This window comes from Dioscorea cayenensis, chromosome 13 (assembly GCF_009730915.1).
Source record: "Dioscorea cayenensis subsp. rotundata cultivar TDr96_F1 chromosome 13, TDr96_F1_v2_PseudoChromosome.rev07_lg8_w22 25.fasta, whole genome shotgun sequence".
Classification (NCBI taxonomy): domain Eukaryota; kingdom Viridiplantae; phylum Streptophyta; class Magnoliopsida; order Dioscoreales; family Dioscoreaceae; genus Dioscorea; species Dioscorea cayenensis.
The window spans coordinates 3,891,021-3,963,109 of NC_052483.1; the positions used below are offsets into that span (position 1 = coordinate 3,891,021).

At 36.0% G+C, this 72,089-nt stretch overlaps 2 protein-coding genes, 1 long non-coding RNA gene and 1 pseudogene across 5 annotated transcripts; 2 read left to right on the forward strand and 2 right to left on the reverse strand.

Annotated features, from left to right (window-relative positions):
• Positions 1–30,704: 30,704 nt before the first annotated feature.
• On the forward strand, positions 30,705–34,366 carry LOC120274606 (probable disease resistance protein At1g61300). The gene is given in 8 exon segments (XM_039281151.1): positions 30,705–30,808; positions 31,423–31,737; positions 31,813–31,852; positions 31,899–32,115; positions 32,321–32,375; positions 32,493–33,145; positions 33,239–33,949; positions 34,005–34,366. Coding segments are annotated over 8 exon segments (2,457 nt in total).
• A 2,048-nt stretch (positions 34,367–36,414) lies between these two features.
• Positions 36,415–41,637, reverse strand: LOC120274557. Of its 3 annotated transcripts, none has more exons than XR_005540948.1 (6): positions 40,532–41,637; positions 39,478–39,626; positions 38,557–38,644; positions 37,663–37,720; positions 37,396–37,499; positions 36,415–36,746 (listed from the first exon to the last, which is right to left on the reverse strand). It is a non-coding gene; the product is annotated as an uncharacterized LOC120274557 (long non-coding RNA). The 3 variants fall into 3 exon arrangements; XR_005540947.1 differs by having other exon boundaries at positions 36,415–36,730; positions 37,376–37,499; XR_005540946.1 differs by having other exon boundaries at positions 36,415–36,730; positions 40,532–41,636.
• A 14,932-nt stretch (positions 41,638–56,569) lies between these two features.
• On the reverse strand, positions 56,570–58,935 carry LOC120274567 (disease resistance protein UNI-like). Its single transcript, XM_039281110.1, has 2 exons — positions 58,609–58,935; positions 56,570–58,420 (listed from the first exon to the last, which is right to left on the reverse strand). Exons 1-2 carry the CDS (start codon positions 58,828–58,830, stop codon positions 57,992–57,994), a joined length of 651 nt encoding a protein of 216 aa, XP_039137044.1. The 5' UTR covers positions 58,831–58,935; the 3' UTR covers positions 56,570–57,991.
• A 6,588-nt stretch (positions 58,936–65,523) lies between these two features.
• LOC120274607 lies at positions 65,524–69,284 on the forward strand (annotated as a pseudogene).
• The last annotated feature ends 2,805 nt before the right edge of the window (positions 69,285–72,089 follow it).

The following is a 72,089-nucleotide window of genomic DNA, read 5'->3' on the forward strand; positions in this document are numbered from 1 at the left end:
CGATGGTAACATTTGAGGCAGCGATAGCGGCAGCGGCAGCGACCTCTTCTTTGTTCTTCTCTTTTATCGTATGGTTTCATTTTCGCTTCTTTTCTCTCTCCAGTGTGTGATGATGAGGGAGAGCAGGGACAACGACAGTCGGCGATGCGTGGAGGCAGCGACAACATCCTTTCTTCTTTGATATATATATATATATATGTTTAATAGAGGGTGAGAGAATGAGCAGAACTCCTTCTTCTTTACTACGGTCTTACGGTCCATAAATCCTCTGCTTCAATCTTCTCTCTTTTACGTCTTTCTCCTGCTCTCTTTGCCATCTGCCCGGCCGGTCCGTTCTTCATTTTCTCGGTTCGGCTCCTGCGGATCGCTCGCCATCTTGGGACCTCTTCTTCTCCTTCTCAATGAGTCCTCTCTCTGCATGCAGGGACCCCTTTTCTCTCCTCTTGACGCTTATTCTATAACTAAACATCGTGTTTCCATTCCGTCATTTGATCGTGGACGGTTATATGCCAGCGTGACCACGATTACTCGCGACCCCATATCCGTTCTCTCTTTTTTATTTTTATTATTATTATTTTATTATCTTATATTTGTATATATATCTATTATCTTATGTTGATTTTGATTAATTCTATATTCTATATATAATTGAATTTTGTTTATCAGATTATTTTATATTATCGATTTAATTCGGTTTATTTATTTGTTTATTTATCTATTTGTTTATTTTTACTATATTATATATATATATATATATATATATATTTTATCTGATTTTTATAATTAATTCGATTTGTTATTATTATTATTATTTTATTATATATATTTTTATAGTTTATATTATTATTATTATTATTATTATTCTTTGATCTGATTTAATTGATTTTTGATTGATTTTTTTTATTTATTATTATTTTATCTTATCGAGATTTGACTTGATTATATATATTATCGGATTTTATTTATTTTAATTATATATGTATATATTTGATTCTAGATTGATTTTATTTTATTTTTAATTTATCTTATTATATATATATATATATATATATTCATATATTTTATATAGATTTGATTTATTTTTATTTTTATTTTATTTTGTATTTTATCTTATTTAATGTGTTAATCTAAAATTTTTATTATTATTATATATATATATATATATTTGCCTCGTGATTTCGTATTCAGCGGTTGATCTTGGTATTGTGGTCGCATCAAGATCACTGCTATAGACTAGTCTTGAATTTGGACCCTGCCTCGAGATCGGTGCTCTTGGCTTTGATCCGGAGATTTGAATATTTTTAGATCGCCTCGAGATCTGGTGCTCTCACCGATCTGGCATTTTGAATATTTAAGATTGCCTTGAAATATGTTTTCTCGGCTGATCTTGATATTTGTATATTTTGTATATTTTGGATCGCCTCGAGATCTGTGCTCCTGGCTGATTGGAATATATATATATATATTTTAGATCACCTCGAGATCTGTGCTCTCAGCAGATCTTGATATTTGGATATTTTGTATATTTTGGATCGCCTTTGAGATCCGTGCTCTTGGTCGATCCGGATATTTGAATATTTTTTTAGATTACCTCGAGATCCGTGTCTCGGCAAAATCTTGATATTTTGAGTACTTTTGGACTCACCCTCGAGATCGTGCTCTGGCTTATCCGGAGATTTGAATATTTAGATCGCCTCGAGATCGGTGCTCTCGGCGAATCTTGATATTTGAGTATTTTGATCGCCTCGAGATTTGTGCTCTTGGTCGATCTAATTTGAATATTTAGATCGCCTCAAGATATGTATTCTTGGGTGATCTTGAATATATTCCATATATTATAAAATTTATTTATCTTATCCACATGCTACCCTAATTTGATTATGATTGGGTCACATGTGGTTTTAAAATTTTAATTTGATTTGAATTAGGACACGCAAAATTTTTGTATAAACAAATGCCCCCTTCATACTTCTCTCACGAATAATTTTAGTGAGATTGAGTGAGAGAAGTAGGAACTCCAAACCCTTGGTGTTGTCATGGCTAACAATTCACAGAAGGAGCCTTTTTGGAATATTGACCAAAGTTGCAATGAATCCCCACATGTTCAAATTTTTACTCGGCATAGCCCTACTTTTGGTGTGGATCCGAGCCAATCATTAATTATGAGGGAGAAGAATATTCAGAGTGGGTGAAAGGCGCCCGCTGCACTCGCTCGGCTCACCGTCAGACTTACTCCGCATCGCTACTATGAAGATAGTAGAATTGATGCAATCTACTTAAAGCCCGAAGGTAGTGCACAAGATTCGAATGTTTTTCCAACCTCTTGGATATAAAATCATCAATCACCATCTAGGGTGGAAGGGTAAAAATCCCATTAGAAAGTGAGTTGATTGATTCTCAAGATTATGCTAATTGGGCCAAAAGGATATTATTCATGATTATCGCACTGAGTTATCTCATGGAGAAATAGTGGGAGGGATTGTTTCTTCAATCGGACATTATGATATAGATCTTAATTTCTATAAATCATTAATAGAATTGTGGTGTCCGAAACCAACACTTTTCATTTCCTACATGAGAGATAGGAATTTCTTTGTGGGACATCAAACGACTGGAGGACTCTATTTGTGGGGACATGTATGATGAATTTCTCCCCACTAATGACATACTTCGTCAGAGAGAAATTTTCGACTTTTTCCGCTTTGCGTGGTATCTTTGATATTCTATCAATGTCTTGCCGTGACAAGATTTTTTTCTCAACAAGACAAAGGTGTGTCGTTTGATAATTGGATAAATTTTTAGAAAGAGAACATGCTGAGTCAAAAGTCCGACCCTCCTCCAAAACCCTCCCAATATGTTGACTTAGCGGCTTTTTGTAGCCCTTTTGGATCTGTTGTTTTATCATGCCAAGAGGGCGTAATATCGAACGCCACAGCTTTTCATGATGGCTTCTGATATTGTATATGGAAAGAAGGTTGCTTTCGCTCCCGCAGTGTTAGCACGCTTATTTGTGGGATTGAACGCCATGGTTAATAATAAGAAAGGTCCTGGATTTTCCACAGACGATTTTTCCTTCTCACTTTCTATATGCATGGGCCGGATGTCATTTTCCTAGAATATATCTTCGAAGGAGGATTCATGTTGACACACTTTCTATTCCAGGACTTCCGGAGACACCAGAAATGTTATATTATATGAATGCCTCTCCAACCCCGTTTGATTGTCCATTGAATGTGAGAAAGATTTATCAGACATGAAGAAAATTTTATATAGCGTCCGCTTTCCATTTCTGACAACATACAATGGTGAGAGAATACGAGACTCTAGGTATTCTTCGTACGTAAGCTATAGACTCTTCTACCATAGAGTATGTGATTTGTCTTCGCTGTGGAGTTCTTCCATTGCGTTGTGCTTGGGATATTTATGCAGTAACCATACAATCCTCATCGATTTGGGCGTCAATTTGGTTACGACCAATATTTTTCCAAGATATATTAATATCCTAGAAAAGCATCCCTCCTCGGGATTCTTGAGGGCTCATCGGGTTTCGTTTCTCTCGCCAAGGGACTTCGAGTTTATTTTATATTCCTGAGCATGACAGGAGTGGTAAACTCTTGTTGGTCTATGGACAAAAGTGGTTCAAGGATGTCGAAGCTTTTTTCAATCAAAGCATTACATATTTAACTCAAGGAGAACCTACCACAAGTAAGGAAAGAGGTCAGTCATCAAGAAGACCACAATCGCTGATGAGGGTATTTTTATTAGTCTTTCTAGCCCCATGTCCAAGCGAGGTCACTCTACTATCGATCCACCCTCTTCGGTAAAACGCCAACGAACTCAAGGTATGTTAACATACACAATACGGTTTTGTTACTACCAGTTTCCTTTCTACTTTTGTTATTATCTATATATATATATATATGTATATGAATATATACATATACTTATTTGTATATATATATATATTTCCTTTGACACTTACTCGAGACGTGGGTCTCCGCCCCTCACATTCATTCGCGTAAATCATCATGTTTAGGCCCTCCACATTTGTTATATTCATTCGCTCTTTATATATATATATATATATATATTGTTTAGGCCCTCCACTTTTGTTGTAATATATTTATCATCGCGCATGTTGTTGCTTCTTCTGGCTCGCCGTGCCAACTTTCATTTTCATTTTCATTTTCATTTTCATTTTTCATTTTTAATAATTTTAATATTATTTATATTCCCATCACCTTTTTATATATATGTATATATATTTGTATGTCAGTCTTTTCTCGGCCCATTTGTTCACATCATCTATGTATATTTTTATACACCACTTTTCTTAGTAGGTATACAAATTGACGATACACCATCGGAAAATATCATACCCACCCAAGACGAGGAAATCATTCCTGATCAACCACACAGTATGATCAATTTGTTTCATCATTTTCATTTTTAATAGTAATTTTTATATTTTGTCCTTATTTGGTATTTTGACCATGTGTTAGGTGATATCCCAACTGTCTTAGAGACTGAACCACAACATCATTCGCCGTTGGTCCAGAAGGTATCCTTTTGTTTATTTATTCACCTATTCATGCAGTATGGAATTAACATGTCTTTTGAACTTTTAGGTGTTCGAGATGATGAAAACTACGCCATCCTTGGGACGAACTACTTCTGAAGAATTTATCAAAGATTCTCCTTTATCCACAGAAGAATTGAAGGATGATGACACAAATATTGAAGTTATATCATCATTAAAACAAATTGAAGGTAATTTCATTCCAACATGTGACATTATATAGCCCTTCAAGAAAGTGACAACTTTTCATTTTTAGGACAACATGTAGAAGAATTAGAGCATACCACTGCCAACATTGATGCTGCAGTCGGGCCTGTCTACTTCAATTCCCCCAAGGTAAAAATATTTTTCATTATCTTTTTGATTTTACTAATTTATCATTATTTACCATCTTTTCTCTCATAGATTTGAAGAATATTGTATTATTCCTACGGATCAGAGATGGTCGAAAAGTATTAATTCTCTTGATCAATACAACTACCAAAATATTATTGATGAGGTGAAAAGGCATCAAGTACAACTCTTATGTCCTTTCGGCATTGACATGAACAATCTTGAGCGATACTCTAGAAAAAGTGTCTCGATGTGCATTACTTGTTAAAGAGATTTCAGAAAAGCCCAGTGTCCAAGCTCATGTACAGAAGCAACAAGCCAAAGATCGTGTGCTCTGATTACAACATTGTGAGCTCGAAAATCTTAACGAGCATAAAGCGAATTTGATCAATGATACAAATATGAAGAAGGATGAACTTCAGAAGCTTGAAGCAGAACTCCACCAACTTGCAGAATAGGGTTCGTGATTTCGAGACAAGATAAAAATCTTTGCGTGGAAGAAATAACAACCTGAACAATCCTTGGAAATTTACGCCCTCACTCAGCCAACTTGCAAACCACTACTGGATGAGAGTAGAAACACAACTTGCTAAAAGCTCAAGGAAGGTGACTCGGACGATAGCCATATTGCTCTCTTCACATCATTGCTTGGTAGACTAGGGAAAGCAAAGGAGTCTTGTGCTCAAATTTTCAAATATTGAAGAACTCTACCCTTCGTTTATTTGTTTTAGCTAGTTTGCTCTTGTAATTAGTTTTGAGTCTATATTTGCTTTAGTAGTTAGTTTTGAGATATTTGCTATGAACATGAATTTTCTTTATCATGATTTAATTCATGTCCCTTACTTATTATGCTTTGCTAATTGGCTTTTGAAGAGTACTCACTTGATGATGAAATCATAACAATGTGATTACATTACTCCCCTTTATTTTTATTGAATCAAGAAAAATAATTGAGATTTAATGTCTTGATTCATGAAATGAAACTTTGAGATAACATGCCATGTACTTTATCACAAAATACAAAATTTTTGCCTCAAGAAATGCACGTACGATCTCCACTGCTAATGGACCTTCCTTATTTGCTTTTGAACTTGCCCCGGACCGCTTTCGTTGGCAAATCGATAGAGTCTTCCAACTTATCTAGGTGAGATCGAAAATCATATTCATTTGATATGTCATCATAAACTTCATATGGAATGATGCAAACTCTGCTTTTAAGACTTTGGCAGCTTGCCCCCTTTATCTTCTCATTTGGTTGGGAACAAAACCCACTAGTCATGGAAGATGAAGCATTGATAAATATTTCTTTTATTAACATGCTTTTCACACTTATTTTCAAAGATGGGAGGAGAAGTCAAGTCCCCACCGGGCGTGCCAGAATTTGTGGACTCCTTTTTTTCTCACCCGGCCTTTTATTAGGGTTAGACCGGTTCAAATAAATGGATCACAAATCAAATTTAATTTTTATGACTTCAAGAGATTATGGGTTCATGACTTCCATTAGGAGCAAACCCTTAATGTTAATTACCACTGGACATTATCGCGAGGAACCTCCAGATTAAGAAATAAGTGTGAAAAAGGAAAACAATTTGTGACAATTAATTTCATTCATTTCAATAAATATGAATTCATAGATTTCATTGAAAAATACAAGAAATTTTGAAATCATCTTGACTTATGAACTCTATGCTGAACTTGTGTGCTCGACATTTTTGCATTTTGGATTTGATTTGTATTTCAAATTAGGATCCTCTATGTTGATGAATCATAAACTTGATTTTGACTTTCCATAAGCTTTCGCTTTTATGTTTGTGAAACTTTCTTGCAAGTCTTGACTTGGAAACTCTTTCTGGCCTTTCGACTTACTGACGCTCTTAACGACCTGCGAGTTCGATTGTCGATTTATATGATTTTAAATATCGACTTATGAAACTCTTTGGTCTTCGACTTTTTAAGGTCTTGAGACCGCTGAGTCAGGTGTTGATTCATACTGGATTTTAAAGTCTCTGACTCTTCGTATTTTTAGCTCGAGCTTTACCGCTTTAGTGATTTTATATATCCATATACATGTTTTACGGCGATCATCATATAAATTTGAACAAAACTAGTCGTGATGCGCCTCGTCGCCACATCATATGTCTCGTCGTTGTCTTGTATGTCTCAACGCCGTCAGTGCCTCGAGATGAACATGTCTTTTGAATGAATATATATATATATTTACTTTTCTTGCTTTGGGTGTTTTAATATATATATATATATAAATCCATGGTATCATACTCATCCCATGTGCATGGTGGGACCGCCCTTTTAAAAAAAATTCTTCTCTTTGATGAATGATAGCCCCTGAGTATATATGTATGCTTCTCATTTTCTTTGTAGGTGTCTCTTTCATGGTGGGCCATGCTCTTTTTTTTTTATTATTCTTTTTAATATGAGTTATACGGGTGAGGAATGAGGATGCATGCATTTGATCACTTTTAATATGTCATTATGCATCGAAGAAGGGCCCATACCCTTTTGTTTTGCACATCATGAGCATGCATACAGACTATAGCCTGGTTCTTATTTTTGTTTATTTATTTATGCACTTCATTATATTTAAATATCTTTTTGACTCAAGGCTCTACTTGAATTTGCATGCATGCATGACTCAAATGATAGTGACCTCAGATTCTTCAACGGTTTGGGATGCACCATATGAAGTACTGAGTGAAACTAAAGCAGTAAATCCTGGAATCGATTCCACAGTCTTATATATGAGGTTGCCATTTCGACAAGTCAAGGAAGTAAGGTCTCTGATGTTCTTCACGGGAGCGTTAATTATGGATCCACCATATGACTCGAGATATCTGGTCAGTGCATGTATAACACTTTCCAAAGTCTAACATTTTGGATTCCTTGTCGTCATCACCCAAAGTCTGTATTTTGTCATCCCCATTGAGAGATAAAATGGCTATTGCAACCATCCCATGCGAGACTCTTAAGCCCACGATTACACCACTCATGTTATCCCATTAATGAAATCTTACTCATGCCTTGCAACTTGTGCTCTTACATATATATATATATATATATATAACAAATGCTCTGAACTGATACAAGATAAATCTTAAGAATTATGCAAAGGGCAAAATCCTCATTTTTTTTAGCTGATGTTCAATCTCGCCTTAATCAATCAACATTCTTTTTTTATATATTTTAATAAGAACTATCAGTGAATGAAAAGCTTTTAACTTAGGTTGGTCAAATAACATCTTCCTTTCAAAGTAGACTCTTCTCACTAATATTTTGCAAAATGAATCATTTCTTCAAAAAATGCTTCGCTACCGCATCACAGAGTAACCGCTTTCACCGATTCTCAGATTCTTCACGATTTCCGAATCATTGCCACATGGATGGGATTTTTTTTTTTATCCTGATGAGTGCCTCTTGCTCACGCCGTCTGATGATAAGGATGGTCAGAGTGAAGTTTCCTCCATGAATCATTTGTCGACTAAGGCTTATCCTCAAACAAAGCCCCTGAGGCATCTGCCTTCTCAAATGCCATGGCAATCAAGAACTGGGCATAGCAATTGCCGATTTGTCCAGGATGTTCCATGATGATGACTTGGGGCAGTGAAGTTGGTGACTACATGGTGCTGCTGCCAATGAGTTTGAGGTCGACGAACTGGACATCAATTTCCAGGATTTCCGATGAAGAATCTGGCAACGGGTCAGCTTTGGTTTTGGCTGCAGCTTCTGCTTCGCCGTGGTAGCAGCGGTAGCAGGCAACAACAGCAACAACGACATCAGTTGACGGTAACAGCACCGGCAGCAACAGAAGGCCATGGCGACAAGAGACGGCGGTAGCAACCTTCTTTCGATGACCCTTTTTATTTACAATAGAGAAGAGAGGAACCAATGAAATATTTTCTTAATCTTTTTTTTTAATCTTCTATTTTTTTTGGCTGGTTCCTTCATTTCTCCTTCTCTGTCTTCATGAGTTCATCATCAAGAGAGGCCGCAAGCGGTGGGAAAGGATAACAGCGGCGACCACGTCGGTGATGGCGGCAGAGGTTCTTCTATCTTCACTGTTTTTTTTTTATGCTTTGATTCCACCATTCTCACAGCATCTTCTAGTTTCTCAGGGCTGTATGCCTTCATGGGCTTCAAAATGATCAAAGAGTGGCACCAGTTGGCGGGTAACAATGGCAACAACAGTGGCGATTATCTTCTTCTTCTTCCTCTATGGAAAATTTTTCCTTTTGTTCGCTCCTCCGGCCAGTTTCTTTTTTTTAATCTTCTTTTCTTTAGGTTGCGGTTGGCTTCCTCCGGAGGTCTTCCTCTGGCTCTCTTCTTCCTCCGGATCGTCTTCTTCTCTTCTTTCTCTTCTTTGCTTTTTTCCATATGAGCATATGCTTCGCCGAGAGGAAAAACAGAGTCTTCTTCTCTCCCCGTCAACACTACTACATAACTGCACTTATGCAGCGGTTATCTTGCAGCGGTTATAAAATTGCTACAATAGGCTATCTATTGCGACGGTTTTGTGGCGATTTTAAATCGTTGCAGGTAATTTTCCAAGTTAGTATTGCATTTGACTCAATCCGTTGCAAAAACCGCTGCATATTAAGATATATATGCAACGGTTTATACAATTGTTGCAAATGTTAAAAAACGCAGCGGTTCATAACCGCTGCATATGTATTGTATTGCAGCAGTTCTTTATAACCGTTGCATATGTATTGTATTGCAGCGGTTGTTTATAACCGCTGCACAATGATATGCAGCAGTTGTTTATAACCGTTGCGTATATATTATGATATGCAGCGGCTATTTTAAAACTGCTGCATATGAGACCAACATGCATAAGTTTAATAAAATTTATATTATAGATGATAAAATCAATAAATTTAATAAATTGGAAAAAAATATCATTTGTTTAAAATAAATTATATGGATAAATAAATGAGTTTGCTTTCATTATTTATTTAATTTTTTTAATGTATTATTCTTATTTTCAATACATACTTTTAATATATATATATCAAATAAAAATATATTAAATAAAAAATAAATTAAATATTTATAAAAATTTGTACTTTTAATTTTTTTTAAATAGTTAAAATGAGCATTTTAACAACTATTATTGTTGTTATTATTGTTGTTTTTATTTTTGTTATTATTGTTAAGATTGTGTTGTTGGATTAATCCAATTATGTCAGCATTATGAACCCATCTCTTTCTCTCTTTCTCTCTCGCTCTCTCTCTTTCTTTCTTTCTTTCTCTCTCACACAATCTTCGCCGCCTAGCCCCGCCGCAACACCGTCGCAACGATCGCCGCACTGCACCGCATCGCACCGCACCGTACAGCCGCACCACCACCGGTGAGTTCTAACTGCCGCACCGACGATCTCCTCCACCAATATTATCTGATCTTTTTAAGCGGATCGGATTCGATAAGAGGCTTTCAATATATAAACAAGCAATCCGCCCCAAACTCCCGATAATAGAAAAACTCTCGCGAAATGAGTGGGAGTGAAAGGGGGAGGCGAGGAAACCCTAGCGCGCAGGAGCTATGAGAAATCGCGAAGAAGGTCGGTATTTTAGAAATCAGAGGTTGAAACATGGTTAATTGCTCTTAGATCTTGAGATTGTGTTGTTGGATCAATTTTTTTTTTCTGTTCTATAGATTGATTTTTTTATTTTTTTTTTATTTTTTTATGTTTCTCATCTTTTTCCCTTGAATTTTGTGATTTTTGGTGTCGTGGATTGATTGTAGAGGGATGGGATTCGTATGTTGTTCTATGATTGATCTTATTCGGGAGTTATTTGATTTGAGATCTCAATGAATTTCGTTCAAGAATCTGTTGAAATTCTCTCTAATCCGATCGATATTTTAGGTTTAGTTTATGAGTATTCAGGCATCTAATTTGGGTTGTGAATTTGGTGTTAATGTCAGTGATTTCTTGGTTGGATAAAGATTATTCAGGCATCTAATTTGGGTGGAGGTGTTTGTGAGGATGAATATTCAACGACAGGGTGCACAGTGTTAATTTTTTAATATTTCATTATGTTTTTTAAATCTATTTCCTTTTTTTTTCTTGGGAAATTAGTGTTGTCTCTTGCTATTGGTAGAGTGAAAAAAAGAAATAAGCCAACTAACTTTACATTTTATTTTGATTGATCTTTGCTGGGTCTGTTTACTTCCTTATTTCCCAAATCTTTTTCTTATTCATGGATGCCAATAACCTTACACAATCTAGAATGTGAAGAAGATGGTGAGACCAAACACAATGATAGGAAGTTCATTAACTTTGCCATTGTGAAATTTCTATGAAGATAAGGCTCTATTTTACAGGAGGGTACTCTACAATATCCATATTCTTCACTTATGACATGGGCCTTAGGATCATGCAATTTGTTTAAATGTGGATGCCTGATTAGTGACTACTTCTACCCCCCATCTCTTTCCACTATGATTAATAAAAGACTGTGCAATTAGTGGAGGATTTCACGTTTTCGGCTTGCTTGCTACATGTTTTGCAGTTTCAAAAATCTTTTTCAATCTAATATTCTGTGACTGTACTTATGTTTAATGTTTGAACATCAATGCATTTGTTTATGATATTACTATCGATAATTTTGCAAATTGCACTTATTTCTTCAAGGTGAACTTTTTCCTTTTCATGCTTGATTTCTGCACTTTTCCCATCTTGTTTATGCCTTTGAATGTGATAATAATGTGCATCCGTTATTCATTAGTCCATTAATTGTAAATAGTGTATTTCTATCTTCCGCCTCCGTGAATACAACGCTTTTTGATTATAGAGACAGCTTTTGGTTTGGTTTTTATGATGCACTTGTGTTGCCAACTTCGCAAGTGAAGAAAAAGATTCCGTCATTAGTGGCTCTCAAAACATAAATATTGGTTTTGAAGGTATTGTTGTCAATCATGCTATTGATCATGACTTGGTTGAGTTAGAGCAACTAAATGTAGTGTATATTGTTTGACTGCCCTGGTGAGGCTGGGATTTTAGTTCAAAGAATATCTGAACTTATAGTTGGCCATATTGATGGCCCTGTACAGAATGCTAGTATCATGTTACCAAGATGGTTGGAGAATAGTACAGAGTTACGAATGTCACGACAAACAAATGTATTACCTATTGGTTGCATAAAATTAGATTTATCTCGTCATTGTGCTTTGCCTAGAGACTTGGAAAATCAGATTTGGTGATCTTGAATATAGCTTGGAATTAATTCCTATAGTTAGTATTGCTTGGCGTTGGTACCTTTTGTTGTGATTGAAAATTTGTCTCAGTAAACATACGTTTTTCAGATCCACCTGAAGACAACTTTGAGGAACCCCCTTTGAAGCAATAATATTATCATGTTTTAATTGTTTCTGTTTTTGAGTAAATATTTTGCAATAATTTATCATGTTCTTCAATTTCATGATTCATAATATTCTTTGCTGTGCTCATGATATGCTTGCTTTAAATCCCAAGTGTCCGAGGACTCACTGTTTATTAACATCAGGCTTTGCTGCACTCTCTGCGGATTTGGTGGAAGCTGTTGTATCTCACTGCCAGTTAATTATTGTGTCCAAGTAAAAGCTTTCTTCTTCCCCTTATAAGATTCATCAATGACAATTTACCAGTATACAAGTCCATTCTAACCTGTTCTTTGTACCAATATCCATTTTAGGTTTATTGATAAGGTACAAGAAGACATTGAAGGACAGGGAGTTAAAGAACAACACTGACCATTACCTCGGTTCAGTTCTTGGCCGATTGATTGGGAAAAAGTGGTATGTCATTGACTGCCAGTATTTTGAAACACATACAATAAATGCAGCTGTTTTCACCTATATTGAGTTCAGATTCCTTATACTTGGAAAGAAAGGTTACAAAAGTTATTAAGGATGTACCTAGGTTAGCACCTACCCAAAAAACAAGTAGGAAAAATGTCTCAATTTCAGGTATTAGTGATGCATGAACAAGAGTTTTAATCATTGGCGTCAACTCATTCAGACTGATAATCATCTTAGTTAGTGTGTATTAAGATTTTGAGAGTAGTCTACAATTAAAAACTCCACTGGCTAATAATTTTTTTTTTAAAAAAAAAAAGGATAAAGACCAAAGGATTCAGCATGCATATCTTTTCTGAATACATTTGTCAAAACATGTATGAGTAAGGCTGAATCAGATTAATAAAGTATATATATATATATATATTCATTAGTCAAAACTCAAGTTATATGAAAAATTCTCTAGACAATGTCTTATATCACTTGTACAATTTTCTGGTATTCCTATAAATAGCTAAACAACAGACTAATTGAATTCAATATATGGTTATATGGATACCAATTCTTGGGCATGAGATTCTCAGCAAGAAGCCATTGAAGGAGTGAAGCTTATTTTCTTTAGCTATAGGAAATAGTATCATGGACGAACTAATGGCAAAAATGAAATCAAGCAAATGTCCCTTCTGAAATAGATTAAGATTTAATATTAACAATGAAACATAGAATATTACTGCCCATATACTGGAATAGAAGGAACAGGATACTATATTATATTATATTATATATATATATATCTAAACAGTTCTATGTTAATGTATTTTTATATTATCTAAGCAGTTTTTTATTATATATTATATATTATTTATTACATATTATTATTTATTGCTTATTAATTTTATTTTTTTTATTTATTTCTTATTATTTTTATTTTATTTTATTTTTTATTTATTACTTTTTATTTTTATTTTTAATATTTATCATTTTATTATTTTTTACTTTTTTTTATTTTTTTTGCATTCCTTGGTTTTTTTTCCTTTTTTCTTTCTTTTCTTTTTCTTTTTCTTTTTTTTTCCTCTTCTAATTTAGATCTTTATTTTTGCCATTAGTGTTTGTTTACATATTTTTGACATGTTTGTTTTTTGTTTTTTAGGACTTGAGTTCAATGCAATAACTTATCTAATATTTTGTTATTTTCTTATTAAAGACAATCATGCAATTATGATTTATTTGCAATTTTTTATGAATTATGATTTGCTAATTACTATATTCCATAAATATATGTAATGCCCATGAAATTCTTTTTTCTTTCGTATAAACAGTTGAAAGTGATGAGTAATAGAAATAGAGAATGGATGACTCTCCCAAGAGCTAGTGAGGCATATATTAGCGGAGTTGATGGTTTTCTAGATATGGCTTTTCAAAGGACCGCTCAAGGACAAGAAATACTTTGCCCGTGCAAAAAGTGTTTGAACCGTAATTGGTATTATAAAGCAACAGTCAGAGAACACTTGATAGTCTATGGTTTCTTAGAAGGCTATACTGAGTGGGTTTTCCATGGAGAAGGATTGTCAATGTATTCTGAAGGATTACCATCACATAGTAATGAAGGACTTGATCCTCTTGATGACATGGATGATATGTTGCAAGATATGTATAGAGATGTAGCAATTGGAGAGCAAAACCTCCCAAGGATTTCTGAAGGTCCTAATACGGAGGCAAAGAAATTTTACAAATTAATTGAGGAAGGCCGGCAGGAGCTTTATCCAGGGTGTAAGAGTTTCTCAAGGTTTTCTTTCATCGTTCGATTATATCTTTTCAAGTGTCTCCATGGGCTAAGTAATGTGGCATTTGGTGACCTTCTAGATTATTAAAAGAAGCCTTTCCTGATGCAACAATTCCGGGTTCTTTTAATGAAGCTAAGAAGACAGTGAGAGATTTGGGTCTTGATTACAAAAAAATACATGCATGCCCAAATGATTGTATGTTGTTTTGGGATGAGCATGAAGAAGCAAATAATTGTCATGTATGTGGTGCTTCAAGGTGGAAATTGGAGGACAAATTTGCAAATGATAATGCTAAATCCTCCACTATACCTGCTAAGGTTTTATGATACTTTTCTCTTACTCGAGGCTGCGAGGTTATTCATGTGTGAAGAGACGACTCATCGCAATGAGATGGCATGCAATAGATCATCCGAATGATGGAAATTTGAGGCATCCGGCTGATACCAAAGCTTGGAAAGATTTTGATAATTTGCATCCTGAGTTTGCTCAAGACCCTCGTAATGTAAGGTTGGGACTTGCAAGTGATGGGTTCAATCGATTTTCAACGATGAGCATTTCACATAGCACATGGCCCGTTGTGTTAATCAATTACAATTTATCACCATTGGTTTTTATGAAGTCTGAATATATTTCCTTGTCTATGATTATTCCGGGTCCTAAATCACCTGGTAAATACATTGATATCTACATGCAGCCTTTGATTAAAGAGTTAAAGCACTTATGGGAAATTGGTGTTGAAACATATGATGCCACAAGCAAACAAACATTTCTCATGCGGGTGGCATTATTATGGACAATTAGCGACTTCCCAGCTTATGCTATGTTATCAGGATGGAGCACTAAAGGAATGTTAGCATGCCCTTATTGTAATTATGGGACTTGTTTCAAATATTTGAAGCATAGTAGAAAAATATGTTATATGGGTCATCGGAGATTTTTAGCACAAAATCATCCTTGGCGTCAAAACAAGACATCGTTTGATGGTAATGTGGAGTTGAGAGATGCCCCGATCCATTTGTCAAGTTTGGATGTTGCACAAAAGTTATCAAATCATGTGAATGTTTTTGGCAAGACACAAAAAAAGAAGCCTCATGATAAAAATGATCCATGGAGGAAAAAGTCCATTTTTTTGGAGTTGTCATATTGGGAGAAAAATACTTTGTGCCATAATTTGGATGTCATGCACATTCAAAAAAATGTTTGGGACAATTTGTTGGGGACATTATTAAATTTGGTTGGGAAAACAAAAGATCATCTAAAAGCATGCCTTGACCTTGAAGAAATGGGTATAAGGAAAGAGCTTCAACCTACTCGATTAGATGGATGCAACAAGATTCAATATGCTAAAGCTTGTTATTCTATGAGCCCACATGAGAAGACCCTTTTTTGCAAATTCTTCAAGAATGTAAAATTACCACAAGGGTTTGCATCAAATATTTCTTGGTGTGTGCAATTGGATGATAAGAAGATTCTAGGCTATAAAAGCCATGATGCTCATGTTATGATGCAATATTTACTTGGAGTTGCCGTGAGGAAGACATTGCCTAAAAATGTTGCCATTGTCTTAATCAAGAGGGTGACTTTTTTCGGGTATATGCGGTAAAGTTGTGAAGATGCATGATCTTGATTGGTTGCAAAAGGACATTATTGAAATTCTCTATCGTCTAGAAATGACTTTCATCCCAATTTTTTTTGATATAATGGTGCATTTGACTATTTACTTGGTAAATGAAATCAAACTTGGTGGCCCAGTTCATTGCCGTTGGATGTTTCCAATTGAGCAAAACTTATGTAGGTTGAAGTCTTTTGTTCGTAATCGGAGCCGTCCGGAGGGATCTATTGCGGAAGGGTATCTAGCCGAGGAATGCTTGGTATTTTGTTCGAGATATATGCATGGTGGTGTAAAAACAAGATTCAGCAGATATGGGAAGAATACTAATATGGCTACAATTTATGATGAAGCATCTCCTATTTTCCCTAAGCTTGACCATCCAATTGTGGGGAAAAAGAGAAATATTGGCAAGATTTTCACTTTGGACCAAGAGGCCTTAGCACAAGCTCATCGTTATGCTTTGTTCAATTGTGGAGACAAACAAGTGTAGGAATACATCAAGTGAGAAGTAACCATGTCTCTTAAAAGATTTTGTGTGTGCTTTTTCTCTCTATCTCCCTCTCTTTTTTTTTAAAGTAGCAGGAGTTATAATTGTTTAAATATGTTTGTATTTGATGAATGCAGAGAACATGAAAACTTGATAAACTCAAGAAGTAAATCAAGCAGATGGCAAAGAGCACAGACTCACAGTCAAGATCTTATATTTTGGTTTGAAGAAAAGGTGAAGAATGAACGTGTACCCAACTATATTATGTGGTTCTCTAAAGGCCCAAATCCAGTTGCTATCAAATATAAAGGGTATTACATCAATGGATTTCATTTTCACACTAGAAAACGTGATGCAAGATGCAAAACTCAAATTAGTGGAGTCACTTTACAAGCTTTAACTCCAAGTTTTTCAAGTTCTAGAGATCAAAATCCAATTGTTGGAGATGTTACTTACTATGGAGCAATAGATGAAATTATTGCAATTGACTATTGGGGCAAGTTCAATGTTGTGCTATTTAGGTGTGCTTGGTTTCATGTTGTGAAAGATGATTATGGGCTCACTTGTGTAGATTTTAACAAGTTATGCTACTTGGATGATCCTTTTGTCATTGCTTCACAAGTGCAATAAGTATTCTATATTGAAGATCCTATTGAAGTTGGGCTACATTATGTTATGAAAAAAGTTCCTAGAGATTTATATGGCCTTGAAGAGGAAAAATTGTCCAAATATTGAGCAAGTTTTTTTGGAGTGAGATTGATGACTCATTCACATGATATTGGTGAATCGATGATGATACGTAATCTATAAATTGGGCAAGAGATGATCAAGTCTGTTGAAAACTATGGATATACCTTCACATTTGTTACAAGTCCAAGAAAATGAAGAGATAGAAGAAGATTCGGATATTGATGATAATCGATTGGGATTGATGGATATTAATGACTAGAAAAGCTTTTTCGTTTCTATCATATATCTAGTTTTTGTAAATGTGATGGTTAATATTAAATGATGTTGGGAATTTTTGGTTTTATTATCTTTCATGTCTCCATTTTTATTCTAATGCATATTTAGTTTATTGTGTTCTTTTCAAGCTATTAATATTTGTGATTTTTTTTTTCCAAAATAATTTCATGTGACTAGGGATTAGTTGATAATTTTTAAAGCAAATGTCAACATTATATGTCGTGATTGACTTGATTTTGACATGTTTGGATGCAGAAAAATCTTGTGAGCAAGAAATTCTGAATATTCACAATGAAGAAAACAAAGAAATTTCTGAAACCAGAGACTATTGCTTCATATTTGCGAACACAACGTAAGCTCTGTAGAAGTCAAGCTTATGTAAATGTAGTACACACACAAGATCATGCATTAGAGGAAGCTACACAAACAAATCATGATCAAGAACATGAAGTACAAATGGAACAAGAAATGAGGATTAGGCTTGAGCAACAAGATCTAGATCATATAGATTCTGAAAATCAACAAGAAATAAATCAAAATTCAACCATGGAAATTGGGGTACCTCCACTAATAGTTGCAACAGTGGCAACTGAGGATGCAATTACAAGCTCAGCATTTTCAATTACTAATTCAATATATAATCATGTTTATGTATATACAATGCAATTATAATGCTTTTACATATAATTCAGGTCCTTCTACATTGAAAAAAAGAGGTCAAACAGCAATGAAAGCAGTTCACACACGGTCTGAGGAAAACCGAAAGCCAATATTTTTGAATGAATTAAATCAGCCAATAGGACCAGATGATAAGACTTTGAATGAATTCAGCAGTTTTTTAGGAACATTGGCTCGAAATTCAACACTTGCACCCCTTACAGTCACTAATTGGCGCAAAATGACTACAAAAGAGTCATTATGGGAATATGTTCAGGTTTATAAGAATCTTACTTGTTTTTTATCTAAGTATTTCTTTTTATATTAAACATTTACCATGTTTTATAGTTTGATTGAATGTAATTGTTTGTGCAGAAAAAATACATAGTCCCTCAAGAAGGTAAAAAGTGGGTTCTGGCCACTATTGGAGATGATTGGAGAGTATATAAGTGTAGGGTGAAAAAAGAACATTACTATAAGTACAAGACTGATAAGCTTAGAATATTGAATCGACAACAACATATTGGAGAAGATAAATTTAAAGAACTTTTGAACTATTGGAATTCAACGAATGCAAAGGTATAACAATTTTTAGTTTTTAATTGCTTTATAATGTCAAAACTACTTTCTTCAAGCTATGCTAATAGTAATGAAAATCTTTATGTAGAGAATCACCGAAATAAATGCAAATAATCAAAAGCGGCAAATTAATATGCATACGGCGGGCAAAAAGAGTTTTGCTAGGATAAGAAAACAAATGGTAAGTGTACGTATGTTTTTTTTTAAAAAAAAAATTTGATATTTTAGGAATGTTTGGATAAGCTTGACTACACTTATTATGATTAGTATTGTTTTGGTTACCTTCACTATACCTATTATGATTAGTATCAATGAAAACAAGTGGTAAGTGTACGTATGTTTTTTTTTTCGAATTTTAAAATTGATATTGTAGGAATGTTTTGATTATCTTGACTACACTTATTATGTTTTGTATTGATTTTGGTTACCTTCATTGTACCTATTATAATTATTATCATCAATGAATTTACCTTGACTATAATAGAATAAAAAAAATATTTGTTATTGTTTTGTCTTTGGTAATATAATTGTTATGTGTGGTACTACATTTGTTTGTTTTTATTTTTTTTTTGGATCATATACAAGTCCTCGCTAATGAAAATTATGTCTTTTTTTAAAATTGATATTTTAAGAATGTTTTAGTTAACTTGTTTACACTAATTATGATTAATATTATTTTGGTTACCTTCACTATACTTATTATGATTAGTATCATCGATGAATTTAATTTTGTATGCTTTTGAAATTATTTCTATTTGTATTGTCTTTATTATTTGTATGATAATTGCTATGTGTGGTGATACATTTGATTCTTTTTGGATCATGTACAAGTCCTTACTAATGAAAGTTATGCTTTGTTTTTTTTTTTTTTGTGGGGTTAAAATAGCAAGATGCAAATGAAAACAATGAGGTACCAACTAATACTACTCTTTTTATTGAAACTCGAAAAAGACAACCGAACAAGACCTACAAGGAGTCCTTTGATGATACTAGCGACAAGATTGTAAGGATTTCCTTTTATTTATATGCTTTTATTTTATGATTTTAGAATGTGATATTTTGTCTTACACATGATCAATATAACATCAAAACTAAATTTTTACTAAAGTTTTTATTCTATTATAGTCTCAAATGCAAGTTGTGCAGTCACAACAAAGTAGTGAAAACCAATCTGTTGATGCATTTTCTGTGGTGATGGGAGGGACACGACCTGGTCGTGCTATGTTGTATGGGAGAAGTGTTACACCAATGGACTTTGAAAGGAAAAAGGAGTTAGTGGTGAATCTTCCGTAAAAGTTTCTCAAAAATTTTATTGAAGGCATGAAGGAACAGATGAGAGAAGAAATGAGAAAAAGACATAAGAAAAAGAAATGGAAGAACAAATGGCGATTATAAATCATCTTTACAATCATCTGTGCAACAACAATTTATTTCTATGATGTCACAGCTCCAAGGGTTGGTTCCAGGAATGAACATCAACCAAGTTCCTTCATTTAATTTGAATTTTGGTTCTCCAGGAGATGCTAATAGTGCACTAACTCAAGGAATATGTGCGCGTAATATATCCTCTGCTAGTAGCTATGAAACTCAGGTATTTTTTTATAATAATTATCATTTTAGTTGATGGCATTATGTTGGAATATAGTTTATAGTATCATTTTCTTTTAGCAAATATTATTATTATGTTAAGTAATATAAATTGTATGTATTGTACAAGTTTCTTCTTATTATTTTTACTAATTAATTTTTTATAATTACAGGGACAATGATGTTATACTTTCAGCTTGGTTTCATCCCAAAAATATTGAAGATGACTTGTTTTGTATTTACTTCAAAATTGTTATGTATTAACTAGTTTTTCTCATTGAATTCTTATGTTCTTGAATATTTTTTTGTCAATTTTTAATGTGATGTTGTTGGCTCTAAGTGTTTATTACATTTTTAGGATGATGTTTGATAATGTTATCATTTTATTGAATTGGATTATTAACATTATTATTTGTAAAATGGTATAGATTACAAAACCACTACAATTGATTTTTATTAACTGTTACAGGGAGATATTGTAAACCACGTAATAGATCGGATAAAACCATTGCGAGTTATTTGTATACAAATCGCGCTATAGCTAGTCCCAAACCGCTGCAACATATACTACCAAACCGCTACAATAGATATTACAAAACCGCTGTAATATAAATTACGAAACTGATGCAATAGCTATTAAGAAACCGCTGCAATAGGTATTACCAAACCGCTGCAATATAAATTACGAAACCGATACAATAGGTATTAACAAACCGTTGCAATAGCTATTGTGAAACCGTTGCATTATATCAAATAAACATTGCAAAATAAGCCGTTGCAATATATGAAGCAACCGCTGCATAATTAAAAACCGCTACAAAAGCCAATGCCAATTGGAACTATTTAGGCAACAGTGTAAAACCGCTGCAGTAGGATGCATAGAACCGCTGCAATAACCTATTGCAACGGAAGCAGATGCAGCGGTTGCCAATTCGCTGCAATAGATCTTATGTAGCGGTTTTAAGGCCTTTTGCAGCGGTTTATAACCGCTGCATAAGTGCAGTTATGTAGTAGTGCAGTCTTCTTCATCTCCTTTATAATACGAGTATATGTTTTGCTGAGAGAACCCCCAGAATCTTCTCCCCCTTCATTGGTTCATCATCAAGAGTGACTGTAGGCGGCAAGCAAGAATAACAGCAGCAGCTATGTCGACGATAGCGACAGCTTCTCAGGCTTCTCTGTCGTCACGGCTTCACATCAAGAGCAACAACAAGAATATGTATGGGGGTACAGGGGAAAAGAAAACGTGAGCACCTTCTTCTTCTTCTTCGCTTGTTGCTTTCTCTGCTCTTCTATCGCCTTCCTCCTTCTATCTTCTCTCGTCTGATCTTTTTTCTCTGGGTTCGGCCTCTTCCCATCCGACAGAGAGGCCATCGTCCTCCCCCCTCCTCGGTCACTTCTTCCTTTTCCTTTTTAAAGAGCTCTCGCCTTTTTCGCTATGTCTTCGTAGGGCAACATGGCGACGTGAAGCGGTTGTCCAGATCGTGAGGGTGACAACGCCACCACACCATCAAACCACCACTCGCACGTATCCTTTTATATATATATAGAATTTTTATTTTTCTTATATTATATATTATATTATATTTTTATATTATTCTATATTATTCTATTTAATATAATTATTATCATTTATATATACAGAGTTTATTTAGTTACTTTATTTAACTCGATTTGATTTATATACTGTATATTATTATATTCTTTTTATTTGATTATCTTTTGTCTGATTTGATTTTGAATTAAATATTATATATATATATTTTTTATTGGATTTTGTTTATTGGATTTTATTTATTTTTATTTATTCTATATTCTCTAATTTGATTCGATTTTTTTATTTATATATACATATTTTATCGTATTTTATTTTACTTTAATTATATATATATATATATATTGCTTAATTTATTTTATTTCAATTTATCTTATTATATATATATATATGCATTATTATTATTATTATTATTATTATTATTATTTTTACGATTTGATTTATTTGATTATTTGATTTTTTTTTATGTTAATTTAAATTTTATATTATTTATCTATATATATTTTTGCCCCGTGATTTGTATACATGACTGATCTTGGTATTGTGGTCGGGTCAAGATCAGTGCTATAGGCTGCCCTTGAAATTTGGAATACCCCAAGATCTGTGCTCTGGGCAGATCTTGATATTTGAGTATTTTGGATCGCCTTGAGATCGGTGCTCTTAGCTTATCCGGAGATTTGAATATTTAGATCGCCTCGAGATCGGCGCTCTCGGCAGATCTTGATATTTGAATATTTTGGATAGCCTTTGAGATCGGTGCTCTTGGCTTATCCAGAGATTTGAATATTTAGATCACCTCGAGATCGGTGCTCTCGACGCATCTTGATATTTTGAATATTTTTGGATAGCCCTCGAGATCGAGTGCTCATGGCTTATCCGGAGATTTGAATATTTGGACCGCCTCGAGATCGGTGCTCTTGGCGGATCTTGATATTTGAATATTTTTGGATAGCCCTCGAGATCGGTGCTCTTGGCTTATCCAGAGATTTGAATATTTAGATCGCCTTGAGATCGGTGCTCTTGGCTAATCTTGATATTTAAGTATTTTGGATCGCCTCGAGATCGGAGCTCTTAGCTAATCTTGATATATTTTGATATTTGTGTATTTTGGATCGCCTTGAGATCGGTGCTCTTGGCTTATTCGGAGATTTGAATATTTAGATCGCCTCGAGATCGGGTGCTCTTGGCTAATCTTGATATTTGAGTATTTTTGGATCGCCTGAGATCGAGTGCTCTTGGCTGATCTTGGAATTTGTAATATTTAGATCCCCTCAAGATATACATTCTTTGATGATCTTGAATATATTCAAATATTATGAAATTTATTTATCTTACCCACATGTTGTCCTAATTTGATTATGATTGGGTCAAATGTGGTTTTAAAATTTTAATTTGATGCAAAATTTGTATATAAACACCTACTTCTTGTAATAACCAGAGCTAACTAATTAAACCACATAATCGAAGTTGACGTCTAATGGAAGATGGAAAAATAAAGCAAGTACGATAATATACAAAAAAAAAAGGAAAAATAATGAAGAAAAGAACCATTAATTAATTTTATAAAGAAAAAGCAACTATTCTATACATACATGAGTATCCATTAAAGCATAATTACATTAAGCACAAAAGAAAAGAACTCATGCTCATTTTTTTCTTTTTCGTTTACAAACTCTGGCATATGGTTCTTTGCTTCATTGCATCAAAAGAGCAAAGCATTGGTTCCTTTAACTCTATATTGCAACAAAAAACGATTAAAGCCATCTTGAATAAGATGTTTTACTTTCCACTTTTTCCTTTATTTCATATGTATAATTTTAAAATATTCAATAGAGTTGATTATGTATTTAATTGTTTTCCCTTGTATTTTTAGAATTTTTAATATAATTCTCACTTAACATAGAATGAAGAACATGCTATTGTTTTATTGAAAATTTTAAATCAACAACAAATTTAGCATATAAATGGATGGGGTGATATAATGTCATGGATTTTATTATTTTAGCATCTTCTAAGTTTTCTAAAAACTAAAAAAACACAATCAAATTGAAAAAAATAAAATATATATACCAACATGAGAAAATGCAACATATGGGAATCAATTTAAACATTTTAATACAATAAAAATTAAAATTAATTAATCTTAAAGCAAAGTATCATTATGAAAGATTCTTTTTTCTTTTTCATTTTTTTTGGTGGCAGATTATAAATATAAGGTTCATCCTCAATGTTGAAGTTCATGTTCATATTCTCATTATTCAAAAAATAAAAAAATAATCAGTGAGGTTAAGTTGTGAGAAATATGATGGACATTGTGGAAACATTGTTGGGGGTGCTGTGTACTTGCATGCAGAACCCTGTCGTCCAAGAAAAACTTGGTTACATTTTTACAAGCACAAGCAAATTATTTTTTTTAAAAGAACCTCAACAGAGGGTAATTTATTAAATGAAGAAGAATACAAAACTAAAAGGTACTGTAGAAAGGTTAAATGAAACCTAAAACTTGAAACACAAAGTCAACTGGGGAACAAATACAAAGTCAACTGGGGAACAAATGCATTAAAAGAAATGGAAACCAGCAACACTAAAATTTTTCATAATCCAATAAGGGAGATCTCGTCCTGATAGAAACAGATTCAATGCATGATGATTAAGGCTAATAGTAGCAAGGCTAATTGCCTGGCCCAACTAGTTAGGAGGTTGTGAAGCGAAGGACTGCCATTCATGTTCATCAAAAACTTGGTATTGGAAATAAAATCAACAAATCTCCAAGATATGGGTGAACGATCATCAGACAGAGCATTGATAACGGCACAATTGTTAATGAAAATACGCTTAATCGAGGTGTTCCTCTCCTAGGTAGTATGTAAAGTTGCCTCCAAGGCGATCAAATCTCCGCTAAAGACATCGTTTGCAGGACCAGAGAAACACCCTGCAAAAGAAACAACGAAGTTAGCATTAGAAACAAAGAAACCAGGTGAAGACCTGGAACCCTAAAATTGAGTATAAATGAACAAGAGTTGTCCATCAGCCCAAGAAAAGTTGTTGCAAATAAGCTTCCGGCCAAGGAGATTATGATTGCTAATATTAAAATCATTGGTATGAGCCAAAGCTTTACTCACAACATTATAGCCACTCAATTGTGTGTTTCTAAAAATAACATCACATCTGTTCTTGCAATAGAACCAAGCACTTGCTGCAATAAGAGAAACAACAAATTAGGAATGATTGTAGCAAGTAAGCCAAGACCCAGAAGCAAAGTTATTTGGGAAAGAGATGTGCCGATTAACTTTTCTGCTAATCAAAAGCCAAACTATCTGAATTTTAGGACAAGAAACAAATAAATGCTCAATGGTTTCACGATGTAGCCCACAGAGAGCAAGAGGGATGTCCGGACCAAGATTTAATTTGAATAAGTGATCGGCCATTGGAAGTCTTCCCATAAATATTAACCAAATGAAATGCTTAACAAGAGGGGCTATTTTGAGTGCCCATAATTTTTTCCAACCATACCAAGAAGCATTGTTGGGAGTATATCATTTAACTTGTGGTAAACAGCAGCAGAAAGCTTAAGGCTTTGAGGAAGGATACCAAACCCAGTGGTTACTGGAAGAAGGATCAATATTACTGAGATTATTGGGATCCAAATTGAGGATATTGCCCAGGAGGCTGTTATAATTATTGAAGTCCCAATTATCATTTTGAATAACATCAACCATAGTAATGTGATCCAAATCAGCTGACATGTCAATAAATGTAGGCATTAAAGCAATAGGAATGCAAGAGCACCAAGGATCCAAAAGAAAGGAAGCTTTCCAAGGATTAATTGAAATCATTTTGCAATAATGCTTTAAATGCTCAACCGAGTGACAAAGCCCCCGGAAGAACCAAGAGCACTTAGGAGGAGTTTTGTCCCTCAAGAAATTGAAATAACCATATTTAGTGCGAAGGATATCCACCCAAAATATATCATCATCATTTAAATACTTGAAAATATGCTTAGCCATAAGGGAGTGTCTAACTATAGAGAGATCATGGATACCAAGGCCCTCCTCAGTCTTACCTTTAGTAATGTTACACCAGGCGACATAGTGGATGCTCTTTCTATTGCCATCTTTACTCCAAAAAAATTTTCTAACAATCATAGAAATCTCAGAGAGAATGGATTGAGGTATAGGATAGACAGAGAGAGTATAGATAGGAATGGAAAGTAAAGATGTATTAATTAATATAGCCTTAGCAGCTAAGGAAAGAGAAAGATTTTTCCAGCGATTGCAAGACCTTCTAATTTTATTCACCATGGGAACAAAAGTAGAAGTATTCATTCTGTTTGGAGAAATCATTATACCAAGATATTTGAAGGGAAAAGAGGCTGGTTGTAGATTAAGGATTGAACAAATGCTATCTTTGACTCTTGCATTAAATCAAGAAGGGAAGAAAACTTGAGATTTAACATGATTAGGCTGCTGACCAGAGATGTAAGAATAAAAATTTAGACGCCAGACTATATTTCTAGCAGCAGATCTAGTGGCTTGCGTAATTAAAATTAAATCATCGGCGTACATGAGATGATTAAAATTGTGCTTCAAGTTGGAACAAAAGCCAGAAATCATCCCCCTTCTGAGCTCAGAGTTGAGAAAAGAAGTAAGAATCTGGGAAACTAGAATAAACAGATGGGAGGAGATGGTGTCACCTTGGCGCATGCCTCTAGAAGAAGAGAATCAAGGGGAAGCAACTCCATTAACAATGACAGAGAAAGAACTAGATTTGAGACAGGTGGAAATCCAAGAAATCCAATTGTTATGAAAATTTATTTTTTTCAAAATGGCAAGAATTGCATTCCATGAAATAGTGTTGTAAGCCTTCTCAATATCAAGCTTAATTAACATCCAAGCGGGGCTATTGATATCATGCTCTATAGTGTGGACAACTTCTTGAATGGCTAAAATGTTATCAAAAGTACAATGCTTAGAAATAAAACCAACCTGTTACTTACCAATCAACTTAGGAAGAACATGTTTTAAACAATTGGCAAGCAGTTTGGTATAATTTTGAAATAGACGTTGCAGAGATAAGCATGAAATCAGAGACTCTCTTGGGACAATCGATTTTGGGAATAAGGATAATATAAGTTTTACCCCAAGAAGAATGCAAACATGAATTATCAAAAAAATATTTGACGGTTAAAAAGAGATGGTCCTCAATCATAGGCCAGAAGGCACGATAAAATTCGATATTAAAACTGTCGGGGCCAAGAGACTTACCATTGGGAAGATCTAGGATAGTGAGATATATCTCTTCCTTAGTTACCTCGCGGATAAGGAACGAGCTGTCAGCGTCAGAGAGCATGGGGATGTTATCGGGGAGAAGCTCCAGGATATTAGGGACATACTTGGAGGGGGTTTGTCTAAAGCTTGGAATAGAAAGTACTGAAGGCAAGAAGGATGTCAGGCTGGTTGGTGACGATGATACCATCCTGGTTCGTGACCTGAGTAATTAAGTTAAAGTGAGTTCGAGAACGAGTAATATAGTGAAAAAACTTAGAATTCTTATCTCCATTCATTAGCCACAACATATGAGCACACTGTGCCCATCTAGAGTTACTCTGTCCGTGAAGAGCTGCGAGCTTAGAATAGAGGTCAGTAAGAGATGGATGAGAGTTAAGATCATAATCAGTGCTCTCGAAGGAGTAAATGTTAGGCTCCACTTTGAGAATTTTAAGATTCGATATTATTGACCTGCAGCGACTCTAACCTTGGAACTGAAAGCGAGAGCGAGATAGTAAATGAGAAAAGACTTGCATAGGGTTCCCATGAGGAAAGAAGTTCCAGGCTTTTTGAACCGCTGCATGACACCCTAAATAATCAAGCCAAAAGTTGTTAAAACGAAAGACCTTATGATTTGTAAAAGGTTGTATGCTAATGTCGAGAAGAAGAGGGGAATGATCGGAGAAAACCTGAGAAAGATGTTTAAGCTTATAAAACCTGACAACGTTGATCAAGTCCAAGTTTACTAGACACCGGTCCAGCTTGGCCCAAAGGCGAGCAGGGCCATTCTGGTTGTTGCACCAAGTAAACGGAGGACCAGTATAATTTAAATCTAAGAGATTGTTCAGATCAACAAAATCTTTGAAAAAACGAGCTTTCCTGTTATAATACGAAAAATTCCCACCCTTGAACTCATTCCTGGAAAGCACAGCATTAAAATCTCCGATAATAAGCCAAGGGAGATGCAAATGAGAAATTTTAGAAAGCTCATGCCATAAAAAAACATTGATTGCGAAAAAGGGTAGAATTATAGACTACAGAAATGATGCAGTTTTTGAAAATCGAAGAAGAAACTACGATATGCAAAGCTCGAAGGGCAACAGCTAAAGGGGCAACATGCCCAATGTTTTTATTCCAAAAAATAAAAATGCCTCTTGAAAACCCATCTGCTTCGATAGCTGCCCAGTCCTAGGAATGGGGGATTTTGGAACAAAACCGATCGATAAGTCCGGAGTTGGCTCTTGTCTCAACGAAACATACAGTGAAGGTTTATACATCCGAATGATTTTAAAAATATGAGCAGAAGTATCTCTCGCAGAAAGGCCTCTGCAATTCCAACATAAGACTTCAGCTATCACCATAACAATAATATAAAGTAGAAATGAACAAAACTTCCGAAATGGAAATGAAAGAAAAAAACGGTAAAAAAACCACAAGCCGAATCAAGAACCGGTGATTTCTAGCTCTATCCTGTCTTTCTTTAGAGAAAAACATGAGGAATGGGCACTTTTCTGTATAAGGGCTTCACACTTGGCTTCTTCTTTTTATTGAACGAGGGTCGTATCGTCGTTTGGTTCACCGTCCTCAGACATCTCCTCCTCCTCATCATCATCATCATCGATAAAGTCTCCGTTGTTGTATTCGTCCATGTCTTCCTCGTGTAGCGCAGCAGAGACCTGATCGATAATGAGAAGGTGTGAGTCTCTCTCGGACTAAGAAGGATAAGGTGAAGGGGTTTGTAGCGATGTACAAAGTATAGGTGGGGGAGAGTTTGAAGAGACCTTTCAAGCTTTGAGCATCAACAATGGGCTTTGACCTCATTAAATCCATTGAAATGCATTGATACTCATATATGAAAAACACAAAGCTAGTACTACTCTAATAAAACTCATTTCTATAGAAAAACCACTATCGTAGCATCCATGAGCTTAAAATTCTCTTTCGATAAATTAAATAGCCCACAATCAAATCTACCTTCTAGAAATAAAATATTCTTTCATGCAAGCATTTGTTTGAAAATAATTCTTATAATTAAGTGCCCACAAACAACTCACCAGATACAGTAATGTAGGTGATAATTATTCACGAGGAATTCATCAAACTTGTATATTTTTTTTTTTCTTATTCAGCTTGTATATAAGATCATAACTATTTAGGTATTTATAGTATTTAGAAACTCCGTATTTAAGTATTTAAATATTTACAAAAGCATCGATTTCTCGTTTTGCATGCAAAACTATGCAACTTATTCTCCAAACATTTATTTCATGCATGTTAAAACTCTTCAAATTTATTATTCAATAAATTTGATCCTTTTTAAGATTTAGCTGGTTTTAATACATTTTATACTTCAATATTTTTTTATTTTTTTAATATTGAGAAAGCATAGTATTATTCCTATAGCCGCAAACTTTGGAATTAAAAAATTACCAATTTGACCTTTTAAAATTTTTTTAAGAGAATTTATATTATGCCTCAAAGAAAGTGATCAAAGTTGTGCATAAAAATTTAATTATATTCATTTACACAAACCTACAGTGTTATATTCAATTTTGTCATCAATATACGTCATTAAATAATTGCTATAAATGCGGTGCTCATAGTTATCCTAAACAAAATATACAATTAAAAATGAAGTACTACTCCCTTTATATGATGAATTTTCAAGGTATAATACCCTGGATAGTTCCTCTATTATTTCGAAATGGCCTTTTAGTCCCTCTATTATTTTTTGCCCTTGAGAGGTCTCTATATTATCCACTTTGGGAAAAAGCAGTCCCTCCGCCTAACTACCGTCTCCTTTTCCGTCCCCAGCGCTGATGTGGCATTAATCTAGAATAAAAAATTATTGAAATATTACAAAAAATCAAAACCTGTTTTAATCATCCTCGTAATAATAATCATGGGCGTATCGGATACACTTATGTAATTGGATCCGAGTGACAACTCGATTTGGATCCGAAACGAGAATTAGGTTTGTTGCCTCCTTTTTCCACTCCATCTTACACCCAACCAAACATGAGAGTAGGGCGGCTAATGATGCAACCCACCGCCGACGCAGCTTTACCACCAACAATCCAGCCACCCAACATTCGACGATTTCGGATACACCGCCAACAAAGGAGGTCGTTCTCACCAGGGCATCAACCCGAAATTGTAGGGTAGTGGCTTCTCGATCGGACAATCCTCCCATCAACGCGCTCGGATTAGGGTATATTTGTATATATATGCTTGAATTAAATTTCATGGGTCGTTCTCGCCAAGCTTATCATTATCAATTTGGTATGCAACTGTGTATGAGATTAAACTTTCATATTAAACTTTCATGGGGTAAATTGTATATTAAGGTGAGGTGATAATGATAAATATCCAAAAATCAGGTTTATCCTAGTATACAACCCCCATTTCATTTGATAAATATCCAAAAATAAAAATAAAACACAAATTTGGTTGTGCTTTATCGTCCAGCGTTTGCTTTATGAAAACACAAATGGTTGAGGTGTTGGTGGATGGCGGTGTTGGAGTTGGTGGCCACAAGTGCTGGTGGACAGCAACAGGGAACCGGTGGTTCTAGCAGCGATGGTGGTCGATGGTCGGCGGTCTCTTGGCAAAGGTTTGGATCCATTTGGTCACCTAGATCGGATAAGCCCATGATCGTTATTACGAGGACGATGATTAAAACATGTTTTGATTTTTTGTAATATTTTAATAATTTTTATTCTGGATTAATGCCACATCAGCACTAGAGACGGAAAAAGAGACGACAGTTAGGTGGAGGGACTGCTTTTTCCCAAAGTTGATAATACAGGGACCTCTAAAGGGTGAAAAATAATAGAGGGACCAAAGGGCCATTTCAAAATAATAGAGGGACTATTCAGGGTATTATACCAATTTTCAATATTCCATTCCTTATAAGCACAAATCTCATCACTCGAGTTTTGCATAAACCTTAAAAGAAATGAGCTCTACCATTTTTTGATCTGCATCATTTAATTTTTTATTTACTTTAGAGTAATTAAATTTTTTTTCATTAATCTTACTCACAAACAGGCACAACTCTCTGAAAAATATGATATGATGAATAAGATAAAAGGATGACTACAACAATTCTTGGAAGTTGTTCCCTTAATTGTTGGGCCAAGTACATGATTAGCCAAAGATCAATCAAGTTACTAAAAGAGATCAAGAACTTGAAGACAGAACATGATGCTTTCAAAGAAAAAACAGAGGTACAACCTCCAAGAGCAGTCAGGGAGATCCCAACTTCATCAATTGTTGTGGTTACTTGGCAGATGACAATGTATCCATTGTGGGGATTTAGGGCATGAGAAGGGTCGGAAAGACAACTCTCTTGAATGAAATCAATAACTCATTACAAGTTGGTGATACTTACAACATGGGGTTCAAGTATGTCATCTCTCTGGTGGTTTCAAAAGAACCTCAATTTGAGAAGCTTCAAAAAGAGATATGTAAAAGGTTGGGATTGCCCTCTGACTCTGAGAGGAGTGACGTATTTGAGTTTTTGAAGAACAAGAACTTTTTGTTACTCTTATATGATATATGAAAGGCAATGGACCTTCCTGAAACCCTTGGTATTCCACTTCCTCACCATCAAAGCCAAAATTCAGAAGATAAAGGTCAAAGGTACAAGCATAAGGCGATCTTCACAACCAGAGAAGATAATGTGTATTCTCATATGAAAGCTGACAAGAAGATCAAAGTCGAATGTGTATTCAGAAGATAAAGGTCAAAGGTACAAGCATAAGGCGATCTTCACAACCAGAGAAGATAATGTGTATTCTCATATGAAAGCTGACAAGAAGATCAAAGTCGAATGTTTGGATGGAGAAGAAGCATGGGAACTTTTCAAACAGCACGCAAATAAAGAGATGATCAATTCCATGGCTTGTTGGAGATTTTGATCAGATCCCAATGACTCAAGTCGCTCACACTGCTGCAGCTCCAGGTGGTCTCTAGGAATTCAGCCTTAGTGCGCATCATGTCAGGACTCAAACCAAGAAAGAAGTTTAACTGAATACACTTGTTTGTAATGCATCTGGGGATGCTTAAACTTATCTGTTGTTATGTTTGTTTGTAATGTTTGGTTAATTTGAATATTCTCTAGCTTTGTACTGTGCAACCATGATGGTTGATCTGCTAGGTGTTTGTATAAATGCCTGGTGTTTAATTGAATGAAATCAGTGAATTATTAAGTGTGGAAATACTTCAGTCTTCTTTCTCATTCTCTTTGTTATTATTGCATGTCTAAGTAGTGATTCAATTAAGTGAAAATTGAGTGTCAATTCTGGTGAACGGATCACTCCCATCTTCCTTGTGTTTGAACTCCTGAAAAACAGAGTGTGTGAGTTGCTCATCCGTGCTCTCGATCCTAAAATGGCTATCATTCAAAAACTGGCGAGGGAAGTTATGGAGAAGTGCTCAGGCTTACCACTTGCCCTTAAAGTTGTTGGTCAAGCCATGTCAAATAAGAAGACACCTGCAGAGTGGGATCACATGCTTAGGTCGTTAGTCAAGTTGGACTTCAAGGCCATCACTGGTATCGAAGAATCATTGTTCCGCATTTTGAAGGTCAGTTACGATAATTTGGTAGATGATACTCTACAAGAATGCTTCTTGTCTTATGCTCAATGGCCTGAAGATTCAATCATTCCAGCATCTGATCTCATAGAGTATTGGATTGGATTTGGATTGATTGATGATTTTGGAAACATTGGAGAAGCTTTTGACAAGGGATATGATATCATTGGAAACTTAAATGCAGCATGTTTGTTGGAATTGGAGTTTGAAATTAATGAAGATTGTGTCAAATTACATGATGTGATTCGTGATATGGCACTGTGGATTGCCTCTGAGTGTGGGAAGAAAAAGAACAAATGGATTGTAAATGGGAGTGTTGATGATTTAAGACAATCTTCAAAGTGTGAAATAGGTACTTGGTAGGAGACACAACGAATATGGCTCAGAGGTTCCATTGTGCCGAGTCACCTAGAATTATTTAGTTATCAAAATTTTGATGAAATAGACCCAGTTTATGTTCAATATCATAATCTCAAGAGTGTATCTATTGAGCTAGGCCGTTACGCCTGGCTTAGGTCCCTAAACGTTTTTCCTCATATGCCATCTCTCATATACTTGAATCTATCGGCGGTGAGTATCTCGGATCTTACAAAAGAAATTCAAGTTTTAGTCAATCTTCGATACCTCAACATCAGCTACAAAAACATTCAGTCTCTTCCACGTGAACTAGAAAAGCTGAAGCAATTACAATACTTCATTTTTAGACAGCCTGTAAATGCCCAACAAATTGTTGATGGGTTGTCTACAATATCAAAGTTGCCCAAGTTGCAAGTTCTTGATCTATTTGACAATACTTATTTAGAAGTAAATGATTTGACTATACTGAAGACAAGAGTTAAAGCTATTGGCATGCGTGTGACTTCAGTCAAGACTCTTGAACATCTCAAAGATTTGCCAACCTGGAATATAAACCTGCATGGATTACAGAACATACCGGTACCTATCCTCCACTTTTGTGATTTGAGTTGCAAACATGGTGGTGAGGGTTTGATGAAGTTAATCATCAAGTGGTGTGACTTTGAGGAGTTGTTGATAAACGACGATGGGGTCAGTCTAACACATATCAAGTTGGAATGGCTTGGAAAGCTCAAGCAAATCACTAGGCCAAAAACAATATCTAGTGAATTCTTCCAAAGGTTAACATCGGTTTCCGTTGGTTGGTGTAATTCTCTAAGAAACCTTTCATGGGTTCTGCATCTCCCATGCCTTAGGAAATTACAAGTGCGCGCAGTCTTGCTCGACAATGAAGGAATTGATTGACCCTGAAGATCAGTTGCAACAAGCTTCATCAGGCCTTGCCACATTTCCTAGCTTACAATATTTGGAAATCGGCGACGTGCCAAGCTTAGTATGCTTAAGCATATGTCCATTGGATTTCCATGTTTTGTCTACACTTGATTTGACCGGATGTCCAAAGCTGAAGAAGCTTCCTTTCAAGTCAGACATTATCAATAATAAATTCAAAGATGTTGCAATTGATGAACAATTGTGGAAGGGTTTGGAATGGGAGGACACAATAATCCAGTCTCACCTCAGTAGTTTTATGATGGCTCATGTTAATAGTTTATCATAATTGGTGCAGATTGGTATTGAGACCATTAATTGTTTGTTAATTGGAAATAATCATGTTTTAGATAATATTGCTATGGAACATTTTACATTTGGAATTATAAACTACATTTGTTATAATTGTATGGATGTGTGAATGTATTTGTGATATTTTGATTTGATAATAAATTATATTCTATTCGATTTTCCGTTTCCTACTTCCATCGTTTCTCAGTTTTACATGGATCATTGTTTTTATTTTTATTGTTTTATTATTGCATGGTCATGTAATTTATTGTACAATTTATCAGAGTAAAGAATGTCAAAATATTAGTAGTTTTTATTATAATTCAATAATTAGAGCAATAATTTATTTATAGTCAGCAATCTCTTGGTTTAGGGTTTTCGTGTCTATACCATAGAAATGGATTCAAATCTCAATTTACACAAAGTGAGTTCACATGTGTGTTGAAACATCAACTCAATGCTCGTTAATATCCCTCATTTGGCTTGTTCATATTTAGTAAAAAAAAACAACTTTATTGTAAGTAAACTATAAAACAATAACGTAATGTTCATTTACAGGTGGCTTTATGAGTAAAAAATATATATTATTTTGTTTTATTAAAATAATTTATAAGATGATAGTACTAATCAAATTTCTACACTATATATAATCATCAATGTTGACTCTAGATATATTGTTGATTGATAAAATCAAATAAGTAATTATATGTTTTAAATTATATATCAAATCACAAACAATATTAAAACAAAAGCAAAATATGTTAATTGAGCAAATTTCAAAGGGAACAATGGATTTATCTTTATTATTATTATTTTTTATCGGCCACGCAGACAACGCATGGCCACCCAATGGATTGCACAAACCGCCGGCGATCTGGACAGCCATGAAGAAGGCCAAGCGATGGATGCCGAAGAAGCCGAGCAAAAGGGCGGGCTTGACGAAGCTAGGAGGCTTGCGGTAGGCGTAGGCCGAAAAGGTGAGGAGTAGAATGGAGGATGGCATGGCCATGGTCGATGGAGCACTCAAGTTCACACTTCAAAGAGGTTTTAGTTAATTAAATTATTATGTTTTGATGATAATTTAAAATAGTTATGTCAATATGTATATATAATTTTTTTGTTTTGTTTTTGGTACTTGTATCACGCTACGACTCTTCATTAATCTCTCATAATTTCTGCAGAGGGAAAAAAGCAAACATAAAAGACACAATATTGTCATAGAAGCAAGAAAGACTGAAACAGCAGGACAGTATGCCTACAGGCAAAAGGCTGGTAAATAGTTGGCACACAGAACCTGGAGATCTATTCACAATTATGTCCACGAGGCAGGATTGGATGAAACGGGAATACCACGTCAGCCGGTATCCCCATCCAATTGAAATTTGACACATTAATTTTTATTTTAAAAATTTATTAAAATCTCATCCAACTCATATTTTTGTGTTTTTGAAGCCAATCTCGAGGTTGGAGGCCACGGCAAGGTGCTAGATTACACGGTTGACGGAGTAGGAGAAGGGATGGGGATTGGAATCTGTGGGTTACAAGGAACCGGTTGAACCTGTTAACCCACAGATGACAAAAGCCAATACTTTCCTATTGGGAATAGAGATCTAACAGATGTCAAGTGCTAACAGAGAAGTAACGCATGCAAATGTCAACAATAGACCATTATGAAGCAACCACAAGTCTACAGCTGGGAAGCCACATGCTAGACACAGAAAGCATCTTAAGCACAAAATATGCATTGAGAAGTAGGCTTAACAGCTAAATAACGAGGTTAAGATTGTTACTTGGATCAATTCATAATTTATAAGGGGAGGACTGACACCAACAAATCAGAAATACACAAAACCAATGAATTCCATTCTTAAATATATTTCTGAAATTGAAGGCCAACCATTCCTTACAACAAATATCAAAATTTCACACCCAAACTCTATTACCATAGACTACCTTCAAATGCTAAATTATCAACTTCAAGTTTCTGATATTGTTATAAATTCAAGAATAAAAAAATAAAAAAAAAAAGAAAGAGCGAGGAGGAAGAAAAAAAGATCAACCCCATCATGGGGTTGTTAACTACTATAAGTTATAGAAGAGACAATAAGTCATGCAATATCAATATATACAAAAATTCCAATGGGCATGGATCTGTTAATGTAGGAAATCATGCCATAAAATGAGTAAATGATTTGACAGCAATAGCAATTCCCAAGGTCCTTGAGACACTTATTAAATACAATAAAAGCATGCAACTAGCGTAAGTTGACTCAAACTTGTGGCAGCTGGTCAACATGTCAATTAGCCGGTCAGGCTGTTCTTTGTGCTTATTGGCATACACATTAATTGCGGCACCTAGCACCTAAAAAATTTACGAACTATGTAGTGCGTTAGGACAACAACAAATGAAGATAAGACAATTAAATCTAGATGACATAACTAAAATGGAATTTACTTAATCAATAATTAAGCGCTAAAACAAAGAATTGTGAAGTTGAAACATAAATCAATACTTAGAATCAAGAGATTTTGGTAGCTATAGTAACATTAAACATGTGTCCCATGATATAGAAAAAAGGTTTGCCAGGAGTAACTAACATTGATGGATATGATCACTTAAAAGAAAACATTCTATGTTGAGACAAGACTGATGCAGATATCAAGCAACATTAAGGTCAGAATGACACAATTACCAGTTCACCACCATTAGATGAATCCTGAGTAATGTGCTCAAACTTATGAATATTTATTTTCAATAATTCCTACTTAATGAATGTTTTACAAAAGTTTCTATAAATTGTTTCACATCACTTCAATCCATATTATCAAAATTCCCCTACTTGACACTCAGTTAAATGAGGCAACTCTTCTTCCTAAAACCTCTACTGACGAACGAGTATGATCCCAAAAATGTTCTCTATGTGATCAGTACTTTAATGGTTCTCCTATGAAACAACATGAGTGAAGTAGTGAACTATTTCAAATAAGAAGGAGATCAAGTGTATACCATATCGATGTTATTTTTACCTAGTCCCAGTTGTCTTCATCAATTGTGCCTTTATGTTTCTCAGGAACTCTGTTAACTGGCCTCTCGGTGAGAGATGCTGCTACACCAGCGTAGATATCAACAGCTGAAACATCAACAAAGTAACTTTAGCTATATCAAGTTCTAATCCATTTACATGATATGAAAAAAATTATACAGCAACTTAAGCTGGACAGAAGCAAGAAGATTTGATACAAAATGGTGTCAACATGATGCTCATTAACAGGAAGGTTAAACTCATATATTACTTGGAATGCCAGGTCAAAATGCTTCTCAGAGAGGGTTTCTGCAACCTTGCACTGTCGCCTGCCAAACATTTACAGGCAAATATACTCATTGCTACAGAGAAACACAAAAGCTCTAGAAATGGATAAAATGAGATAAACCAAGTCGATAAAGAAAAGAACAAAAGGGGTTGGTTCTTGCCAGTGAAAAGGGAAGCAAAGACAAATTCAAATTTGGGGTTGTGGAAATAACCAATTTTTGGAATAAAATAAAGGAAAGGAATAGCAAATTTATTTATTACAGTCAATGATATATGTTTCAAAACATAAAAAGATATTAAATAGTTAACATCTTGGATCTTTGAACCATAGAACTTCCGTTCAGGAATTTTAAATTCAAGAGGGCAGAAATCCCTTTTGACTTGTACAGGGAAATTTCCATTTGGGAATTGAGGGAGAGTCGTTTGCCTGTAGCAAACACTCTTATAAGGTTCAATCTGGCTAAATCCTTCCTAAGAGAATTTGTGTTATGTTTCCCTTGTAAGCTCTCACAAAGACAGAATTTAAGACAACTGAGAAAAATTTTTACTTAAAGCACCTACATAATTTAATTAGTTTCCAGCATAGTGGATGGGTAAACAAAAGACAAAATAACCCAGCAACTATAAACTGTATTCAGAAAATGTCGCTCGGAAGACATTCAACACATAAAACACAAAAGCAGATTTAATTATGTCAAAAACTAACTACAAATTATTTAATTTCTTTAGTAGTTTTTGTACACTCTCTCAAATAGTGATCAAGGCTGCACTATTGTCATGAAATATAACTTCAGCTGAATGTTATAATCTAGTTTCTTCAAGATGCTATAAAGGTGCTACCCACTGTAGACTGCATTAAAAATCAAATAAGCTTTACCTGAAAGTTTCAGGATCATTTGGATTTCCAAAAAGAGAATGCTTTCACTGCAGCCCATCAATACATTAAATGCTTTCACTACATCAACCTGCAAGGTTTTAAATATATAAGAACGGGATGATCTCCTTATAAAATACAAGTTTAAAAAGGGGAAAGAGGCACATACTTCACAATCACAAAGATTTTGGTAAATCCGGACAACAAATGAGATCACATGGGCTAAATTACAGAGAAAATGGAAGCACAACCATGGGAGTGCAATATTGGCAACAAAAGAAACACAAGTAATCAATCAAAATCGGGCACATATTATCAGACAAGCACATTTAAGAAAGGAATATTACAGATGCAATAGATCAAAAGATAAGTATAAACATGGAATGGAACCATATTTCCTGCCATGTGAGAAGCAATTGATGCGTTCAAGGAAATTAAGCATGGTAAATAAAAATGTTAGTAACATATAAAATAAGCAGACACATTCTACAATAGAAATAGAATTGAGGCTTTTTTGTTAATCATGGGTGATAATAATGCTGACCGGTAACCGTAGTCTTATGCTAACTTGTCTACATATAAGAATAAATTAAATGAACAAGAACAACATTCACCATAAATTGTTGCACTTTCAATTAATCAAAAACATAAGAATAATGAATATTAGTAAATTTTAAGAATGTTAATCAATTACTTTCTCCCATTAACAGATGTAAATCATATAAAAAAAGAACTCCCTTAAGGTTCATGGCTGCCATATGTAAGGGATGCATTTTGTTGTCTGATGAACTACTATGAAATATTTCGTAAATGAGTCCAAGGGCATGCCAAGCACAATAAAGTGATGGCTGGTATAACACAGTACAAGGAAATTCACAATAAACCAGTTTTCTCAATCAATTCAGTTATTGAAAGTATCCCAACCTGTATGGCTACCCACGCTGAGAACTTGACAAGTCCCTCCTTACTAAATTTTTCTGAGGCACTCTTACTGCAACTCTTGGACACCAATTTACCAATTTTGTTGTTTCCCCTGCCCTGTGCCTTGCTGGTAACCCTTCTTCAAAATGGACCTATTCCAAATTAATTTAATATTAAAAAAAGGAAAAAAAATCAAAAGAGACATTGTGTCTGATAGTAGGCAAACCAGTTACCAACAATAAATAAATATAATAATAAAAAATAAAATGAGAGAAGCAGCCATAGAATAATATTGCCAACCAGACAGACAAGTATTAGGAGAGAAGTTCTGCAAATTGAGTAACCAAAGTGTTGACATTAAAAAATTACCCTGTGGCAAACACAAATGGCATTATGACGTGACACCCACAAAGAATCAGTATAAAAAATCTCTCACGTTTAGACTTAGTCAAGGTAATTTATATTCTATATCTACTAAAGAGAATGCATTTATTATGAGCGATATATAGATATCTCTGAGAGACCTTTTCTGGTTGGCCGGCCTCTCAGGCTCTCCAAACTTGTAATGATCTCCTCCAATAACTGAAAGAGGATAATTATATGAATTCTACTATCTTAGATGACAGAAAAGGCAGAAAATGAATAATTAGGCATCTAAGAACAACATTTCTGAACTCACAACATCTAGCAGAGAACAACTATCAATCCATTAATTTGGTTGTAAGTTTATGGACCGAATAAACTAACTTTCTACAACCATATATGAGATAACAACTTCACCAATTTTATTGCATCTAACACCTCAGAAAGAAATTCACTAAACCATTCTTTAAACCCATAACACATACCAGAAGTCAATTATGTAACTCAGGACCCATTGATGTAGCTATTGTTTTGAAGTATACACAGAATCAACTAAACTCTCAAAACCCAGACATGAATTTGTTGGAGTTGAACAATATCACATATAATAACTTATAATAAATTTCACTATTTTATTGCATTTCACACTTTCCACAGCAATAATGATGATATATAGCATCCTCCGAAAACTTACTTGTACTCAGTCTCATCAACTCCATGATCCACTCCATGATCCAGATGAAAAAACCGACGATGCAAAAAGGCTTCATCCATGTTCTCAGAACTCAAACATTTCTTGAAAGCATCCAAATGCGCCAGCTGCACATGTTTCTGCATCCCTGATAGAGCTTCCAACTCTTTGGTGGAGGAATTCGAGCTTCCTTTGGCCTCAGTTCTCAAGTTGATCGCCAAGCCTGAGGAATCCAATGTCTCAAAACATCGGGTTTGCCTTTGAATATTGACACGAATCTCATAAAAAACATCAGCATGTTCAAGAAAAACTCTTAAAAGTGACCCCAATTCATCATCCATGATCAAAGGAATCTCATTATCGTCCCCAATATCATTCATCACATAGCTCCTCAAAATCATCAACCCTAGATCCAGCACCCGATTCAAAACATTCACAGAAGCTTCTCCGTCCACGCCCTATGCATCCGAAACCCTGGAGATAACCAGCTGGACCAAGAGGAGAAGCTCGACCTTGAGGCGGAGAAGATCAGGGTCGAAGCTCCATATGGAAGCGATGTTCCGGAAATCGAGGACCTCGAGGGCGGCGAGCCAGATCAGATGAGAGGGGGAGCTACAGGTGCCGGACCAGAGAACGCCATCGAACCTCCCACCAGCGAAGAATCAAAACATGCCGAAGAATCTCGGATCCATTTCCTAGACACACGCACGCGCAGACACACACACACAGGAGGAAGAAGAAGAAGAAGAACAACAACAACAACAACAAGAGTATGCATTATTTAGCATTGAATGTGTGCAAATACAAAAGTTATAAAATGCTTGAAGCTGCAATATGCTCTGTAAGCTTACTGATTGGACAGAGCATGTTTACAAGAGTTTACCTTTCTTTCCCAGGTTGCATCAGACTTTACCTTTATTTCTTGCATGATTTTGATAATGCTAATATTTAGAAGAGTTTTGCTTGTGCTGCAACAAGTGAAGTAGACGCTGCTTGATTCTTAGTGTACATTTGTTTTAGAATTGGTGCCTCATATGTTGCTTTTCTTATTTGTGTTATGGTTTTTCACAGTCCAATCCATTTATTAGTTAGACTAGTGTCACCGGAGAAAGTTTAATTTTAGATCAATTGCATAATTGGATCACCATAGAAACTTATCTCATACTCTATGGGGTTATTAAAATATGAAATCATATAGATACTTGCATAAGATCCTTCATGAGTAGTGGTTCTATTTGGATTGTAGTTTTAATTGGAAGAAAGTCCCTCCTTTATCAAGAAAGTTACTAATTGAACTACACTGAGCCAGTAGAGCTTTTGGACTTGGTTACCTTTTTTTTCTTGGCAAGTGATGAGTCTTGCCATAAAGAGTGGGGCATTAATAAGGATTAGTCCAGTAAGGCCTAGAAGAAGATACATAAGAGCAATTCTGAGGAACTCATGCCTGTTCTTACCTGTTCAATCCTTCATGATGTGTTTATTTAATTTAAAATTTTAGATGGGCCTATTTTCATGTATCTTGTTTAGGTTGAAGAAATGCTGCAATTTCATCCTACACCATCTTGATACCATTTATGAATTATATAATGACAGATGTTGGAGCTCCTTCAACAAGCAAACCTTTGCGTTACAACAAAATTTGAAGAGAAAAGGTATTTGTCGGGAAATTACTCTTATATTGTCTTTTGATGTATTTCATTTTCTCGTTTACGCTATACAGGAACTATTACACAAAAAAGCCTTGAAGGATTTAGATGCCAAACTATAGGAATAACAGGTTAGGGTGTTCTCCAATTTCATGACCTCTTGGCCTACTTGCACTAAATGAAAAATTATATGGGTAGTTTTGGATCCACGGCTGGCCCAATAATCATAAAATTTCAATTACCCAATTGGTAAGCTTGCAGAGCATGTTGCAGCTTCAAGCATTTTATAAGCACGTTGCTTCCAAATGGTGAATGTGTGCCACTTATTTGACGAATTTAGAGTGAATTGTATTCCATGAAGTAATTTGTAGCTCTTATGCATATTTTTTGATTAATACATGTTGCATTAATGTAGGCAAAAAGGCTTAAGTTAATGTTCTACTTAGGGCGTTTAATAATGGCCCATGCATATAAATCATGTTTCATATATTAAATTGTATTTTTGTTGTGTTGTTTTACCAACCAATGCATATCCTTTTCTTCCATTGGGAGTGTTATAGATAATTGTGATTTTCAGCTTAGGTACGATCTTCTTTAATTTGGTGCTACCTCATTCCTTTCATTGGTTGCTTATATGTGATAACCATTTTGTTATGATGCCCAACAACAATTCAAACAAATGCATACATCAAGAGAATACTTGCAAGTTTTATACTGGGATTAGGAATGACAACTTTTTTAGAGCTGCTAGTTGCATCTACTCAAATTTTTCTATCAACTGATCAACCAAATGACCGATAGAATAAAATCTTTAGATGAATTTGGTCAGTTGTTATTGTTGATGGATCTCAAATTCAAATCATGATTTTTTGGATGGCAATTTTTTATTGGACATTCTATTACTGATTTCTAAGAACATTAATATTTTGAGATCACGAGTATTTCAATTATTGAGTCTAACACCAGGAATGAAACCTATATATTGAAGGAACAGGAACCTGATTAATTAGAATAATTGGTTTAAGATCTATAATGTTATGGGCCAATTTTTGTTATATCCACTTCCCTGATTAGGTATGAAGAAATAAGTTGGCTTATAAAAGGATAGATTTATCTAACTAATTAGGAAAACAGAGTCTATGTCTAATAAGAGTTTTTCACATTTTTTGCTAAATAAATAAGTGCGATTGCAATGCTTTCAAAAGAAATAAGTTGGAATCCTATTTTTATCCATAAATGCTTCACTGATTTGGTTATATCCTTCTTGTAATTTGGTTTCTCTTCAAGTGTTTTCATTAATAAACATTGGATATACACATAAAACCAATTGCTTAGGTCTAGCTATGGAAATTTTTGTTTAGTTCATGGTTGATTTTAAATGGAACTCTTTTTTTCATAAAACTTTTTTTGTGAAGAAGGATGTTATAATGCAGCCATATCTCTTTCAACTTCTTAACAGTTGAAACAGAATTGACTAGTTATAGTTCTGCTTTGTTTGAATACTATCTATAATACCCTTTTGATTTCACTCTGTAGGTTAGGCTTATCTTATTGTCCATTTTAATAATTTCATATTGGATTGAAAAAAGTTTCATTGTCTAGAAGAGGGTGATGATTTCTGATTGGTTGGTGGACTTAGACATGTTAAAATATATTTACCATATATCTTATGAAATCATCAAATGAAACATGCATGTTTCACCTTTATGTCTTTCCCAGAGAAATATGAAAGTTGCTTTTTTTTTTAGCCAAAAATCCCACTCATGTTCAGATGTCATGTGGTCTTACTGGCACCTTCCATGTCACATATGCCCATCATTCTGATTGCTTTGTCTGCTGGTATATATCAAGGTTGAAGCCAAATTCATTTACCAATGTTCTATAAGAAAGCAGGGGTGGTTTAGGGGGTTGTACCTCCATGAGTGAGATTCTGGCGGTTTTTCGTTTCAACTTAGTTATCTCTTTTTAAAAAAATTTCATTGCCTTTTTAATTAGTCCAATTAAATATATGAACACGTTGAATTTCTTGATTAATTCAACATTTGTATGTATATGAATATTCAACATATAAGTAGGTTAATGCAAAGACTTATTTTCTTCTTAAACATCAAGGTATTAATCTCTTGCATATGTTAGATACATGTATATATGTGTATGTATATCCTGAGTATAGACCTTGTACACTATACGTACCTGTACACTTCATCATCTATTTATACATGAGCTTGTCCATTGAGATCAATGGTTCAAGCATTTCTCTCTTCCTCTCACTCTCTAACATGGTATCAGATTAGCTAGGTTGTAGTGGCGTCGAACCCCGCCCACTCCTTCTCCAGCGACCGCCGCCCGTCCTCTCGGCCGTGCCTATCTCCGACCACGTCACGCCCGCTGTCGCGCTCTTGCGCCCCCTGCCCGCGCGCCACGCCCGCGCGCTGCGCGCCACGCCCGCCAGCGCCCGCCCGCCCTGCGCCCGCCGCCCGCAGCGCCCGCGCCCTGCGCGCCCGCGCCCGCGCGCCCAGCGCCCCAGCGCGCCCGCGCCCTGCTGCCCGCGCGCCCAGCCCGCTCCGGCCCGCGCCCCAGCGCCCCCAGCGCCCGCGCCCGCGCCCCTGCCTGCCCGCGCCCCCAGGCCGCGCCCGCCTCCGGAGAGCTCCTCTGCGGCGGATCGGTCGGTCGAGCCCGGATCCCCCTTTTTCCTCTTTTTTATTTATTTTTATTGGTTTTTTTGGTGTTATTCTCTTGTTTGAGAATTGTTTTATTTTCTTTGTTTTTTTATTTTTCTTTTTTGTCGATTGTAAGTTAACTTGAGCATCTTAAAAAGGATCTATGCACGGACTCGGTGGAATTCTTCACGATGTCAGTCACATGATATCTCCCACTCGATGTGGTGCTTGATGGCACCAATTATATTCCATGGCGGCTTACTCTCAAGCCCATTCTTGATGGCATTCGTGTTCTTTTCCCATGTTGGCGGTACTTCTCTGCTCCGGCGAGCTCCGGCGATCAGCGATTACGCCATTCTCAAAGCTTATGAGCAACGGCTTGAGAAGTGGATTGTCGATGATTCTACGACGCGGATGATTATTTGTCGGTTGTTACCATTGATATTCGCACCCATATTGCGGATCTACCTCTCGCTGCGTGCGATGTGGAGCTACTTGGAGCGTCGTTACTGTGGTTCCAGTCAGGCACAGATCTATACCTTATATTAGGCCCTTGACACTCTGCATCAAGGGAGGATACTTGTTGATCACTACTATAGTAGATTACGTGGGTTATGGCGCGGATTGATGCCCTTACACCCTCTCACCTGTCCTACCCACCTTTGCTCGGCTCCTTACTTGTCTTGATGAGGCATGCACCGCTCGCCGTCGCCATGAGGAGTCACGACGTATGTACGCGTTCATTATGCGTCTACGTCCTGAGTTTGAGTCGACCCGGGCCCAGCTGTTACATGCCCCTACCACACACTCCTTAGATGAGGCATTCACTATTGTTCGTGCTGAGGAGACTCGTCTCCGGGCTTCCTTCCCAGGGGGGGCAGTGCACTTGCTGCTACTCGTCCTCCTGCTCCTTCACCGGCTACTCCGTCCTCTTCTACTTTTGTTGCTTCTCGGTCTTCTCAGCGGCCGAAGAAGACTGTGACTTGCCACTATTGTGGCAATGTGGGACACTTTGAGCGTGACTGCCGGAAGAAGCAGCGAGGCCTTCCCCGCATGACTTCATCACCGACTCCTCCACTCCTTCCCACACCTCCTTCTCGAGCGCGCTTAGCATCGACTTCCACTTGTCTCTCTCTCCCTGCCGGTCGGCCCGGCTATTGGTGATGCTTCGTCGGTTCGGCCGATCGCATCCGGGCGACATCTCTCTCGAGTCGAACGCGTTCGGCTCGAGTTACTCCACCCACTCCGGGTAGTTCCATCCTCTTTGGCTTCTTGACTACGGTGCTAGCTTTTCACATGACACATGATGCCACTCATCTTCACCATTCTCATCCTTCTTCCCTTCATACTCGTGTTACGCATTCTTGATGGCACACTTTTTACTGTCTCTTCCATTTGGTCGTCTCTCCACTAGTGCTTTCTCTGTCCCTTACGTATCTCATGTCCCTCATCTATCCATGAACCTTATATGCATTAGTCAACTCACTGATTATGGTGTCGAGTTATTTTTGACCGGACCTCATGTCGTGTGCGAGGATCACGAGTGGAGGCGGTGATTGGGTGGCCACGCCATGAGTGGAGTATATCTTGTCTGGATTCCCTTCGTCTTCCCTCTGAGCAGTGCGCTTCTCATTGTTATCTTTGCTACTATATCACATCATCTGTGGCATCATCGTCTTGGTCATTTGTGTCGGGTCTCATATGTCTTCTCTTGTCGATCGAGGGTGTCCTAGAGGCGATCTCTCCTCCTTCGATGTTGTTTGTTTTGGGTCGTAAACTTGGCAAAGCGATTCTAACGTCCTATCCATTGAGTCGAGTCTCAAACTAGTGCCCCCTTTTGACCTCATTCACTCGATGTTTGGGGTCCCTGCTCCTTTTGTATCTAAAAGGTAGCAATCGATATTATGTTATTTTTTTATTGATGATCACACACGATTTACAGGTTTATCTTATGCATCATCGTGAGTCGAGCTTTTATCTATATATCGCTCTTTTTACTACTATGGTGCACACTCGGTTCTCGCCTCTATCAAGACCTTTAGAGTGCGATTACAGCGGAGAATACACCTCACATGCTTTTCGTACCCATTTGTCTTCGAGGGCACCTTGCCTCGACTATCACGTCACGGGGCTCATCCTCGAGAATGGGGTCGGCTGGCGCAAGCACCGCCACATTTTAGAGGCATCTCGAGCTCTCACGCTTGGTGCATCTCTTCCTCCTCACTACAGGGCTGATCTTTGTTCACTGCTGCAGTCTACCTTATGTACTGCAACCATCATCCCATCTTCAGGGTCGTAGTCCCGGTGAGTCCCTACATGGAACTCTCCCTCGCTATGATCACCTTCGTGCTTTTTGGTTGTCGTTGCTTTGTCTTACTCTCACCTCGGGAGTGGACAAAACTCACCACCCAGTCGGTTCTTTGTGTTTTTCTGGGGTATAGTCTTGAACACAAAGGTTATCGTTGTTATGACCCAGTCACTTGTCGCTTTCGCATCTCTCGAGATGTCACATTTGATAGAGACCACTCCCTTTTTATGCTTCCCCCTTCTACTACATCTACTTCTCCCATGTTCCTCTTTCCTTCCCTTTTTTTCCTCTCTCATCCATCGAGGATACTCCCCCGGCTTCCACTACTTCTCTACCACGTCCTCCTTCTCCGAGCTTCTCTCTCATTCATCTCCTATTCCATCCCCTTCCTTATCATCGATTCCTCCCTTACTTCCTTCGGTTTATCCTCCCTATTCGTTATACTTATCATCGTCGGGAACTGCGAGCATCTTCACCTCCCGCGGTCCTCTCGACACTCCTTCTCTCGGTGATCACGATCACGAGGTACCCTCTCACACCCATTCTACGTGATCGATCCACTTTACATCCTCCCTAACCGTTATGCTCACTGCTAGTACTAATGTTTCGAGATGTCCATGAGCCGGTACCCTCTAGAGGCGAGTGCAGGTCACTGCATGGCGTACTGCCATGGCTGAGGAGCTTGATGCATTATCTCAGACTCATACTTGGGATTTCGTTCCCCTTCCTTCTCATGCTACTCCGATTACATGCCATTTGGATTTTACGGGGTGAAGACTCGATTCGATGGGTCTCGGCGCTATAAAGGCGCGCTTGGTTGCTCGTGGTTTCGGCGGGGAGCATGGTCGTGACTATGAGGAGACCTTTGCCCTCGTAGCCCACATGCATCCTATGCGTGCGTTGATTCTTTATGGCGGTGCTCGCGAGTGGACCCTACATCGACTTGATGTGAAGAATGCGTTTCTTCATGGTGACTTAAAGGAGGAAGTTTATATGACTCCTCCTCCTGGTCTTCGGGTGCCTCCAGGGACTGTTTGTCGACTTCGCCCGTACTCTTTTATGGTCTTAAGCAGGCTCCACGGGCCTGGTTTGAGCGATTCGATCTTGTTATTGAGGCGGTGGTTTCACTCGAGCATCCATGATTCGGCGGTCTTTGTTCATTCCTCACATCGCGCCGCACTATTCTTCTCCTCTATGTGGATGACATGATTCTTCTTGGAGATGATCCACGCTCACATTGTCTTTGTGAAGCGAAACTACGTGAGACATTCTTGATGGCCGATTTGGGTCCGCTCGTTACTTCTTGGGTATTAAGATCACTTCTCGATCGATGGCTACCCGTCTTACTCGTGCGATATACTCTTGACCTTCTTGCTCGTTACGGCAGGCTGATACTCGCGCCACGCTACACCCATGGAGCTTCACTTGCAGCTCCGAGCTTCGATGGGACTCCCTTTACGATCCCTCTCGATATCGACATCTTGTTGGCGGCTTGGTTTTGCCTGTGTCACCCGATCTGACATTTCTCATGCGGTCCATATTCTGAGTCAGTTTGTTGCAGCTCCTACTTCTGTTCATTATGCACATCTTCTCCGAGTACTTTGCGCTATCTTCGTGATCTGCATCTCGTGATGCTATTCTATTCACGTCATTCCACTCTTACTCTGAGGCCTATTACGATGCTACTTGGGCTAGCTCCCACGATGATCGTTTCTCTCATTCTTTGATTCTTGTATCTTTCTTGGATCTTCTCTCATTGTTTGGAAGACTAAAAAGCGACATCTGATAGCCAAGTCGATCTTGGTGAGGTTCGTGCTTTAGCTTCTCTCTGTTCGAGGGAGGTGCTTTGGCTTCGCTCGATCCTACGAGGACTTTGGGATACTGCGGACCTCCCCTATTCCTCTTCACTTTGTGATATGCTCGGGGCCCTTCGATTCTGCTGACCCGGTCAAGCATGAGTGACCAAACACATTGGAGTGGATGCCCATTTCACTCGATGTCATGTTCGTTCTCGAGACGGTGTCTCTTCATTACCTTCCACGAGAGGTTCGGTGGTGACTTCTTCACCAAAGCGCTGAGACTCGCGATCGAGCATCTTTTCATGTTATCCAAACTCCAGACGTATGATCCGTCTTGAGTTTGAGGAGGGGTGTTAGATACATGTATATATGTGTATGTATATCCTGAGTATAGACCTTGTACACTATACGTACCTGTACACTTCATCATCTATTTATACATGAGCTTGTCCATTGAGATCAATGGTTCAAGCATTTCTCTCTTCCTCTCACTCTCTAACAGCATACACGTCCGTCCCAATGCAAAATACACTGATAATTAATGAATAAATAAATATATAGATAAAGGGTGGCCATTGGATTCATATTTTTTTATTTAAGTTTTTTTCCTTATACCTTATGTTAGTTATTGCATATATACTATAAAATCAACGTTGCATGTACCATCTTGAAAATCTTTTTCTTTTGTCAGTATATATATACCTCGCATATTCAATTCCTGATCCTTTTTTATTATTTTTAATTAAACCTCCATACTCTAGTTAGTGATAATCTCCAATCTCTTATCATATTTAAAATGAATTGACTGTAGAATTGAACCAAAATGGTTCCATTTTACATTGACTTTAGAACATCGGTTAGGAGCTTAATGAAGAGTTTGTGGAAAATAATTTAAAGTGTGAAAAGCAGGATGAATGCGCTATTGATTACTTTAATTGTCTTCCCATCAATTATTGATGGGGCAGGTGCTAATGTAATTCAGAAATTAATAGCAGAACTTGTCCAAAATTCTAATAAAAAAAGAAGATGATAATTTCCATCACTTGTTTCCTATTACCATTTTGGTAGCAGTTCTCCTTGGATTCGTGTAGGATGTTTGTTTATTGTGTCATCTTAAATTGATTGCTGGTAATGTTTCGGCCTGCAGAAAGTGGACTTGGTGGGTTTTTGCTGAAATTATAGTAAGGGAAACTGGTGTTTATGTGGAAAATTTGGAAGGATTCTAGCATTCTATTATAGTGGCAGACTGAGAGGTGGAGTTTGACTGCTTTGGCATCCCAATATCTGTGATGTATTGAAGTCCAAGAATTTGAATAGATATTAACTTGTTTTGGAAGACGTTATTTGTAACTTGTAAGTTTCCTACCATGGCATCTAAACTTCTGCATGGATCTGGCAGCAGGAAGTTTTATATATCCCATACTTGCAGAAAATATGCTGTTCAGGCCAACAATTCTTGTGTCACTGAGTCTATAATCATGATTATATTAAATATTAATCATTTGGTTTACATCACTCATTTAGTTGTTTTAGGTGTTCATTATTTGCTGACCTGTATATTGCTATGAATTGTTTCTTTTTTTTTCAAATATGTGTGTGTCTTTCCAGTCTCATTAGATTTCAGTAAAACCTATGTTAAAAGTGAGTTTACCTCAACTTTTTTGATCATTGTTTACCTTAACTCTTTCAATCATACCTCTTGGGCCCAATCAAAACTAGTCCTACTTTGTTTCAAAAATGTATTTAAATGTGTTGTTATCTACATAAGCTTGAATAATTACACTCGTAGGATATCCATACCCTTGTTTTCATTCTAAAACTTAGTTTGTCCAATGCTTATGTGTATAGGCATGCTTTTCTTTGTAGTTTTTGTTAGTGTTGTCACTATGTTGACTTCTTGACTGGGATTGGTTACTTGTGTTAATTGGTTCATTGGTTATGCTTCCAGTTAGAGCCAAGAGGCCCTTATAAATTATAAGTATAACCCTTTCCTAAGAATACTGGTCAAAATATCTGGCAAGTTCAAGTTGTACCTTTGGCCATAGCATCATCCTTAGTTTTCCTTTATGCAGTGTGATCTATTTGGGAAGCCAATAGATATAATCTAATGTTACATACAGACATCCATGCCAAACAAATTTATTTACATGTATGTTTGAGAAAGCCAACCTTTATAAATGTTGCAATAGAATAATAAATGGATATCATCCTTAATTTTCTTGATCAACTGTTACTTTATTAGTTTGCATTGATGCATTCTGATGTCAATGTCATGTAGGTCTGTGATTTTGGTCTCGCAAGGTTAGAGCACAGCACTTTTTTAATCATCGAAGTCAACCGCTGAGATCTAGTCTTTGCTCTACTACATTTAGGAAATTATTTTTTCTAGATTGTCGAGTTTCTCTCTTTCAACTCTCGGAATCTCTGTCCTTATTCTGTTTTAGCCAGAATGGATGGCACCAGAGTTGTTGCGAAATGAACCATCAAATGAGAAGTGAGTTTCCTATATTAGAACTCTTTTTTTTTTTTGTACAAGAGAGCTGTGACAACAGGTAATAAGATGGAAACAGCACAACCTGAGGAAACAGAAGTAAACTAATAAAGAACGAACAAGTTAAACACAACATATGATAAATTCAAAATGAATTAGCTATATTTTGCTTCTGTTATAGAATTATCTATGATATATCTATAGTTATCTATTGATATGCTTATCTATAGTTACACTTAAGCACCTTATAATTTCCTAGAGATTAATTTGGCATTCATTGATGTGTTTGTTAACTTGAGCCGTTCTCTTGTGATATGCTTAACACCTTCAATTGTCCTTCTCTATTCAACATCTCATATATATATATATATATATATGCATGGCCTCCAGCTTTGGAGTGATAGTATGCGAACTGGCAACTCTGAGGATGCCTTGGTCGGGTATGAACCCAATGTAGGTGGTTGGTGCTGTTGGCTTCCAGTATCGCCGTCTAGAGATCCCAAGAGAGGTCTCATGGCCAAAATAATTTGGCAGTGCTGGCAAAAGTAAGCACACTATATTATTAACAATATGAACTGTTCATACACAACATCTTAGTTTTTTTGATATATTTATATATACAGGTATTATAGAATTGTGCTAACTCTGTTTTGTTCTCAACCTTTGCTTTCTGTGAAATGAACATGCAGAGATCCAAACTTGCGGCCTTCCTTTGCAGATCTCACAACAGCTCTTAAGTCTTTATAGCGGCTTGTTGTCCCTGCTTATGAAGATGCGTAAAACCCACCTTTGGCACAAGAAATACCAGTAAACACAACGCCTTGAACATACTAAACGGTAAACAAGCTAAGAGTATCCATCCATTTATTACTTTTTCTAGCATTTAGTAGTGCTCTTAAATCAGGAGATGTGAAAGTAATGCTAGTTTAGTTTGGCTTTTGGGCAAGAACAAAAAGTAATGCCCACTTGGCCTGTGTTTTTGTTTTCCTTGTGGAGACTGTACATGAATGCTCTTTATGTCTATTTAGTATATATTGGCTTGTAGGAGTTTCTTAGGGTGTTTTCTTTGCTTTGTGCCCAATTGAAAACCAGGGACATTATATAGACAAAAATGGGAAGACCCTATGGCTGGTTGTGAGGAAAGGGAGTGGCGCCCGGGTTGAGTGTAATTAAGTTGTGTAAATAATAATGATGATACTTTGAGTTATTGAAGAATGTGGTCTAGATTCCATTTCCTGAATGAAATGAAAAAGAGAATATGACATTGTTATATAGGTGCCTGCAGTAGTGTTGCTGGAATTAAATTTATATATGTAACATTGGATGTTCTTGCTGTGCCATTTGATTTATGAATATTTTCATCTGACAATGGTTTCTATTAAGCTCCATGCAAACTTATGCATTGTCTACTCTGTTTCCATTGTTGTGTTTTGTCAAAATGTTTGTACCTTCAGGTATTCAAGGAAAATTAAAAATAGGAAAATCTGCCAAGCAATGGAAAGGTCTTGTAAATTTATCATCTGTCCAAAATAAATTGAGAGTGTTACAAATGAAAAACTCCAGGCAAATGGTTAAATAAAGATTTGGAGAATGGAAGTGACATTTGACAGCAGGGATACATCAATCTTTAATGATCGGACAAGTGATGAATTCCGTTTGAGAAAAACTACTCAATGTGTGATGAGCAATTCGATCATATAATAAATATTGATGAGTCTGACATAATCTTTCAGCATTCCAAATTTCGCCTTACGATTATTCACTCAATCAAAGGTATGCCTTGCCAAACTCATACTATCTTGTTCCCTAACCTGAATTCAACAGCATTGCTAAATCAAAGCTTTGATTGATCGTCAGGTTGTTGGATCTTCGAAGAGATCGATGACCCAGTTCTTGTTATCCTCAAGTTGTTGAATACTTGCTATTCTCAAGGAGGGTCCATGTGCTTCATTCCCACTAGCAAGCTAGCAACACATTTGCCCACACCTGCAGAAAAAGAAAATAAATAAATAAATAAATAACATAGAAAAAAGTAAATAAACAATATATCATAACACCCTTATTAGAAATGTGTCATGAATATCTAAACAAAATCATTCAACTCTAGATAGACAAAACAACATAAAATTGTGATAGAAACATCACCTTATCATAAACTGTTGTAACAAAAGACCCAATGCTTCTTTAGTATTCCGGTATTAAACTTTTGATCATCAAACAAGTTTGCCTTGCCTTGATGTGTATAATCTTGCTATCACTACCGAATAGATAAAAGAATCTCCATGCATCTTGATCTCAATGAAAACTCTTTTTCGAAGTTCCAAAGCCTCTTTTTTCATAAATAGCTTTACCAACCATAGCAACACATTTATCAATTAACACCTTTTTTTCCTTTTGTTTTGCTCTTAACGTGCCAAAAGACGAAGAGAGAGAAAATACCAAAAAAAAAATCACAATAGTAACACCAAAAACAAAGTTAGGTCTGAAAAACCCCTCATTTTAGACCATTCTGCACATTAACAAAACTAAGGCTTTCAAAGTTTGACAAAGTCCACAATTAATCCTTAGCAATATGCAAGTGAAAATGACAAATAAACAATATTTTACATATATATATATATATATATATATATATATATATATGCTTCCAACATGCTAACAAAGCACAACTTACTTGAAAATATAGTTTGAATGAAAGATACAACCCAACGATTAATGTCTTCAATTGATCAACTTTCAAGCCAGACTTAACTTAGAAAATACAAAAAATAATAATAGTAAACAGACCTCAAACTTGGAAACCAAATAATAATGTCTTCACACTGGCATAAATAAAAATCAATCAAAGTGTACACATTTGAGAAGAAAACCAGAAACAACACTAGCAATTCAGAGCAAAATTGCACAGTAAATTTGGTAGATCACTGATTAATCGCGAAGAGAAGTTGTAGTTCTGAGACGCTTTAGAAGATGTAAAACCCAGGAAATTAAGGACATGTCAAATGGATGACATGATTTCTCAATGTTATAAGTTGCACATTGAATCTGAAAATAAAAAAAAATAAAATAAGAAAAGAACATTTTTCCAATTAATATTGATCTTACTTGGTTTGAGCATGAGATGATTTCTAATTTGTGCAAACTAAACAAAGAAAACTCAAAGACCTTTCATTCACTTCAACTAATTGTTCATGCATTTGGGCTACTCTCAATCTGCAAAGACAAGAATATTTAGCAAATTAATCATTTTTAATAATATTAATGTTCCTAGTTTAAATTACATACTTGCACATATACTTCCATGCTTCAAACAATGTCTATGCGTTTAGTAATAATAATCCAATTCTTGGTGTTATAATGGTGCATATTGATAAACTATATATAGTAACATTCAAACATGACAATAAGGTAGGGAAAGGGGCATATGATTAATAGATGGCCCTTCCAAAGTGCGATCTTATAAAGTTAATTATCTAGATTTAATGAATTTTAAAGTTCCTTATATATATATATATATATATATTAAAAGAACTCGGCATGAAAAGTAAAAAAGAATTCTATAATTTAAACAAAAAATCCTTATGTTATAGCGATTGACTAATGAATAGAAATTATATTAATAAACTAATGTTATTAGATTTAGTTACATACTTGTCTAGATGGACACTTCCATTCTTCAAACAATGTCTAGTCTTCATCAATCTCATCCTGCAAAGTCAAAAATATTCAACAAATTAATCATTTTTAATAAGTTAATGTCTTTTTTTTGTTTCAAAAAGTAAGAATGTTACTGGTGCACCTTCGTATATGTGTCCCGTCGTTACAATCCCTTATACATTGTCGCCTATTAGTAAAAAAAATAAATAAATAAATTAGCATGTTAGTTCTTTTTAACATAATAATAATAATAATAAATAATAATAATAATAATAATAATAATAATAATAATAATAATAAACAATGTCCATGCATTTAATAATAATCCAATTATTATTATTGGTGTTATAATGGGTGAATATTGATAAACTATATATAAACTAACATTCAAACATGATAATAAGGGAGAAGGCATACATATGCCCGATTAATAAATGCCCCTTCAAAGTGCAATTCTATTGAGTTATTTATGCAGATTTAATGAATTTTTAAAGCTCCTTATATATATATATATATATAAAAAGAACTCAGCATGAATAGTAAAAATGAATTCTACAAATTTTTTATCATTATGTTATAGCGATTGATTAATGAATAGAGAATTATATTAAAAACTTGTTTTAACATTCATGAATCCACAGTGCATATGAAGAAATTGGAAATAATAAAAGAAAGCATGAAACTAATTAATTACCCTACTGAAATTTGGCTGAAGGTGAGATGGGATGGTGGCATCATCCCATTCTAAGCTTTCCCACCATTCTCTCTCACAATCAATGTATATAATTCTTTGATTGTTGTTGTTAATGCCACTCTTGAATGGTAACTTCTTCAGATTAAGACATTGACGCACTGTCAGATCTTTAAGTTGAGGGAATTCCCATGCAAAATTGCTTATGCTCACTAATTTTGGTAGCTTAGTTATCTTTAGAAATTCCAATGCAGGGAATGTTGGGCGGTGTTCTGAGACTTCTTCTTGTTGGATTTCTCTCTCCTCCTCCATGTAAACCAATGTTTCTATCTCTGCACAATCTTCTACTATAAGGCATGAAAGTCGAGGGAAATCCAATTCAAAATTGCTTATACTCACTAATTTTGGTAGATTAGTTATCTTTAGAAATTCCAATGCAGGGAATGTCGGGCGGTGTTCTGAGACTTCTTGTTGTTGAATTTCTCTCTCCTCCTCCATGTAAACCAACGCTTCTATCTCTTCACAATATCTTATATATAAATAAGATAGACATGGGAGATGCAGGATCCAAGCTAAATTATCCAAATTACATCCTACTATATATAACTTCCTCAACACATGAAAAAATTCTGGCGGCGATAGATTTGTCCAAATAACATTCTGCAATTTTTTAACATGCCAGATTTTGAGCTCATTGAGATGACACCCATTTCCATTCATCACAAGCACCTCAAGCTTTAGGCAAAAACTAATTTCTAGTTCCTGCAAGAACCCATGATCTTTGCAGCTTAAAGTATTAAATGAAAGAGAGATCAAGTTATCCACATTGGCTAGATAAAGCCGAGTAGTTGGCAAACATGAGAGTTGTTGGAGAACCTCTTCTGATACTACACGCATTCCTATGGCTTTGATGTGTTTCTTCAATTTCTTTAATTGTGCCAGGTCTACCCACCCTGATGGAAATACGTCAATGATCTTCAACTTTTGTAATATTGACATGAGACCATCCTTTACCTTGCCCAGCCTTGTATTTCTGCATATTAAATATTGCAATTTCTTCAATTTTACCAACTCCTCTGGAAGTGATGAGATCTGTGTGTTTGAAATGTTTAGGTATTGTAAATTAACTAAACATTTGATGTCCTTTGGGAGCTCTTCGAGACCAGTGTATGAAAGATTCAAATATGTCAAATTTGGCATCTGTCTGAAAAATTCTTCGGGAATATTTTTCAAATGATAACAATCATGTATCATTAAACACAACAAATCAGAACACTGAGACAAAATTGGCAAAAATTCTTCAAGCATATTTTTGGTACAAGAATTAAATTTTATAATCAATCGGTTCGCGGATCTCCAATTCTCTGCATTGATTGAAGAAGAGACATTATATGTTTTCACTATCCATTTATTCATGTTCCTCCCACAGTCTAATGCTATCCACATTGCCATCTCATAAATTACATCATGTAAGCTCACAACATCATCATCAGAAGACAATAAACATGATTCCTCTAGAGTCTTAAGGATATTTTCTCCTGTGCCATAAGCTTCTTGCAAATTGTCAAAATCACCAATCAAGCCTAATCCCATCAAAAACTCTACAATTTCATCTTTAGATTGTCCTCGCAGCATGCAAATAGATAAGAAACACTCCTTGAAATCATTAGTTAGATTATCATAACTGAATTTCAAAATTGGAAGTAATGATTCCTGCACACCTTGAACTACTTCAGTGCCTGAATTCTTTATTGAGTTCAAAGTAAATTTCCAATCTTGGACAGATTTTTTGTTTGACATGGCCTTACCAACCACTTTCAGAGCAAGTGGCAAACCACCACACTTCTCCATCACCTGCCATGCTATTTCTTTAAACTTTTCGTCTGACTCAATAACAGCTAGATTTACATTGTCCTTGAAAAGATCCCATGCTTCATCTGATTCCAAGCATTCCACTTTGATGGTATTTTCTCCTGCACCCATCTTGGCACATACATCTTCAGATCGAGTAGTGAAAATCACTTTGTGTTTGTATTGTTTGGTGGAATTATCATCACTATAAGGATGGGGAATTCCAAGATCAATAAGATCCACTTCTTCCCATATATTATCCAAGAGCAATACAAAGTTGCTAATTTTTAAAACATTGAAGATGCCTTCTTTACCAGCAGAAGATTCCAAATTCAACCTTTCAGCAATCTGTTTTCGAAGTTATTCCAACTGAATACCCTTTGAAGCTTCGATAAATAACACACGATCGAATCCCATGTTTGCATCACCTGACAATGACTGCCTGATTTTTTTCAAGAGTGTGGTCTTGCCTACACCCCCCATGCCCCATATGCCAATTATACCAACTCTTTCATCTTCCAGATAACTGCGAGCAATATCAACATTGGACCTGATTTTTTCCCCCACTGTTATATATGATTCAGGGACTGGTTTAGGCGGTGGTATGTTGGTAAATTTGATTTCTGGTTGTTCTGCTTTCAACTGATTTATCTCCCCTTTCAATTTGAATGCATTCCTGCCAATCTTATACCTTGAAAAACAATTTAGAGAATAAGAGCCTCCTGGAACACAATTACCTTTGCGATATTCATTCAATAATTGTTCTACTTTATTATCCTTTTCTCCAACCTGTTCAAAACCAATTCAAATGGTGTAATTAGAAATCTTTGTGGGAATAACTACTTTTTCTATAATATAACAAACTGAAAAGCACAAACATAAAATTCTATGATGTAATAATATATATTATCTTGATTTAAAAATAACAAAATTAAAAAAAAAAAGTCATTCTATAGTTATTATAGAAGAAGCTTTACATCGCGAAGCCATTGTTGAAGTTGATGTTGATCATCAAGCAGTTTCCCGTCGTGTTGAAGATCATCAAGCTTTTTTTTAAAATCCAACTTCTTGGCCGTGAGTTGTTCCATGGCGTTCTTCAGATCATCAATTTTCTCTTTGGTGCGGAACACATAGCTAATATCCTGACGCTTAACATAGGTTTGCATGCAAGAACACAAACAACTCACTGGATCCTGCATATTTCTCAAAATCAATACAAGGATTGAAAACACAGAACCAAGCTCTCTCTCTCTCTCTCTATGTCAAGCTAAATACATATGTATATAGTCACCCTCACAAGACACTGTTATGATTTATGAGTTCTTGCAAATAATGGTATTCAAACTTGATCCTCAAATCTAAAAAAAAAATTTAAATAATAAATTGTTCCTTCAGTCTTATTATAACTGAAAAAATAGTACACACATGTGCTTGACCTCTAGTTTTATCATTTTAAAAATAAAATACGCATGTGTTGTTTTATAACTTTAAAATAATAAACTCAATAGTACATAGTACACACGTGCTTTGTCAGTCCGTTTTTATGACGCTTTTAAAACATGGCAGTGAGTCATTAATGTGCTTGCTGGATTATCTTGGTTTTGCGCTCATGTATTATTTACTGTTGGAGGTTTTTCATAATAAATCATTAACTTTGGATGTTGTTTAGTTAGAAGAAAATTTTTTATTTAATTTTTTTATCACATTATCAAAATTTAACTTGAAGATGAGAAAAATAAAGATACTATGATTAAAAAAAACCAAAATAGATAAATAACAGAGCTATTTTTAAGAGAAAAACTACTCAGCATATGAGTATATGGAAAAAAGTAGAATTAAATTAAATCTTAAAAAAAACAGAACTAATGCTCACTTTTTCACCCAAATCGCACAATGCATAAAAAGCTGAAGCCGTCTCAATGCCTTTTTTAAAAAAAATAAAAATAAAAAGTATTAATTTTTTGTCTGACCAAATGTTCCCTCGCCTCGTGATGAGAACTCCACCTTAATCCTTGGCTCCTTGCAATCGTCCGTTCCTTCACGTGATTGCATCTCCACTGATTCCTACAATTCAAATGTTTGTTTAATCAAACCTCGAGATGAGATCACAACTGATCGCTGTATTCCTCGAGATCAGCTCCATGATCATATCCCCCTATCTCGCTTGATCAGATGCCTCGTGATGGCCACTCTCCTGATCTTGGTCTTCCATCTCACAGGAATATCATGCATCGAGATAAGCATTCCCCTGATCCTCCATTAGTTACTGATCTAACTCCTAAGGGTCAGCAACAAACAGATTCTTCTGATCCCACATTTCGGAAGGCACTTTTGCCTCGTGATTCACATCAATCTCGATCTGAATCAGATCTCAACCAGAAAGCACCACTTGATCTTTCTTCTAAGGAAATTCTCCCAACTCATCTTCAACCTCTTCCACCGACAATTCTAATCCATGATGGATACAAATGGATCTTCATCCATGGTGGTTGGACCTTAGTACCTTGCATTAATTCTGGAAAATTTTATTCTCAAGATCCTTCACCCCAAAATTCTCCATTAGATATTCCCTCTGATGAAGAACTTTTAGACTGGGGAGAAGACGAGAATATCCTGGAAAATGACTTGGAAGATGAGGATTCTTTCCTTGATGAAAACAACCTCAATCAATTTGACTGTGATCCACCTTCGGCTGATCCTGCGCCTGAAGACTCCTGTCTTCTGGAAAATATTCCAATAAAACCTCCTACTGATTCTAAACAACTTAGAAGAAGTGACAGGCCCAAGAAGCCTTCTGGACGCTGGAATGAAGAGGCTGGATTTGTCCCTATCCCTCCACGCTCCTCCAAGAAAAAATTACCTAACGATCCTCGTGAAGGTACACCCACTCTTATTAATTCAGTTTTTTCTTCTTGGACTGATACTCAAATGCTTAAATATAGTAATTCTTGTGGCATTAATTTCTTAGGTTCTCCTACTCATAAATCTAAATGTCTTGAGAAAATTCGATCACTTGAAGTTGAAAGAGCTTCCAATATCTCACAAAACCCTGGATCTTCTCCAAGATCCGAACGCTAGACTTTACCTGTTTCTCATGAAAATCTTAAGCTGGAATGTAAGAGGTCTTGGCAGACCTTCTAAATGCCACTTAGTTAAAGAAGTTATTAATAATTCCCAAGCAGATATTGTTTGTATCCAAGAATCCAAAATTCAAGATCTCCATAAATCCCTCTGGAGATCAATTTGAGGCAAACGTATTGATTGTTTTGAATATTGACCGGCTCATGGTTCTGCTGGTGGAATCATCCTAGCTTGGGACAGCACTCATATCCTTGGGAATCTTTTTCATATGGGCTCCTTCTCCATTTCCATTAAATTTTCTAATCGAATTGATAACACTATTTGGATTTGCACCAGTGTTTATGGACCTAATTCCCATTCTATTAAACCTGATTTTTGTAACGAGCTCCGATCCTTAAAAAATCTCATAACCATTCCCTGGGTTATCTGTGGAGATTTCAACATGATGTTCTCTTTAGAAGACAAAAACATTGGTGTATCTAATCCTAGAGATATCACTATTTCCCAACATCTTCTAAGTGAACTGGATCTTATTGATCCACCAATTAATGGCAGAAAATTCACTTGGACTAATGGACAATCTAATCCTATCTGGGTCCGTCTCGATAGATTCCTATACTCCCACAATTGGACTTCCTTATACCCCAGATCATCCCAATTTGACCTGCCCAGATTTGGATCAGATCACTCTCCTATTTGCCTTGACTTTGGAAACCACTCCAAGCGTCACCGACTTTTTAAACTTGAGAAATTCTGGTACACCAATCCCCAACTTATCAACCTTATCCAAGACTGGTGGAGGGACTTAAATCCCACTGGCTGCGGAGCTTTCATCATGTCCAAAAAACTTATTTACTTGAAAGCCAAGCTTCGCACCTGGTCCTCAACCACTTTTGGTGCTTCTAAATTGCTCAAAAACAGTTTACTCGCGGATCTTCACTCTATCGATGTTATTGGTGAAAATAGACCTCTCTCTGAAGAAGAATCCTCCCGCCTTTCCCAAATTCGCTCTGAACTCTACTCCATCTTGAATCAGGAGGAAATTTACTGGAAGCAACGTTCTAGAATTACTTGGCTTAGAGAAGGGGATTCTAACACTAAATTCTTTCATCAAGTGGCAAACTGTCGAAGAAACAAAAATCACATTCCCCGTATTATCCATAATGATCTCTGGATTGATGGAAATGATCATATTGGTAGGATTTTTACCGATCACTTTCGCTCTCTTTTTGGCACTCCTATGTCAAATCGTTTCCTCCTTGACTGGCACACCCTTTTTCATTACAAGGAAAGTGTTGATCTATCCCAACTTGATTCACCTTTCACTCTTGAGGAAATTAATCGGGCGGTTTTTAATCTTAACCCTGATAAAGCCCCTGGCCCAAATGGCTTTCCTATGTTCTTCTTCCAAAAACACTGGGACCTCCTCCAAGACTCAATTATTAAGCTTTGTAATGACTTTTACGAGGGCACAATCAACCTTGAGCGTATCAATTGGATTAATATTTCCCTAATTGCAAAAACAAATACACCTGGTGAGGTTGCAGACTTTAGACCCATTAGCCTCATCAACTCCACCTGTAAAATCATCTCCAAAATTCTTGCCAATAGACTTAGTGAGATTATCAATTTACTGGTGGACGATTCTCAAACTGGTTTTATCAAGGGCAGATGCATTGCGGATAATATTGTCGGAGCTCAAGAAGTCATTTTCAATTTGCAAAAACGGAAATGTCTCGGTTATATCTTTAAAGTGGACTTTGCAAAAGCTTTTGATACTCTTGATTGGAACTTTCTCCTTGAAGTCCTTGCTGCCAGAGGATTTGGACCTAAATGGCTTTCTTGGGTTTATTCCATCCTTAGCACTGCCAAGACTCAGTTCATCATTAACGGTACTACTCAAGGATATATCCGATGTGAAAGAGGTTTAAGGCAAGGTGATCCACTCTCTCCCTTGCTATTTGCCCTTGCCTCTGATGTCCTTAGTGCTATGTTTTATCACGCACTAAAATCCAAAGTCCTTGTAGGCGTCCCCTTAAATCAAACCGATAACATTTATCACCTCTAATACGCGGACGATCTCCTTATCTTTTTTGCTGGTGGTCAAGAAGACCTTCGAATAATCAAACTGATTCTTTATCTTTATGATGGATCTTCTGGTTTAGCAATCAACTTCTCGAAAAGCTGTTTGTTCTCCTCTAATTATGGCTTTCAACCTCATCTTTCTTCTGCTAGAATTCTTAACTGCTCCAGGAACTGTCTCCCGATCACCTACCTTGGAGTTCCTCTCTCTGGTCGAAGACCCAGACGAATGGATTGGGCAAAGCTCATTGGCATGGTTCGTACTCGACTCTCTTCTTGGAAAGCGAATTATTTATCCCTGGGTGGTCGCCTAACTCTTATCAATTCTGTCCTATCTACTGTCCCAGTTTATTGGATGCCGGTTTTTAAACTTCCTATCTGGGTGATCCTGGAAATTGATAAAATTAGTCGCGATTTTCTTTGGAAAGGGCCCGAACTGAGTTCTAAAGGTGTTAGGCTCATCGCCTGGAACAGAATCACTAGACCTCGCAACATGGGAGGCTGGGGAATCCTCAATCTCCAACATTTTAACAATGCTCTTCTTGGAAAATGGTGGTGGAAACTTTCCCATAATCCAAATTGTGGTTGGGCTAAAATCATCCAAGCCAACTACTCTGTTAGAGATCCATATGGTGCTTTGTATCATTCCCCTCCTAAAAATAAATCCTTCTTTTGGGCGGGAGTGACTACCATTCTGCCATCATTTAGATTCTGTATCACGAAAGCCATAAATAACGGGGCTAACACTCTTCTCTGGTTCTATCGATAGCATAATGGGATTTTACTTAAAGACCTTTGGCCTACTCTATTCTCTGATTGTGCTGATCCTTGGATTACCATCAGGCATTTCCATCAGCGCCTACTTAATCCAGAATATTTATTTCCCTCTGCCCCTGCTGAATCGCTTTCTGCTCTCCTTGATATTATCCCTGAGTGCTCCCATAATCAAGATGACACCCTCATTTGGGCACTTGAAAAAAGTGGCAATTTCTCAGTCAAATCTTTTTATAAATTTCTCATTGATGGCGGGCTCCGCTGCCCACTTTACTCAAATTTTTGGAAAATTCGTTGCCCCAGTAAAATCAATCTTTTCTGCTGGCTAGCTGGAGAGGACAAAATTCTCACTCTCACTAATCTTTTCAAGAAAGGTTTCAACTTTCAAAACTCCACTGATACTTGTATCCTCTGCCATAACGCCTCTGAAAACATTCAGCATCTTTTCCTCGACTGTCATTTTACTAAACAAATTTGGACTTTCTTTCTTCATGCCTTAGATTCAAATTCTCACCCACTTTCATTACAGCTGTTGTGGTCCAAATGGCTACCCTCTATAGACTCTCAATACCGAATTCTCTGGGATCTTGTCTCCCGTGCTGTCCTTTGGAATATCTGGATTGAAAGAAACACTCGTATCTTCCAATTAAATGCTTTGCCACACATTAATATTATCTTTAAAACTGCTAATATGCTTCTTTCCTGGTTTTCAACAGCTGCTGATAGTCATCAACAATCACTCAATGAAGCTTCTCAGAAAATTAAGCACTCCCTCAGCTTCCTTAGCGCTAGAGACACTGATCCTGCTGGCGATTCTGCTCTTGATATAGCTCAGGAGTAGTTGCTCCTACTTCTGTCTAGACAGGCCTGAGTTGCCAGATGGTGCCTTCCGCCTCTCTAGACTTCTCTCTTGTTATTCTGCTTTTTGTATTTTCTGTTGTGCTTGTTGTACCCCCTCACTTCTGGTGAGAGGCTCTTGGTTATGTACTGTTTCTTTTCTTTTCAATAAATCTGTGGTTTATCCACATTTACTTCAAAAAAAAAAAAGGATATTTGGTAATTCTTAATTGATTAAGATATCACATATCTATCATCTAAAAATTTTCTTTTCAAAACTTCCTTCAGTCATTTTTATTTATTTATATTAACTAATTCACACAATCAATTAAATTGAATTGGTAATCTAACATTTATAAAAAATTATATTAATTTTTTAAAATTACTCTTATTTAAAATACGATTTAATAACATGCATATTTGAATATAATTTATTGAAAGTTGTAAAACTATATGAAAAATAAATTTGAAAAAAAAATATTTAATGGCTCATAAATTTTTAAAATAGATAACTAAATAATACCAAAGTAAAACTCTAACATGGAACAAGTAAAAAAATTGGAGGGAATATTTTGGATTGACATTTGATACCAAAGTAAAGCATTTCATCTGGTTATGCATCAAGGGTCGTCTGTCTACTTTTGCCTTCCTTAATCAACTAAATATTGGTCCGGATCGCCCCTGCATATTCTGTGGTCTTCACCGTGAAACCATCAATCACCTATTTAACGACTATTCTAGTGCTCAATTCATTTGGAATCAAATCATGATCAAAACTAACCAGACCTTCAATTTCCTGGACGATTTCCAAGCAGGCGAGTGGATCTTAACCTATCATACCTCTCCTAACATTCTTGCACTCATCACTGCTGGCGCTTGGTTTATCTGGATTTGCAGGTGTAATTATGTTTTTAAGCATGAGAGACCGAATCTTGTTATTCCTGTGATCAAGGCCATTGCTCATACCAGAGAATTTGCATATGGATCCTACGTCTCCATTGGAAGAAAGTTCATCCAGTTTAACTTCTCCCTCGCACTGGGACGGCCCTTTCCTCTTCACTCACAGCTGGCATCAACCACGATCATCGGGTAAGGTCCGGTGGCTTTTTTTATCTCCGATGCTCATTCTTGTATTTCTCTGCGAGGATGCGTGTCGCGACCTTTTGTTGGATACCTCTTGCGACGAGATATTCGCCATTGAGGTTGCTCTTTCGACTGCCCTTGAGCACTGCTTCAATGTCAAAAGAATCTTCTGTTCCCATCGTGGCGTTCTGGACTTCCTTCATCGCCCTGACTCCACACTCTCTTGGAGATATCAGCTACAAATCAGCAACCTTATGTTCCTTTTGGATTCCAGCTTGCATCCAACCATCGATTGTTTACCTCTTCTCTGGCTTAAACCGGCTTCCGATCTCGCTTCTCTGGGATTTCGTCATCAGCACCTGCATCTTTTCCTCTCTGGACGAGACCTCCCTCGTTGGATCATGCGATCTTTCCTTTCTCATGGATTTTCCTTCTTGTAACTTTTACTTTTCTTAGTTGTTGTTGTTCTTCCTCTTTTTGTAGTGTTTTCAGCTTCTGTATTTGCTTCTAATAAATTTAGCTTCTCGGTTGAGAAGTTCTTCCACTTCATCCTCTCATTGGTTTTGTGGCCCATGGACTAAGCCCATCTTTTTGTCGTGTTTATCCATAAATTCTTGTGCTTTGGGGTTTTGGAGGAACTGTATGGGTTTGTGTCTGTATTTGGTTAGGTTACCAGTGTATTTGTTAACCTTTCACCTTTTTCTACCTAACAGTGCAGCTTGAGCCTAAAGTTTTAGGGATGTAATTCTCCAAACCTATTTATATAATCAGCCATATCTTATTAGGTTTCGTGCCATTTAGAGTAGACACTAGGGGTGGACTTTTGATTATTTGTGTTGTATAACAAGAATTGAACATTAGGGAAGCCATCTGATGTCTATGGGCTTGTCAACTTAAGATTGGGGGAGCAAATAATGGAGGATTTATAAAGTTTAATGCAATGCTTTAAAGGATATATAGGTGTTTATAGAGTTTTGAGAGATATTAGCTAAAAAATAACTTATTATTTGTTGATTTTACTTTTAGAATTTCAAATTGTGCCTACACAATATTTTTTTGATTTCAGTAAAGTTTCATCACTTGACTCACATGCAACTTGATCTATCAGAGGAATTTTGTACAGAATTCTTCACCGTCCAAATAGCCAAGTTAAGGAGAAGGGAAGAATTAAAATGGCCCTTGATGTGGTATATTAATTTTTTTTCATAATTTCTTGTTTGGAAGTCTTGTGTGAATAGATCTTTGATGTGTTGTCCCATGGGCCAAGGGCATGAACTGTTTGCACACAAGCAGACCAACAATTGTCCATCGTGATCTAAAAAACCAAATCTATAGGTTGACAAGAACTGGACTGTGAGGGTTTTTTATTGGTCAAAATATCAAAATGGTCCCTCTATTTTGTGTTTTCCACCCTTTTAGTCCCTCTAATATAAAATCTGCCTTTTTGGTCCTCGTATATTCACATTTTTGTCTTTTTGGTCCTCTAACTGACAGATATGCCCGTTTGGTCCTTCCAGTTGATGAATTAGAGGGACCAAAAAGGATGAAAATATGTAAATAAGAGGGCCAAAATGGCAGATTTTAGAACTAAAGGATGAAAATGTGCAAATACAAAGACCAAAAGGGTGGATTTTATATTAGAGGGACTAAAAGGGCAGAAAATAAAAAATAGAGGGACCATTTTGATATTTATACCTTTTTTATTCTTGGTAACCTCAAATACATGGAAATGTTTTAAAACTTGTTCTACTTTTAATATCAACTCCTTGGATTCGTGTAGGATGTTTGTTTATTGTGTCATCTTAGATTGATTGCTGGTAATGTTTTCAGGCTATAAAAAGTGGACTTGGTGGGATTTTGGTGAAATCATAGTAAGGAAAACTATTGTTTATGTGGAAAATTTGGAACGATTCTACCTTTCTATTATAGTGGCAGAATGAGAGGTAGAGTTTGACTGCTTTGGCATCCCAATATCTGGGATGCATTGAAGTCCTGGAATTTGTACAGTTATTAACTTGTTTTGGAAGACATTATTTGTATAGTCCATACTTGCAGAAAATATTATGCTCAGACCAACAATTCTTGCATCACTCAGTCTATGAACATGATTATATTAAATATTAATCATTTGGGTTACATCGCTCATTTAGTTGTTTTAGGTGCTCATTATCTGTTGACCTGTATGTTACTATGAATGGGGTTTTTTCCTTCAAATATGTGCGTCTTTCCAGCCTGATTAGATGTCAGTGCGACCTATATTAGATGCAAGTTTACGTGAAATTTTTTAATCATTGTCATACCTCTTGGGCCAAAATGAGTCTTGCTTTGTTTCAAAATGTATTTAAATGTGTTGCTATCTGCATAAGCTTGAATAATTACACTATAGGATATCCTTATCCTTCTCATTCTAAAACTTAGTTTTTCAAATGTTTATGTGTATATGCATGTTTTCTTTGTGGTTTTTTTGTTAGTGTTGTAATTATGTCTGCATTCATGATTGTGCTAATTTATTGGATATGGTCCTAGTTAGAGCTAAGTGGCCCTTCTAAATTATGAGTATCACCCTGTCCTATGAAAACTGGTCAAAATATTGGCCAAGTTCAAGTTGTACCTTTTGGCCCTAGCATCATCCTTGGTTTTCCTTTATGCAGTGTGATCTATCAGGATGCCAATAGACATAATCTAATGTCACATACAGGCATCCATTCCAAACAAATTTATTTACGTATGTTGGGGAAGGTGACATCTTTAAATGTTGGAATATAATAATAAATGGATATCATCCTTAATTTTCTTGATCAACTGTTACTCTATTAGTTCGCATCGATAGCATTCTGATATCAGTGTATTGGAAGTCTATGATTTTGGTCTCTCATGGTTGAATCACAACACATTTTTATCATCAAAGTCAACCGCCGGAATGGTGGGATCTAGTCTTTGCTCTACTACATTTTGGAAATTATTATTTCTAGTCTGTCAAACCTTTCTCATTTAACTCTCTTAATCTCTGTCCTTATTTTGTTTCCGCTTGAATGGATGGCTCCAGAAGTGAGTTTGCTACATTAAAACCCTCTTTGTTTTTTTGTTGACAAGAGAGCTGTCACAATAGCTAATAAGACGGGAACAACACAGCTTGAGAAAATAGAAGTAAACTAACAGAGCACGAACAAGTTAAACAAAGCATATGATAAATTAAAAATGAATTATCTATAGTTTACTTCTGTTATATTATCAATGATATACCTATGGTTATCTATAGTTACACTTAACCATATTATTTCCTTGACATTTGGCATTCATTGACATGCTTGTTAGTTGAGCAGTTCTCGTGATAACCTCCCATCCTAGGTGTGATGTGTACAGTTTTGGAGTGATATTATGTGAACTAGCAACTCTGAGGATGCCTTGGTCTGGTATGAACCTAATGCAGGTGGTGGTTGCTGTTGGCTTCTAGGATTACTGTCTAGAGATTCCAAAAGAGAATGATCCCCTTGTGGCCAAAATAATCTGGTAGTGCTGGCAAAAGTAAGCACACATATAGATAGGTATTGTAGAATTGTGCTAACTCTGTTTTGTTCTTGACCTTTGTTTTTTGTGAAATGACATGCAGAGATCCAAACTTGCAGCCTTCCTTTGCGGATCTCACAATAGCTCTCAAGTCTTTACAACAGCTTGTTCTTCTTGCTTATCAGGATGAGCAAAACCCACCTTTGGCACAAGAAATACCAGTAAACACAACGCCTTGAACATACCAAATGGTAAATAAGCTAACAGTGTCCATCTATTTATTACTTTTTGTAGTGCGTAGTAGTGCCCTTAAATTAGGAGATGTGAAGTGAAATGCTAGTTTAGTTTGGTTTTTGGGCAAGAACAAAAAGTAATGCCCACTTGGCATATGTTTATGTTTTCCTTGTGGAGACGGTACATGAATGCTCTTTATGTCTATACAGTATATACTAGTACTCACTGTTGGGATCTTATCACTCTAACAAGAGAATTATTATGGGAAAAATACATGCCAAAAAGTAGTGGATAACAAAATTTTAACAGCAAGTAAACATGATAAAAATCCTAATGCATGCCAGAACTAGGATTAAATTCTAAATAAATAGATAATTAAAAGTTATGCTTTTCTTTTGATGACGATTTTGAACGCACCCTTGTTTCCCCAAAATCGAAAGGGACTGCGAATCGCGACTCCCCTCTACTATCACGTACACACGAATGCCTCTGCGAATCAAGCAGGTATGCTAGTACCTCAAGAAACAACACTTGTTTCTTGGTTTGAATAGCAAGCACCCGAGATTCAAGGGAGAAGGGGCTGTAGGCGTGGTTGGTTCCGGCGGCGGGATCTGACGATGGCGGCCAAGGGAGAAGAGTGAGTGGCGGCTAGAGTTTCTTAAGAGACAATCTCTCAATCACTCTATCTTTTTCTCTCTCTCTTCTTCATATTAGGGTTAGACCATTTATTTATATTGGAAACCCAAAACCCTAATTTATGAAAAAACCATTCACTCCTAATCAAATTAGGAATATCTTCTTTACTTGATTAATTAAACTATTTTAATTAACCAAATCGATTAGATTGGATCAACACTTAATAAGACTCAACCCGAATAAGCTATTCACTCCACCTAATTTAGGTTTTTCACCAAAACCCTAAATAGGTGGTCCAATAAGTAACAAATTCTAAACCTTGATCCTGGCATTCTTAGTGTACGATCCTGTGAGCCCATTTAACATTGGCAATGAGCTTAAATAATTTTAATGCTCATAAATTATAATTATTCTCTAGCAAGATAATACGAATACTCAATATTAAATGAAGGTCAATTTTGAGAATTAACGGAACCTATCGCAACCTCATACTATCCTTTGCCATTGAATATCATAATTAGCATAAGGCATGGAGCGAATCATCCTTATTTTAATGCTAATTAATTTTTTGATCTCTTAGTGAACTGACTAGGTCAAGTAAATGATAACTCTTATTATTTCCCTTGGGCGTGGCCACGCATTACTCAGTCTCACTAATCAAGTGGCCGGTGATATTCACTCTCTCTATAGAGGGGGACAATCCCTTCACTTCACTCATGTCTCTCAGCATAAACCGTGACATGCCCAAAAATACCCCTACTTGCCACTCAGTTACGAATGACGTTAGGCATTAGTTAAAGCATGTAAGGATTCATATGAGATCTATAGTGATTTCAGGTCGAAGGATTCGAGTACAAGAATTGCTTGAGAAAAACACTTATGACTTTACAACCATGTAGTGTTCTCAAAAGCAAATCGATCCAGGTACATTGTTCCCTAACATGTATCTATGTCCTTTGATTGATATCCCATATCCTATGACCCGTAAAACAAGACCATCTCACGAAAGGCATACTAATCTTAATTTATTTTCATTCCCATGAAAATAATCTACTAGGGACATTTAGAATATTGTTCTAGTTTATGCTTCAAGGTTTTACTATCCAAATCACGCATTTAATAACTTGAGCATAACCAATATTCAAAGATATTTTATCTTATTAACTATGCACAGAAATAATAATAGATAAAACGATGCCTCATAATAATTATCCAAATAATAAGAGTTCATACAATGTATTGGGGCTAGGCCTTACACTAACACTCACAAGTCCCAAGAACTTGCAGTGGCTTGTAAATGGAGTTTCTTAGGGTGTTTTCTTTGCTTTGTGCCCAATTGAAAAACTAGGGATGTCATATAGACGAAAATGGGAAGATCTTATGGCTGATTGTGAAGAAAGGGTGCAGCGCTGGATTGATTGTAATTAAATTGTGTAAATAATAGTGATGGTACTTTGAGTTATTGAAGAATGTGGTCTTAGGAATCATCAAGAACTAGATTCCATTTCCTGATTGAATGAATGAATGAAGGAAATGAATAGAATATGACATTGTTATATAGGTGCATGCAGTATTGTTGCTGGAATTAAATTTATATATATAACAGTGAATCTTCGTGCTATGCCATTTGATTTGTGAATATTTTCATCTGAAAATGATTTCTATTAAGCTCCATGCAAACTCATGTATTGCATATTCTGTTTTCATCATTGTGTTTTGTTAAAATGTTTGTACCTTAAGCACTTAAGGAAAATATAAAAAAATTGCCAAGCAATGGAAAAGGTCTTGTAAAGTAATCATCTATCAAAAAAAAAAAAGGATAGGGTTACAAATGAAAAACATCAAGCAAATGGCTAAATAAAGATTTGGAGAATAGGGGTGACATTCAACCACAGGGAGCTTTTTGGTTATGTAACTAAATAAATCATTCTTTAATGATCAGACAAGAAGTGATGGATTTTGTTCGAGAAAAACTACTCAATGTGTACAATCATAATATATATAATAAATATTGATGATTCTGACATAATCTTTTAGATGTCCAAATTTCACCTTCTCTACAGATGATCTTTTGATTGTTCACTTAGATCAAAGTTATGCCTTACCAAACTTCTCCCATCTTATTCCCTTATTTGAATACAATTTGAGAAATTGTTAAAGCTCTTTGATTAGCAACATTGTGAAATCAAAGCTTTGATTGATCATTAAGTTGTTGGATCATCTA

What these genes read in the sequence shown, in the direction of transcription:
- LOC120274567 (XM_039281110.1), bottom strand. Translation starts at nt 58,830, where the DNA reads ATGCAGGATCCAGTGAGTTGTTTGTGTTCTTGCATGCAAACCTATGTT. An exon ending in TTCAACAATGGCTTCGCGAT is followed by an intron (nt 58,421 to 58,608) that starts GTAAAGCTTCTT and finishes GGTTTTGAACAG; the next exon opens with GTTGGAGAAAAGGATAATAA.